At 46.2% G+C, this 72089-nt stretch overlaps 1 protein-coding gene across 1 annotated transcript; it reads right to left on the reverse strand.

Annotated features, from left to right (window-relative positions):
- Nucleotides 1–26346: 26346 nt before the first annotated feature.
- LOC119309522 (aminopeptidase M1-C-like) lies at nucleotides 26347–41036 on the reverse strand. The gene is made up of 20 exons (XM_037585510.1): nucleotides 40920–41036; nucleotides 39347–39592; nucleotides 39105–39250; nucleotides 38636–38738; nucleotides 38328–38514; nucleotides 38139–38232; nucleotides 37843–37996; nucleotides 37512–37616; nucleotides 37307–37423; nucleotides 36805–36918; nucleotides 35865–36047; nucleotides 34058–34340; nucleotides 28490–28611; nucleotides 28303–28400; nucleotides 27874–28051; nucleotides 27683–27797; nucleotides 27531–27598; nucleotides 27339–27416; nucleotides 26784–26858; nucleotides 26347–26671 (listed from the first exon to the last, which is right to left on the reverse strand). Exons 1-20 carry the CDS (start codon nucleotides 41034–41036, stop codon nucleotides 26489–26491), a joined length of 2766 nt encoding a protein of 921 aa, XP_037441407.1. The 3' UTR covers nucleotides 26347–26488.
- Nucleotides 41037–72089: the final 31053 nt, after the last annotated feature.

The following is a 72089-nucleotide window of genomic DNA, read 5'->3' on the forward strand; positions in this document are numbered from 1 at the left end:
CAAACTCGGTGAGACCGATTTGGTAATAAGCTTTCCAAAGAGTTGGTCAGGCAAACTCGGTGGGACCGATTACTCAAACTCGGTGGAACCGATCTTGGTAATAAGTTTCCAGAGAGTTTGCATTGTAATCTCGGTAGTACCGATTGTTCAAACTCGGTGAGACCGATTTTGACAATGGACATACGCAGAGAGATTACAATCCCTCTGTGTGACCGAGATCCCTATCGGTAAGACCGATTTGCTTAGGGTTTGTGGCAGTGGCTATGACTTTTGGAATCGGTGGCGCCGGATAGGAAGAATCGATGTGACCGATTTTGGCTTTGGGTTTAGGTCATTTGTGGAAGTGGGAAAGTAGCTGAGGGTTTTGGAGCATATCACAAAGCACATGAAGCAAGAGGCTCATTAACAACACCTCATCCCTCCTTGATAGTATTGGCTTTTCCTATAGACTCAATGTGATCTTGGATCACTAAAATGTAAAATGAAGAGTCTTGAGCTTGAAGCTTGAGCCAATCCTTTGTCCTTAGCATCTTGAAGGAGTTACCACATCCTTTAGTCCATGCCACTCCATTGTTGAACTTATCTGAAACATACTAGATAAAAGTGTTAGTCCAACAAGAGATATGTTGACATTAATTACTAAAACCACCTAGGGAGCACTTGTGCTTTCAGCTGGACTTGTTTTACCATTGTCGAAATGTCTTGTAAAACGGGATTCCGAGACTGATCGGGTCTTCTTGGGAGAAGGAATATCCTTCGTTGACCGTGAGAGCTTGTGATGGGCTAAGTTGGGACACCCCTGCAGGGTATAAACTTGTGAGAGCCGTGCCCGCGGTTATGTGGCAGATGGGAATTTGTTAATGTCCGGTTGTAGATAACTTGACACCAGATTCGAATTAAAACGCATCAACCATGTGTGTAGCCGTGATGATCTCTTCTCGGCGGAGTCCGGGAAGTGAACACGGTTTTGAGTTATGTTTGACGTAAGTAGGAGTTCAGGATCACCTCTTGATCATTGCTAGCTTCACGACCGTTCTGTTTGCTCTCTTCTCGCTCTTATTTGCGTATGTTAGCCACCATATATGCTTAGTCGCTGCTGCAACCTCACCACTTATCCTTTCCTTACCTATTAAGCTTTGCTAGTCTTGATACCTATGGTAATGGGATTGCTGAGTCCTCGTGGCTCACAGATTACTACAACAACAGTTGCAGGTACAGGTTATGCGATGATCATGACGCGAGAGCGATGTTTGCTTGCTTTGGAGTTCTTCTTCTACTTCTTCTTCGATCAGGGAATAGGTTCCAGGTCGCAGCCTGGGCTAGCAAGGTGGATGTCGTTTGAGTTTCTGTTTGTGTTTCATCCGTAGTCGGATGGTGCTCTTATGTAAGATGATGTTGTATTCGTGTGGCATTGTATGCCTTATGTATGTATCCCTATCTATTATGTAATGTTGATGTAATGATATCCACCTTGCAAAAGCGTCTTCAAGATGAGCTTCTATCCTTGGTGGGACCTTTGAGTTCCTTTAGGATAGGGTCGCATCTTGGGCGTGTGGCATAGGATCTGCCAAGGGATAAGTCTTCGTCTTTTATTTAAACAAGTCATTTTATTTTTGGTGTAATTTTCTTGTACGTGGCAGACGTGCACTAGTTACGTACATGTTTTGAGTCTAGGTTAATTGCAAGGTGATCAATATGGCCGGATAATCAATTAGTCAAATCCTTAGTTTGTTAGGAGAGGCCGTTTCAGTTTAGTTTGGCTTAGTCTATTCCAAGTTCGTGTCACTTATAAAAGGGCCGGCCAAGGCCGATGTAGAAATCCGTTTTAGTTTGTTTTCAGAGTTATGAAATATACAGAAAAATGTTCGACTTAGGGACGATCATATCTTGTGTATCATCTGTGATTTTTCATCGTGAAAATTTATTAGCGACGAAGGGTTGATCATCGCATCGACACCTACGTGCTGATCCAAGGGGATCATTATTTTTATTCGTGTATTTTTGTACGCGGGTGAAAATTGTTCTTGGAGGTTGCGAGGAGGAACAGGGAGACGAACTGCTCATCAAACATCGCCGAGAAAGATCGGGCCGTCTACACGCACGAATTAGCATCTCGCTAGTCCGCGCCTCATCAAGTGGTATTCAGAGCTAAGGTTAGTCACATCGATTTAGTTTGCAATATCGTCTATGGAAGCGAGTATGGATGCGTTGAGCAGGAACGTATTGATGGAGGAGGAAGGCATCAGCGAGGTTGTCCTTTTTCACACACATTGCGTTGTGAAGGAACGGTGTGCCAATTTGACGATCGATGAAGGTTCCACGGTCAACATGGTGAGCATCGAAGTGGTGGAAAAATTGGGGCTGAAGATGGCACCTCTTGAAAGACCATACACATTAAAGTGGTTCAAAGGTGACATCAAAATTACTCATCGGATTTTGCTAATTTTCGATTTGGGGAAATATTGTTGTGCGGAATTCTATCACGTTTGTCCAGTGCCCATGGTGGCGTGCCATCTGCTACTTGGGAACCCATGGTGCACGCGTGTCGGGGCTGTTCGGAATCTCAAGAAAAATAGTTTCTCTTTATCATGGAAGGGTCAAAGAGTTTGTTTTATTCCAATGCCGGTGGATGTGTTCACGAAGGATTGGAAAAGTCGTTTGCTAAAAAGAAAAGAAGAACAACAAGAAATAAAGGAAGAAATCGATGCACCGGTAGAAGGGCTGAATCTTTTGGTGGAGAAGGTGCAAGAGGATGGTGGTGCAAAGGGGCAGCGGTGGAGTGTTTTTAGAACACAATGTCAGATCAAGAATCGTGCTTGCAAGATGATAATTGATGGTGGCAGCTTTACCAACGCCATTAGTAAAGATGTTGTGCATGCATTGGGTTTGTCCATGTGGCGACATCCGCAACCGCACTACGTGGAGTGGCTATACAATTCTGGAAAATTAAAGATCACGCATAAGGTGCGTGTGAAGTTTGCAGTTGGAGATTATATTGATACAGTGGACTGTGATGTTGTGCCGATGGATGCATGTCAATTGTTGTTGGGAAGACCATGGCAGTTTGATCATGATGCAGTCCATGCTGGAAGATCCAACACATACACGTTTATGCATGATGGAAGAAAGCACGTGTTGAAACCAATGGCAGACAGTGCAATCATCATAGAGATGCAAGTTCCGGAGAGGAAGGTTGTACAAAAAATAGACTTGAAACCGAGGACGGTTTCTCTTCAAGGAAGGGAGGATGATGCGGGCAAGACACCATTGATCGACAATTCTACTAAAGTTGAGCCATTTGATGAGGCAAGGCATGAAAAAGTTGCGGAAAATAATGCCAAGCATACGACCAGATTATGTCGAGGAAACGATGGTCGTGTGCGACAGCTTTGTGGACCAAAAATTGCTTCTGTATTTGGAAAGAAACTAATGCATGTTGATTCTTATCATACAATGCATGTATCAATACCTAGCAGAATGTACAACAAAAGGTCCAGATCGGATGCTAAACAGGAACCGAAGTCAGAAGATATAATTCCAATGTTTCGTACGCCTCCGAAGATGATAAGGATCGGCAGTTTCCTGTTTAAACTACAGGCATACAATTTATAAGATCTGCCAAAGGATAAGTCTTCGTTTTTTATTTAAACAAGTCATTTTATCTTTGGTGTAATTTGCTTGTACGTGGCAGACGTGCACTAGTTACGTACATGTTTTGAGTCTAGGTTAATTGCAAGGTGATCAATATGGCCGGATAATTAATTAGTCAAATCCTTAGTTTGTTAGGAGATGCCGTTTCAATTTAGTTTCGCTTAGTCTATTCCAAGTTGGGCCGGCCAAGGCCCATGTAGAAATCAGTTTTAGTTTGATTTTAGAGTTATGAAATATACAGGAAAACGTCCGACTTAGGGACGACCATATCTTGTGTATCATCTGTGATTTTTTATCGTGAAAAATTTATTAGCGACGAAGGGTTGATCATCACATCGACACCTACTGCTGATCCAAGGGGATCATTGTTTTTATTCGTGTATTTTCGTACGTGGTGAAAATTATTCTTGGAGGTTGCGAGGAGGAACAGGGAGACGAACTGCCCATCAAACATCACCGTGAAAGATCGGGCCGTCAGCATCTCGCTAGTCCGTGCCTCATCACAGTCGTTGCATTGCAATTTGGGATGGCGGATGAGATGTTGAGATCTGGAATACAAACTTGAACTCTGGGTTGTCGTTCTCCATGGAGTGCGACGGCGATGTGCGTGTCTTCACTCCCACCCGACCCGCCGGCGCCGCCGTTCCTTTGTCTCGCTGCCGCGTCGACCGTCGCTTCCCACGTTGGCTGGATCTGTGCGAGGGGATGAAGGTGGAGAAGAGGACGAAATGGAAGAGGAGGAAACAAACCGAGAGCTCACCTGGGCCCGATGTTGCAATCAATCGAGGAGCCACCGAAAAGCACCTGGTCAGGCTGCGCATGACCCGACCGAGACGGAATCAGCCGCATGATTAGCGCGATCCGACGGCTCTCGAGGAGGTTTGCGCGCGAGAGAAATAAGTCGGATGAAATTAAACGTTTTCCATTAGGAAACGCTTACCTTCATCCGCCGCCTCCTCTGTGTGAAGCGTATGCATGTGTCTTTGCGTCTCTTTTTTTGCAACATTATGTGCGTTGTAAAATTACCTTTCGCAATAACATCCATGTCGCAAAAAATAAAGACAAAGAAATACTGCAAATATTTTCTGCAGCATTGTCTGTGTTGCAATTTTTTTTTCCCGCAACAACAGCCATGTTGCAAAAATAATGAGAAAAGAACATCACCTATGATGTAAAAGATTTCTGAAACATAAGACTTGTTGCAAAGATTCTGCAACACTACCCTTGTTGCAATGATAAAAATAGCGTCGGACGCTGGATAGCTGTCAATGTGACGGTTGCTGAGGTGACAGATCTTTCTAAAAGATCCGCCTGCCAATGCGTAGCGTGGTCCATATTAATTGGGCACATACCTATTTTATTAGTTTAAGAAACACTACCACAGTCACTGCAGAAAATATCTTATATTAAGGGACAGAGAGAGCTGGAAAATCTATACTTTATAACCAAACACAATCTTATTTTGTGTATTTTCTTTGCATCAAGAGTTGTCCCGTATACTCCTCTTATCGTGTTGAAAATATATTGGCCCCCATTGCAACGCACGGGCACATACATAGTTAATCGAAATATCTATGAGAAATTATCACGTGCACTGCACTTGAGCTTTGTTGTGCCAGTGACACCTATGAAAAATATGTAGAAACATTTAAAAATATCTAGAGCTCTTAGCACAGGTCTATGTACACAATCATTATCTTCAGATTTCCGGCGACTTTTAACTGCTATTTGCGCCTTCCGGCCCGCCGGCCGGCCGTGAGATAGCTTATCGGCGACAGACAAAGATTGGGTTAAACACGAACCACCACACTCCACGTGATAACAGTACAGTGTAAACTACGGCCCATCAAGATCAAGAGTATATTTGACCCAGACCGTAGTAAGTACGAGTACGTTGAAGCGAAATGGGGTTCGACAGTAACCCATTCCGTCTGCGGCTTAGCAGGGGGTCAGCCGCACGTTGCCTAGATTTTCTTCTTCTTTTTTTTGAGCAAGACGTTGCCTAGATAGTATACATACCACTCAAAAAATATTTAGTATACATAGATATGCTCAGAATGTGAGATGGATTCGTTGATTGCCGTCTCAGGCCCAGACGCAGGCAATGGGATAGAGAGAGAGACTCTACCTACCCGGCTACCACCCACGTGAAGTATCCGCCCATCAGTACCACCCACGTGAAGTCTCCTCATACATTCAGTTTATCAAAAACGAAAAATTAGTATAAAGCTGAGTCATCTGTTTTGAAACGAAGGGAGTACATGAAGGAGGCTTATTCTAGTGACACTTAGATTGAAGCTTTTCCAAAATTTTCCTTGTTTTGCTTCAATTTCCCTTTAATGGATATGCTATTCCTCTCTGACATTCTCATTCTTCATACAACCCGTTTGCACCACATGCATTCATAACAATCAACACTTCTTCTTCGATACAACCCCCCTAAACACAACAACAGCTGAGATCGTTCCGTACCCCTTCATAAAAAGGGTAGGATCGTCCCAGCACATAAAAAGCCGCCGCCCGCGCGACGAGGCTGTACCCGCCCGCGCGACGGGGCTGTACCCGCGCGACGGGGCTCTACGCCGACTACCCCGTAGACGCGTCCGTCCGCGTACATACGACGACGACCAAAGAAAAAAAAACGACGCGACGTGACGAGCGACGTACTCGTGGCGACGTGGCGTCGGCTGGACGGAAAAAAATAAGACGACGTGACGTGTGGGGACGACGACGCGACGTGTGTGGACGGGCGGTTGCGTGCCGTCTAAGCGTCGGTCAAAGACGGTTCCCGACGCGGCGGCCGGCCCGATGCACCATTAATGCCGGCGTTACGCCGGGGCGTCGGTCACCTACCGGACGGCGTCCCCCACCCACCGACGCCTGCCTTTAATGTTGGGGAACGTTGCAGAAAATTAAAATTTTTCCTACGGTTTCATCAAGATCCATCTATGAGTTCATCTAAGCAACGAGTCAAGGGGAAGAGTTTGCATCTACATACCACTTGTAGATCGAGTGCGGAAGCGTTCAAGGGGATGGTGATGATGGAGTCGTACTCGTCGTGATTCGGATCACCGATGACCAAGTGCTGAACGGACAGCACCTCCGCGTTCAACACACGTACGGGACGGACGACGTCTCCTCCGTCTTGATCCAGCAAGGAGGAAGGAGAGGTTGAGGAAGGCAGCTCCAACGGCAGCACGACGGCGTGGTGTAGTTGGTGCAGCAGTACTCCGACAGAGCTTCGCCAAGCACGTACGGAGGAGGAGAGGTGTTGGGGAGGGGAGGGGCTGCGCCTTAAGTTGTATCCTGCAGCCCTCCCCTCACCCCTCTATATATAGGAGGAGAGGGGCAAGGGGGCCGGCCCTCTAGGGGAAACCCTAGAGGGGGGCGGCGGCCAAAGAGTGGGGGGCTTGCCCCCCAAGCAAGGGGGGTGCGCCCCCTTTAGGGTTTCCCCCCCCCCCCCAACCCTAGGCGCATGGGCCCAAGGGGGGGGGCGCGCCAAGCCCACTAGGGGCTGGCTGCTATCCCTACGCAGCCCAAATGGCCCCCCGGGAGGGGTGATCCCTCCCGATGGACCCCCGGAACCTCTCCGGTGGTCCAGGTACAATACCGTATGACCCCGAAACTTTCCGGTGTCCGTTTAACAACTTCCCATATATAAAACTTTACCTACGGACCATTCCGGAACTCCTCGTGACGTCCGGGATCTCATCCGGGACTCCGAACAACATTCGGTAATCACATACTTGTCTTCCTGATAACCCTAGCGTCACCGAACCTTAAGTGTGTAGACCCTACGGGTTCGGGAGACATGCAGACATGACCGAGACTCTCCGGTCAATAACCAACAGCGGGATCTGGATACCCATGTTGGCTCCCACATGCTCCTCGATGATGTCATCGGATGAACCACGATGTCGAGGATTCGATCAAACCCCATATACAATTCCCTTTGTCAATCGGTACGTTACATGCCCGAGACTCGATCGTCGGTATCCCAATACCTCGTTCAGTCTTGTTACCGGCAAGTCACTTTACTCGTACCGTAATGCATGATCCCGTGACCAAACACTTGGTCACCTTGAGCTCATTATGATGATGCATTACCGAGTGGGCCCAGAGATACCTCTCCATCATACGGAGTGACAAATCCAAGTCTTGATCCGTGTCAACCCAACAGACACTTTCGGAGATACCTGTAATGCACCTTTATAGTCACCCAGTTACGTTGTGACGTTTGGTACACCCAAAGCACTCCTACGGTATCCGGGAGTTACACGATCTCATGGTCTAAGGAAGAGATACTTGACATTTGAAAAGCTCTAGCAAACGAACTAACCGACCTTTGTGCTATGCTTAAGATTGGGTCTTGTCCATCACATCATTCTCCTAATGATGTGATCCCGTTATCAACGACATCCAATGTCCATAGCCAGGAAACCATGACTATCTGTTGATCACAACGAGCTAGTCAACTAGAGGCTCACTAGGGATATATTGAGGTCTATGTATTCACACGTGTATTAAGATTTCCGTATAATACAGTTATAGCATGAATAAAAGACAATTATCATGAACAATGAAATATAATAATACTTTTATTATTGCCTCTAGGGCATATTTCCAACAGTCTCCCACTTGCACTAGAATCAATAATCTAGTTACATTGTGATGAATCGAACACCCATAGAGTTCTGGTGTTGATCATGTTTCGCTCGCGAGAGAGGTTTAGTCAACGGATCTGTAACATTCAGATCCGTATGTACTTTGCAAATTTCTATGTCTCCATCTTGTACATTTTCACGGATGGAGTTGAAACGATGCTTGATGTGCCTGGTCTTCTTGTGAAATTTGGGCTCCTTCGCAAGGGCAATAGCTCCAGTATTGTCACAGAAAAGTTTGATCGGCCCCGACGCATTGGGTATGACTCCTAGGTCGGTGATGAACTCCTTCACCCAAATAGCTTCATGCGCTGCCTCCGAGGCTGCCATGTACTCCGCTTCACATGTAGATCCCGCCACGACGCTCTGCTTGCAGCTGCACCAGCTTACTGCTCCACCATTCAACATATACACATATCCGGTTTGTGACTTAGAGTCATCCAGATCTGTGTCGAAGCTAGCGTCGACGTAACCCTTTACGACGAGCTCTTCGTCACCTCCATAAACGAGAAACATGTCCTTCGTCCTTTTCAGGTACTTTAGGATATTCTTGACCGCTGTCCAGTGTTCCTTGCCAGGATTACTTTGGTACCTTCCTACCAAACTTACGGCAAGGTTTACATCAGGTCTGGTACACAGCATGGCATACATAATAGATCCTATGGCTGAAGCATAGGGGATGACGCTCATCTCTTCTTTATCTTTTGCCGTGGTCGGGCATTGAGCCGAGCTCAATCTCACACCTTGCAATACAGGCAAGAACCCCTTCTTAGACTGATCCATTTTGAACTTCTTCAAAATCTTATCAAGGTATGTGCTTTGTGAAAGACTTATGAGGCGTCTCGATCTATTTCTATAGATCTTGATGCCTAATATATAAGCAGCTTCTCCAAGGTCCTTCATTGAAAAACACTTATTCAAGTAGGCCTTAATGTTGTCCAAGAATTCTATATCATTTCCCATCAAAAGTATGTCATCTACATATAATATGAGAAATGCTACAGAGCTCCCACTCACTTTCTTGTAAACGCAGGCTTCTCCATAAGTCTGCATAAACCCAAACGCTTTGATCATCTCATCAAAGCGAATGTTCCAACTCCGAGATGCTTGCACCAGCCCATAAATGGATCGCTGGAGCTTGCATACTTTGTTAGCATTCTTAGGATCGACAAAACCCTCCGGCTGCATCATATACAGTTCTTCCTTAAGATGCCCGTTAAGGAATGCCGTTTTGACGTCCATCTGCCATATCTCATAATCATAGTATGCGGCAATTGCTAACATGATTCGGACGGACTTAAGCTTCGCTACGGGAGAGAAAGTCTCATCGTAGTCAATCCCTTGAACTTGTCGATAACCCTTAGCGACAAGTCGAGCTTTATAGATGGTGACATTACCATCCGCGTCCGTCTTCTTCTTAAAGATCCATTTGTTTTCTATCGCTCGCCGATCATCGGGCAAGTCAGTCAAAGTCCATACTTTGTTTTCATACATGGATTCTATCTCGGATTTCATGGCTTCTAGCCATTTGTTGGAATCTGGGCCCGCCATCGCTTCTTCATAGTTCGAAGGTTCACCGTTGTCTAACAACATGATTTCCAGGACAGGGTTGCCGTACCACTCTAGTGCGGAACGTGTCCTTGTGGACCTACGAAGTTCAGTAGCAACTTGATCCGAAGTACCTTGATCATCATCATTATTTTCCTCTTCAGTTGGTGTAGGCATCACAGGAACATCTTCCTGAGCTGCACTAATGTCCCGCTCAAGAGGTAGTACTTCATCGAGTTCTACTTTCCTCCCACTTACTTCTTTCGAGAGAAACTCTTTTTCCAGAAAGGATCCGCTCTTGGCGACAAAGATCTTGCCCTCGGATCTTAAGTAGAAGGTATACCCAATGGTTTCCTTAGGGTATCCTATGAAGACGCATTTTTCCGACTTGGTTTTGAGCTTTTTAGGTTGAAGTTTCTTGACATAAGCATCGCATCCCCAAACTTTCAGAAACGATAGCTTAGGTTTCTTCCCAAACCATAATTCATACGATGTCGTCTCAACGGATTTAGACGGTGCCCTATTTAAAGTGAATGTAGCTGTCTCTAGAGCGTATCCCCAAAATGATAGTGGTAAATCGGTAAGAGACATGATAGACCGCACCATATCCAATAGAGTGCGATTACGACGTTCGGACACACCGTTACGCTGAGGTGTTCCAGGCGGCGTGAGTTGTGAAACGATTCCACATTTCCTTAAGTGTGTACCAAATTCGTGACTTAAGTATTCTCCTCCACGATCTGATCGTAAGAATTTTATCTTTCGGTCACGTTGATTCTCTACTTCATTCTGAAATTCCTTGAACTTTTCAAAGGTCTCAGACTTGTGTTTCATCAAGTAGACATACCCATATCTACTCAAGTCATCTGTGAGAGTGAGAAGATAATGATATCCTCCGCGAGCCTCAACACTCATTGGACCGCACACATCGGTATGTATGATTTCCAACAAGTTGGTTGCTCGCTCCATTGTTCCGGAGAACGGAGTCTTGGTCATCTTGCCCATGAGGCATGGTTCGCATGTGTCAAATGATTCATAATCAAGAGACTCTAAAAGTCCATTGGCATGGAGCTTCTTCATGCGCTTGACACCAATGTGACCAAGGCGGCAGTGCCACAAGTATGTGGGACTATCGTTATCAACTTTACATCTTTTGGCATCCATACTATGAACATGTGTAATATTATGCTCGAGATTCATTAAGAATAAACCATTGACCATCGGAGCATGACCATAAAACATATCTCTCATCTAAATCGAACAACCATTATTCTTAGACTTAAATGAGTAGCCATCTCGTATTAAACGAGATCCAGATACAATGTTCATGCTCAAACTTGGCACCAAATAACAATTATTAAGGTTCAAAACTAATCCCGTAGGTAAATGTAGAGGTAGCGTGCCGACGGCGATCACATCGACTCTGGAACCATTCCCGACGCGCATCGTCACCTCGTCCTTCGCCAGTCTCCGCTTATTCCGCAGCTCCTGCTGTGAGTTACAAATATGAGCAACGGCACCGGTATCAAATACCCAGGAGTTACTACGAGTACTGGTAAGGTACACATCAATTACATGTATATCAAATATACCTTTAGTGTTGCCGGCCTTCTTATCCGCTAAGTATTTGGGGCAGTTCCGCTTCCAGTGACCCTTCCCTTGCAATAAAAGCACTCAGTCTCAGGCTTGGGTCCATTCTTTGACTTCTTCCCGGCAACTGGCTTACCGGGCGCGGCAATCTCCTTGCCGTCTTTCTTGAAGTTCTTCTTACCCTTGCCCTTCTTGAACTTAGTGGTCTTATTGACCATCAACACTTGATGTTCTTTCTTGATTTCAACCTCTGCTGACTTCAGCATAGAAAATACTTCAGGAATGGTCTTTACCATCCCCTGCATATTGTAGTTCATCACAAAACTCTTGTAGCTTGGTGGGAGCGACTGAAGGATTCTGTCAATGACAGCCTCATCAGGGAGGTTAATATTCAGCTGGGTCATACGGTTGTGCAACCCAGACATCTTGAGTATGTGCTCACTGACAGAACTATTTTCCTCCATCTTACAACTATAGAACTTGTCGGAGATGTCATATCTCTCGACCCGGGCGTGAGCTTGGAAAACTAGTTTCAGCTCCTCGAACATCTCATATGCTCCGTGATGCTCAAAACGCTTTTGGAGCCCCGGTTCTAAGCTGTAAAGCATGCCGCACTGAACGAGGGAGTAATCATCAGCACGAGACTGCCAAGCATTCATAATGTCTTGGTTCTCTGGGACGGGAGCGTCACCTAGCGGTCCTTCTAGGACATATTGTTTCCTGGCAGCTATGAGGATGATCCTCAAGTTCCGGACCCAGTCCGTATAGTTGCTGCCATCATCTTTCAGCTTGGTTTTCTCTAGGAACGCGTTGAAGTTCATGTTGACATCAGCGTTGGCCATTTGATCTACAAGACATATTTGCAAAAGGTTTTAGACTAAGTTCATGATAATTAAGTTCATCTAATCAAATTATTGAATGAACTCCCACTCAGATTTGACATCCCTCTAGTCATCTAAGTGTTACACGATCCGAGTCGACTAGCCCGTGTCCGATCATCACGTGAGACGGACTAGTCATCATCGGTGAACATTCTCATGTTGATCGTATCTTCCATACGACTCGTGTTCGACCTTTCGGTCTCCGTGTTCCGAGGCCATGTCTGTACATGCTAGGCTCGTCAAGTTAACCCTAAGTGTTTTGCTGTGTAAAACTGTCTTACACCCGTTGTATGTGAACGTAAGAATCCATCACACCCGATCATCATGTGGTGCTTAGAAGCGACGAACTTTAGCAACGGTGCACAGTTAGGGGAGAACACTTCTTGAAATTGTTGTAAGGGATCATCTTATTTACTACCGTCGTCCTAAGTAAACAAGATGCATAAAACATAATAAACATCACATGCAATTATATAAAGTAGTGACATGATATGGCCAATATCATATAGCTCCTTTGATCTTCATCTTCGGGGCTCCATGATCATCTTGTCATCGGCATGACACCATGATCTCCATCATCGTGTCTTCATGAAGTTGTCACGCCAACGACTACTTCTACTTCTATGACTAATGCGTTTAGCAATAAAGTAAAGTAAGTTACATGGCGTTCTTCAATGACACGCAGGTCATACAAAAAATAAAGACAACTCCTATGGCTCCTGCCGGTTGTCATACTCATCGACATGCAAGTCGTGAATCCTATTACAAAGAACATGATCTCATACATCACAATTCATCATTCATCACAACTTCTGGCCATATCACATCACATGATCAATCGCTGCAAAAACAAGTTAGACGTCCTCTAATTGTTGTTGCATCTTTTACGTGGCTGCAATTGGGTTCTAGCAAGAACGTTTTCTTACCTACGAATAACCACAACGTGATTTTGTCAACTTCTATTTACCCTTCATAAGGACCCTTTTCATCGAATCCGCTCCAACTAAAGTGGGAGAGATAGACACCCGCCAGCCACCTTATGCAACTAGTGCATGTCAATCGGTGGAACCGGTCTCACGTAAGCGTACGTGTAAGGTTGGTCCGGGCCGCTTCATCCCACAATGTCGTTGAAGCAAGAAAAGACTAGTAGTGGCAAGTAAGTTGACAAGATCCACGCCCACAACAAAATTGTGTTCTACTCGTGCAAAGAGAACTACGCATAAACCTGGCTCATGATGCCACTGTTGGGGAACGTTGCAGAAAATTAAAATTTTTCCTACGGTTTCACCAAGATCCATCTATGAGTTCATCTAAGCAACGAGTCAAGGGGAAGAGTTTGCATCTACATACCACTTGTAGATCGAGTGCGGAAGCGTTCAAGGGGATGGTGATGATGGAGTCGTACTCGTCGTGATTCGGATCACCGATGACCAAGTGCTGAACGGACAGCACCTCCGCGTTCAACACACGTACGGGACGGACGACGTCTCCTCCGTCTTGATCCAGCAAGGAGGAAGGAGAGGTTGAGGAAGGCAGCTCCAACGGCAGCACGACGGCGTGGTGTAGTTGGTGCAGCAGTACTCCGACAGAGCTTCGCCAAGCACGTACGGAGGAGGAGAGGTGTTGGGGAGGGGAGGGGCTGCGCCTTAAGTTGTATCCTGCAGCCCTCCCCTCACCCCTCTATATATAGGAGGAGAGGGGCAAGGGGGCCGGCCCTCTAGGGGAAACCCTAGAGGGGGGCGGCGGCCAAAGGGTGGGGGGCTTGCCCCCCAAGCAAGGGGGGTGCGCCCCCTTTAGGGTTCCCCCCCCCCCAACCCTAGGCGCATGGGCCCAAGGAGGGGCGCGCCAAGCCCACTAGGGGCTGGCTGCTATCCCTATGCAGCCCAAGTGGCCCCCCGGGAGGGGTGGTCCCTCCCGGTGGACCCCAGGAACCTCTCCGGTGGTCCCGGTACAATACCGGTATGACCCCGAAACTTTCCGGTGTCCGTTTAACAACTTCCCATATATAAAACTTTACCTCCGGACCATTTCGGAACTCCTCGTGACGTCCGGGATCTCATCCGGGACTCCGAACAACATTCGGTAATCACATACTTGTCTTCCTGATAACCCTAGCGTCACCGAACCTTAAGTGTGTAGACCCTACGGGTTCGGGAGACATGCAGACATGACCGAGACTCTCCGGTCAATAACCAACAGCGGGATCTGGATACCCATGTTGGCTCCCACATGCTCCTCGATGATGTCATCGGATGAACCACGATGTCGAGGATTCGATCAAACCCCATATACAATTCCCTCTGTCAATCGGTACGTTACATGCCCGAGACTCGATCGTCGGTATCCCAATACCTCGTTCAGTCTCGTTACCGGCAAGTCACTTTACTCGTACCGTAATGCATGATCCCGTGACCAAACACTTGGTCACCTTGAGCTCATTATGATGATGCATTACCGAGTGGGCCCAGAGATACCTCTCCGTCATACGGAGTGACCAATCCCAGTCTCGATCCGTGTCCACCCAACAGACACTTTCGGAGATACCTGTAATGCACCTTTATAGTCACCCAGTTACGTTGTGACGTTTGGTACACCCAAAGCACTCCTACGGTATCCGGGAGTTACACGATCTCATGGTCTAAGGAAGAGATACTTGACATTTGAAAAGCTCTAGCAAACGAACTAACCGACCTTTGTGCTATGCTTAAGATTGGGTCTTGTCCATCACATCATTCTCCTAATGATGTGATCCCGTTATCAACGACATCCAATGTCCATAGCCAGGAAACCATGACTATCTGTTGATCACAACGAGCTAGTCAACTAGAGGCTCACTAGGGACATATTGAGGTCTATGTATTCACACATGTATTAAGATTTCCGTATAATACAGTTATAGCATGAATAAAAGACAATTATCATGAACAATGAAATATAATAATACTTTTATTATTGCCTCTAGGGCATATTTCCAACATTTAAAACACCGCCCCGTCGCCCGTCTGCCTCCCGCACTCCACTCGACGCGCCTTGACCGCTCACCCGACCCACCGACGCGCTTCCACCGCCGATGAGCTCCCATTCCCGGCGGCCTTCATGGCGTCCGACGGCGGCGGCGGCGGCAGCTCGTGGCCGACGAGCCTGGACACGCCGGAGACGGACGAGCTCATCCGTCTCGGGCTGATGGTGCCGCCGGGCTGCCGTCTGCCTCGCGTGTTCCACATCACCGCCGACAGGTACCCGACGAGGGGGCCCGGAGCGACGACGGCCGAGCTCCGCCCGCACGAGGGCGGCCAGTGGAACATCGTTGGCCGCACAAGGTTTTGGAAGGGCAAAGACTTCTGGGCCGTCGTCGCGCAGGCCTGTCGGGAGATGCGGACCGGCGGCTCGTCGTCGGGCCCGGGCGGCTCATCGTCTGTCGCGCGCGGCGCGTCGTCCGCCCCGCACCGGCCCCGCCGGCCCCCTCCGGCAGCCGCGCCGTCTCCGAGCTCGTCCCGCCGTCCGGTTCCCGCCATCGCCCAGCCCGCCTCCCCTCCCGTCGTCGAGATCTCGCCGGAGCAGTTCGCACTGCGCGAGGACAGCGACCCCGACGACTGCCCCGGCTACCTCATCGCACTGCGGGCGTCGCAGGCAGAAGCGGCGGCCGCTGCGGCGGCCGCGGAGGCAAGAGAGGCCGCCGAGCTGCAGGCCGCACTCGACTCGGCGGCGGCTATGGCGGCGGTAGCAGAGGCCGCCGAGCTGCAGGCCGCACTCGACGCGGCGGCGGCCATCGAAGCGGCGCAACCGCAGATTGCTCAGGAGCAGGGCGACGACGGCTACTGGGAGGACGGCGGCAAGAGCAGTGACGACGGCGACAGTGACGACGACGATGACGTCGGCGCGGGGAAGATCGTGGACCTCGCCGACTCCGACGACGACGAGTAGATTAGGATTAATTAGTTATGTTTAATTAAGTTTAATTAAGTCATGTTTAATTAAGTTTTTATGTTCTAATGTTTAATTAAGACATGTTTAATTAAGTGGGCGTTCGGTTTATATGGTTAGTTCGGTTCGGTTTATTCGGGTTTTCGAAATTTCGGTTTCTGTAAAATAAAAACCTAAATAATCAAAGTAAAAATATAAACCGAAGCTTTTTAACCAAAATTTGTCGGTTCGGTTTGTTCGATTAACCGTAAAACCGATTATGTATGCGTCTCATATGCCATATGGAATAGAAAGAAATCAATATATTAAACACACATGGAAGCCGTATCTTTACTTCTAGCATTGATGCACTATTAGTAGTACTTACTGCACTAACGGAGATTCTATGAGTACTCGCTGGAGGCAACGCAAATTACCTACTATTTTTGTGGGATAATTCGCGTAGTAGGGAGTGTAGTATAATAATTACCTAAATTAACTAGTGGGCTGGCGTCTTTGGCACTCCAAGAATAAAGGGGATCACGTATAGTTGGGCTAGTTCGGTTTGTATGGTTTCTATAGATTGGAAACCGATGCAAAACCAAACATCAAACAGTGGCTACTTTTCCAACCGAACCAAAACACCAAAAACCAATTTATTAGACAAATCGGTTAAACCGGTTCGGTTCGGTTTGGGTTTTTGGTTTTCGGTGTGAATGTGCCCACCCCTATAAACGATCGAGGGTCCCCTCCGCCCATACCGAAACCACCGGGTTGCACAGCAAGTGCCAGTGCGGTTTGCCGGAATGCACCCAACTTTTGGCAGCGCGTGTGGGGACCCGCCCGGGGACCGCACGCCAGAGATGAACGAAAACGGACTACGAACGCACGTTGCGTCACGTGCAGCCAGTGTTTTAGGGGTTTTCGGTGCGAAAAATCATAGAAAATTCATACAGCGTCGGAACGCGACAAATTTTGGCGTGCGTGGCCTGCATGGTCACTTTGGCCCGTGGAAAAAAAATGATCGACTTTGGCGGATGCGACGGAGAGAAGTACGACTGAGGGACCGCACGCCAGAGATGAACAAAATCGGACTACGAACGCACCTTGCGTCACAATATTAATAAAAATGTTTGTTTTTCGTGCAAAGTTCAAAAAAAAAATACAAACATATATGTTTTTCGTGCAAAGTTTAAAAAAATATAATAAATGACAAAATTCTACAAATAAATAACACATATTTAATATTGCGATGTGACTTTACCCAACTGCCGGGTCAGTACAACCCGGACAGTTGTACTACCCAGCAGTTATGTAGAGCCACATCACAATATTAATTATGACCATGTATGGGTTAACTGACGCCTCTATATAAGCTGGTTAGGGCATCATTCGGCGGCCGAGGTGGGACTAAACTAGCCAACTTGCCGTCGCCTAGAATGAAATAGTAGATGGGCCGTCGCCCACTTAATAATTGCCGCGGGCCCGACGCAGCAAAAAATCTGCCAGAGCCGTCGCTATCTGAGGGAATATTCCCGACAACGCGCACGTCGCCCAATCACGTCGCGCATGCAGTTTTTTGCGTCGTACGTGCCAACGACGCGCCCGATCTGATCCCCGTCGCCCGCCGCCGCCCGCACTGTCGTTCCCCGCCCGACAGCATCGTGCCACCGTCAACGCCCGTCGTCACCCCGCACTAGTCGACGTCACCACCCGCCGTCAGCGCTGGTTGTCAACGCCCGTCGTCACCCCGCACTAGTCGACGTCACCACCACCCCCGTCAGCGCCGGTCGTCAACGCCCGTCGTCACCCCCGCACTAGTCGACGTCACCACCGCCGTCAGCGCCGGTCATCGACGCCCCGCCGTCAGCCGCTGTGATCGCCGTCGCCCGCTGTAGTAGCCGTCGGGCAGGTATTTCTTTTAATATTTTCAACAATATATATCACATTAGCTGCATGCAACGTCACATAGATATTATTATATGCAGTATGGACATCGATGGTGTGATTGCATGTTCCGTAGAAAAGTGGGTTAGTCTTGTTAATAAGTTAACACCAAGTCAGCGATTTACATTTTACGAAATGGAGATGGAGGGCATGTTACGAATACCTTCGGTCAAGATGCGTGATAATTTGCTTGCGCTTATGATTCAAGGTTACAATCCTAGTAGTAAAAAATTCATGGTGCAAGAGGCAGCCGGAAAAAAAGGGTTGATTTCACTGAGGCCTGATGATGTGTTCGCTATATTTGGTTTGAAGAATGAAGGAGTTGACGTTTCTAGTTTTTTGAGTATGGACCAAGGCAAAGCAATTAAAAAAATTCCAGCTAGTTTTGTTAACAAGAAGAATGGTAAAATATTGATTGATGATCTTATTGAGAAGATTGTGAGAAATAAAAACGCGGACGATGAATTTGTTCGGATGGCGTTTCTCGTCCTGTTAGGGACTATAATTGCACCAGTGTCTGATGAGTACATTCCGAAGAATTATTATGCACTAGTGCAAGATGTCAGGCAGATAAAAAAGTTCAACTGGAACGCATTCACTTTGCGGTTTTGTTTGTCGGAGATTGGCATGGTCTTGCAACCCGGTCGTGTTAGGGAATGGCCACGTGGCAACCTTGCACTTCTGCAGGTATGATTTATTTTTTAAATTGAATAGTTGTTTTATATAGTAATACTGAACCACATGCTAAATGGTTGTTTGTTTGTTTTGAAGTATCTATATTGGGAGAAGATGCAGCCAAGCACCGGTCCACAATATGATCCTTTAGCGCTGTTGAGCCCCTTGATGAGGAATTGGACAGAAGCGGCAGCGGAGAAAAGAGACAAGTACGACTTTCAATATGGTCATGGTAGCACCGGTCCACAGTATGATCCTTTAGCGCTGTTGAGCCCCTTGATGAGGAATTGGACAGAAGCGACAGCGGAGAAAAGAGACAAGTACGACTTTCAATATGGTCGTGGTGTTGGAATGATAATACGTTAAATACATATTTGTCCATTTAAAGTCTGCAATTTATTATTAATTAAATATGACTGTATGATTCTTTATGTTGTAGATCGATGACACCATTACTGAAGAGTACCGCTTAAACAAAATTAGAATGGAACAGGCTGAAAAGAACAAGAAATCCAGTACGAGAAAGTCTAACATTACTAGAAGGAGAACAGGAGTTAGTACATCTGAGGCTTCAGCTACCCAGAACACTATGATGGATCGGATTTTGACTGAGCTGAAGCACATTCGTAAGGATATGCTTCGTATGCCAGAGCTATGCGCAGAGGTACAAGTTTTCTGATTTTGCCGTTCACTATTTTTTTTGATATGTCACATAACTAATTACAACTAATTTTTAATCACAGAGGGTCATAGAGAAAATGAACAAAAGCGTTGTATTCTACAAAGCCGGTGATATTGAAAAAGAAGAAGAGAATGAGTATGGTGAAAATAGTGAAAGTAGAAACTATGATGGGAAACCTCGTAAAGAATTTGTATATAATCCTGACGTGGACAATTTCAGAACACCAGGAAAAAAGAATGTGCAAGAGGATGATGAAGATGATATTAATGATTCTGAAGAGAAGACACCTTATTATTGCACACCTGAATATTGGGATAGTTTCAAGGGTGATAAAGAAGATCCTATCGAAGTTCCTGAGGTATCTGACGAGAAATCCGTTACATCTTTAGGAACAGATGAAATCGCATCACGTGGATCCGTAGATTGTATTGGAGAAGATGAGGTACAAAAGGAGGGTGTAGGGAAACGGAAGCGGAGGCTATCAAACCTTGTAAAGTCTCCTTATATTCCAGTTATACCTACAAAGCGTGCAAAACGTACAGCAAAAGCAAGTGAGTTTTATCATATTGTTTTCTAGCTGAACCTTGTACTTATCATTGACTTCTTAACATATCACCGTCATGTATTGCAGAACTATTCGAGAAAGAAGTCTTTCAAGATGAATACGATGTGATTAAAGCTAGTGTTAAGTTTGTTCGTGCTTATGAGCGGTCAGCAAAACATAGAAAGAAGGAAATATTCAATGATGGCATGCGCGAAGGTCTCAGTGCAGAGAGGGCTTGTACAATTCTTGACCATCAATGGCTAACCGGTGATGTAAGTTATTGTTGTGCTTTATATTACCTTTCAATGCAAATTGAAATTGTTATACATCATATAAATTATTTTCAGGTTATCAATGCTTATTCGTCGTATCTGTTGGGAGTTGTTGGTGACGATCATCATATAATGCCGACCTATCTGGTCAATTGGTTACTTGAAATTAGATCGGACACCGAGCCAGGGAGAAATGAGAACGAAGTTGTGGCGAAGAAGAATGGACCCGTGAATAGATGCACCGATGAGTATTTCAAAAAAGATAAGGTAAGTTCAACTGCCTTAATGTAGGCATATATGGGATATAAATAATAAGAGGGTATGTGTTGATTGCATCATATTTTCGTTGTGATGCAGCTTTATATTCCTCTTAATAAGGGAAATACCCACTGGGTTTCAGTTGTTATGCATCGCCCCAAGGAAGAGTTTCAGGTTCTTGATTCTTTGATGGGACTCGAACTTGACAGTGAAATTAGAGAAAAAGTTGAGGAGCTGGTACGACATAAATTTACATGAGCATATTGAAACTATCATTTAGTAACTGAACTATGTTAAATTCTTTTTGTGCTATCATCTATATGAACAGAGAAAACAACTTGGATATGACATACGTGATGCGAATGCTAGCGGTGCTGTGAATTATCTGGATGTGTCTAACTGGCCTATCAAAACATATAAGATGCCACAACAAGAAGACGGGTGAGTAAATACTTTCATATTGTTGTACTATCTTACCTGAAATGCGAACTTATGAACCATTGTTTGTATGGACCAGCAATTCATGTGGAATATTTGTTCTTCGGTGCTTTCAATATTGGAACGGTGAAAAATGGACAAGCCATTTTTCTCAGGTCTGGTTTTATTTCAAATGCTTATATTAAATTAAATTCATAATGTAATACTATTTAAATTGTACTAATATGAAGTTTTAACAGGGGTCAATTGATAAATCGAGGGACTTAATGATTGCACAGCTTATTTTTGCGGAGGGAAATACGCTCAACGATGTGAAGGACAAAGTTACCCGGCTTGCAAAGAAGAAATAAATATGGCAAAATTTTTGTACTAGAAAATTTTGTAGGCTCAAATAATGTTTACATTTATTTCGACTTTGATATCTTGTGACGAAGAAGACACTACTATTTTGAATATTTATTAAGGCGAGAATGACGTTTGGATTATTATGTTGTCTTCAAGCCATTGTCTTTCAATTTGAAATCTTCATATTCATATTCATAGTTCTGTGGTCGTCAAATTGTTTGGATACGACAGTCCATGTTTTCATATACTGTTGAACGTTAATAAAAATGCACATGTATTTATTATGCGTGTAACACCGACCGACGTTCTTATGTTAGTGTTATTTTGAAAGCACAGACGACGTCGCTTATAATACCGATGTTCTTAGTTGTCCATTGTAAAAAAAATACCCGACAAGTGCGCCGGCTAGTCTGACGTCAGACAGGACCGACGGCACTGTCCAACAGGGCAGCGTCGTACAACGGGTGGCATAGCAGTTTAATCGAAGACGTTCAACTGCAAGTGCGCCACCGGGTATATAAGCCGGTCGTCGCGCGCTCCGTCGGGCGAGGTGGGACTAAAAACTTGGCTGCCCGCAGCCGCCGTGCCTGCACTGACGCGCGTGACCGCGTGGGCCGGCCAAATAACACTATATACGCCCGCGGCGTGAAGACGGCCCAAGTAGCAGGCGGCGGGACGACGGCCCAAGTTCCACGCGGGGCGACAGGAAATGTTTAGTCCCACCTCGCCCAACGGAGGGCGCGACGATCGGCTTATATACCCGGCGGCACATGAGCTGTCGAACTAGTTGATTACTTCATACTGCCGCCAGCCATCCGACGCTGCCGCTGTGGGACAGTGCCGCCGGCGCAATTGTCAGTCTTTTTTAAAAAAAAATAAAAATTAAAACGACGGGGTTCTAAGCGACGGCGACCGTACAGTGCTGGGAAAAAATAACAGTAAAGAGCAAAATAACAGTAAATAACGACGACACTAGTGTGAAAAAATGAGCACTGTCAAAACAACAACGACGGCACTGTCAAAACAACAGCGACGGCAGTACTGTGCAAAATGAGCACATGAAAATAAACAAAGTAAAAACTCCTTGTTGCATTACATAGTCTTTCATCAAAACAACTACTTATGTCGGTATTTCGTAGCAAATAGTCTGACATCAACAAAGTAAAATAAGTTCATATAACATATTTCAATAATTATTAAAGATCACATATATAGAACATTAAAAATTGTCTCCAATGAAAGGGTGAAGCAATCTTCCATAGCAATCCATAATAAAACTGTATTCAATCAAAGGGTGAAGCAATCTTCCATACTCCACAATTCAAACAAAGTTCCTACATAACAGTAAGATATGTGTTAATTCACAATAAACAAATAAATTCGGTTTGAACAATAAGATTTACAATAACATAAGAAAATCATACTTAGGATTTTGAGGGCACGTGGACTTATAATGACCCGTAAGACCGCACTGTCCACATTCACGTTTGCTTTTCTCATCAAAAGCTTTAGGTCGCCCATTTTTAGTGACATCAGGACCATCCTTACCGCTGCCTTTAACATTCTGTTTTGGTGCGCCTTTGGTGTTGACTTTAGCAGGATCACGAACAAGACCATGATCTTGATTAGGCTCAAATGCATCGTCGTTCACAAACTGTACCTCCGCACCAGGCTCATCCTCCTCAGTGTAATCATTATCTATTATGTCCCTCAGAGCCGCCTTCAACTTGTCGAATAAAAATGGTTTATGACATGCTTTATGAGTTGCTTCGGCAGATAAGATAGTCAACTCACTGTACCTAGCTCTGTCACCTGCACCTGCCCATCCCCACGCAAACAGATCGCTAGTGCGCTTCATGGGAAGTCCACCCCTTGCAACTTGGCTCAACCTCCGCGGCACTAAACACTTAGGTATCTCACGTAAGCGTAGCTGAATCAGAACATGAAGAATATGTTTGCAAGGAAGTCCTTTGTGATACATGCTTCTGCAACTGCACCTCACAGTTTCTTCGGAGTTACCTGGGGTGTACTCCACAGTGAATCTGATATCCCTATTTTCCTTCCATGTCAGTATGAATCTGCGAGTGTCTGCTCCTCTCAGTCTCTCAAGGACCTCAAGCTCCCGTGCCTTCTTCATATCTTCCTGCAAGATATAAAAGTTTGCCGCAGTGAACTCACGGGCAGCTGATTTCTCAATATCTTTACACACGTCCAATACTGGTACTGGAACTGTCTGTGAGTTTGTGTAATCGTCATGCGCCTCGTTCTCACGAAGACGAACTATGCAGTTCTCATAGTGCACAATCATATCAACAATAGTCATACCGGAGTCTAGATGCAAGTGAAGGCATGAATTCAGACTCTCACTTCGCTGGTTACTTCGCATACCTAAGAAAAACCCACCTGACAGATATGATGCAGCCCAAAGCTTTTTCTTCTTGTACATCCTACGTAACCATGTCTTTGTTTTCTCCGACTGCCATTTGGCGCAAAACGCTGCCCATCTCTCCTCAAATACCTTCTTTGAAGTGGCATAATAAAGTAGAGACCTGAACTCCTTTAGAGACTTATGATGAAGGTGTTTCTGCATGTTCTTCTCAATATGCCACGAGCAAAGACGATGCCAAACCTCCAAAAGTACCTTTCTTATGGCCTTAATCATAGCTGCATCTCCATCAGTAATTACTGACCTGGGCCTCTTCTGACAATGAGCCCTAAAAAATGTCTGAAGCAGCCAGACATATGTATCTTCCGTCTCGTCAGACACAAGAGCACAACCGAATACCATGGTGCAACGGTGGTTGTTCAGACCGACAAAAGGTATAAATGGCATGCCATACCTATTCATCTTGTATGTGCTGTCGAAGACTGTCACATCACCGTAGTCAACATAGTCTCGACGTGATTGAGAATCACACCAGAATATGTTTTTCAGCCTTCCTTCCTCATCGACGGTGTGCTCAAAGAAGAAATCTGGATCTCTCTCTTTTTTGGTCATCATGATCCCAATGGCAGTGTCTGCATCACCTTGTGCAAGCAACTTCATTTTTTCTCTATAACACATGTTATAAAGCTTCTTCCTCCCAAAACCAGCCTTTGCATATGACCCATACCTACTGACGAGATGATCATAAATCATATGTTTCCTGATTCCAGCACCTGCCATGGTTAAGATCTCAGCTTTCTGATATTCTTTTATCTGATTATGAGTCCGAAGAAACATGACTTCATCCGGTCTAGCTAGAACGTGACTGTGATCATCATTGAAACTGTTGACATACCAAACGTCACGCTCTTTATCAAGTTTCAAAGTTATATGCGCATCGCAGAAGCAACGAGTCTCCCCTCTCAGTCTGCGGGTCCTGCCTTCCATTGTACAAAGTTTTGCCTGTCGTTTCCCAGCTCTCGCACACCGATACTTTCTCAAGCGCTTAGTACCCTCAGGACCTTTCGAATATTTCAGTGAGTCCTTTCTTACGCTGAAACCACGCTCGTAAGCATACTGGTTATAGAAATTGTAAGCCTCTCCTAGTGACTTGAACGTCTTCCTCATGACCTTCCAATGCATGTCCAATGATTCTTGCTGATATTCATCAAATCCGATGTCAAAATTAAACAGATCATCACCAACATACTCATCATTCCCGCTTGTACCATCTACATCTCCCTGTAAATTAATGCATTAAACCATTTATGTCAGTCAGTTATTATTTTAATATGTAATAATGTAGTGATGTAAGTTTGAAAACTTACTTTGCTGGAGCTGTCATCATGAGATGGATCAACGTGCGATTTGTCACTTTCATCATCCACAATATTCCTCACAAAGTCCCCGTCCTCGTCCATCTGTGCGCATTGCAAAAAAACATGTAAGCGCTAATATGGTTATTATGTCATTTCTTCTCTGATTTTACTTATGACATACCCGGAGTGCACTTTTGGTAAATGAATCATCTATATCCATATCATCATCATCATCGCCATGTCGCTGCATGATGCAAAAAATTATGAAAATTTCCGTGCGGTCTACCATATTTATTGTTTTTATCAACCTTGATCACACTTACATTGCCACTATAAGATTCATCCAAACTCATGTAGTTCTCCTCAGCAGGTTCATCCATATTCAATGACGAGGTTTCGTTGTCCTCGTCGTAATCATTGCCATCATAATCGCCCTCCTCCTCTAACTATACATAGTTAAAAAAATTGTACGATCAATCAAACACCGTGTAACATCATCCCTAAAACAATTATTTCATCAAGCACAATGATGTCTCTAACCAACCTCTTGCACGACGGCCAGGATTTCAGCCGGATCCATTTCTTCCGATAACGAACGTGATGACGGCCTGATGTTGCTGGCCGGCGGAGGCAGGTGTCGACGGCGTGAGGACGATGGCTGGTCGTAGCAGGCGTACTGCACGGAGGGAGGCAGCGACGTAGATCGTGGGTGGGCGGCCATCTGGGCGACGGGAATGGAACGTAGCGACAGCGCCAACGGAGCCTGGGCAGGCGCGGCGGCAGTGGTAACGGCGCCGGGGCACGCGCGGCGGCTTGTTTGGGCGGCGACCCGGGCGACGGCGACTTAGCGCAGACGGGGGCCGACGTGGAGACGGCGTGGATGCGTTAGGGTTCAGGGTTGTGTCTTTTTTTCCCTCCAACAACTGTCGACGCCAACGTTGAGACGTGCGGGCGTACGACAGCGATGTACAGCGACGGGTGCGGGTACGCGGGCGGGCGTACGTACAGCGACGGGTGCGGCATACGCGGGTGGGCGTACGTACAACGACGGGTGCGGCATACACGGGCGGGCGTATGACGTCGCGCGCGGACGTCGGGTGGGTATTCCTATACCTAATGTGAAATTACCATACTATCCACTATACGTTTTAGGGGGGGGGGGGTTGTACCGAAGCACCCCCCAACAATCAATGCTTTGGCTACAAACTGGCATCAGCTGACTCACCACCACCACCACTCCAAATCTACAACCAAACACCATCTCAAGCCACAGTTTCCACACATGGTAAGGCACAAATGCATTCTTATTGCCAACTACAACTGTAACCTAGCACTCTAGCAGCAACACGTCAGGGCTTGCCCAGGAGCTCACGCACCGTCTGTGCAAGCCCGGGCTCGCTCCTGATGCCCTCTGCCCATCTTGCACTGATCCGGACGTTTTCAAGGTTCTGCTTCAGTGTCCGCTCGAATTCGGGCTTTGTGCGGGTTGCAAAGAAGTTGGAGATCTCTGCCGCCTTCTCGTTGGAGGTGAACTGACAAGAAACAAGAAAGTTCACATTAGCTATGACCTCATGGAAATAATACCTGCAAAAGTGGGGAATATGGATCACAGAAATAGGGCAATAGAACTGTGATTAAATGTACCAATGGAACTATGTTTTTAACAAAATTCTCCACCGAGATCCCGGAAAATGTCTTTGACATGCGCTCCCAGTTTTCCTGCAGACAGATAGAGCGGGACAAATGTTAGCACCATGTTTTCAAATGTTTCAGTCTGCTAACACTAATATGAACCATCAGTAATCTCCTAAGGTGTCAGATGAAGAAAGCACAAAAAATAGATGGTTGGGTGCTGCTGCCTCAAATTCACTCTACTTAAAATACATTCACAAGGGAAATCCATATAAAGAGATCAGGATCCCGAAACAAATTCACAAACATAGTTCAGCTGTATGCAAATATGCCACTTGACTTGAGTTCTTGTTGACAAAAACAGAACAACTCTGGATCCTCTTTGTAATGCAGAAATCTCAATGAAGTTGGTAGAAAAAGAAACATCTCATGATTGGATATTCCTATTTGTTTAGAATATCTACAAGAATCTGATGTTCCAGACAGGACCCAGAAATAACGACTTCTACGCATCAACATGTCAACACACAGAGATAAAAGGGTCCTCATTGTTAAAAGAGATCGTACCTTCAACCAGTTCCACGAAATTTCACGTGCCTCTGGTTGAATACCTCTAAGGAGAATATATGCATCTTGATTGCGAACCTGAAAAGCAAGAGAGGCATGAGACCTGAGTACAGCTTGCAACTTGACACACAAGGTAGCTCATAGAGACCTTCGACTATAATTGTGGAAGAAAGTAATGATATTTGCATTTACCTCATTAGTGGAAATTAAATTCAGTGATTCAAGGACGATACCCTTATCCCGGCAAGAAGATAATATGCCTTGAAACAATAAGAAAATGCTTTTAGAAGAACTAAAAACATGGGCAAGCTTTGTTAGTTTAACATGGTCAAAGGGCTACACACCTAAGACTTGTAATCTTTCCTCCCCTTCAGCTGACTCCTTGTAGATTTTTCGGAGAGCATCATAACCGGATCTGTTTGAACTACTAACATTCTGCATCACAGCGAGGTATGCGGCCTGCAGAACAGCGCAAGTTACAAATGGAAGAAGTAATCATAGGAATACCACGTGAAGTGATAGCAAAAGGCAGGACCTTTCTAGTATCCGGAGGAAGAAGTGAAGTGCTGCGATCACGTGTGAAGATGTTAAAGCGCCTAACTCCTTCATTAATGGTCTTACCATGTCCAAGTTGGACAAGTGCAGTCAACAGCAGTGGTCTAAGCATTACATCCAGGTGGCTCTCACCCTTCTTGGGGTCCCAGCCTAACTTTCTGAAAGATAAGTGTCACATAGTCAAAAAGAAGAAACATAGGAAACTGTAGCAAATATACAGTAATAACGTGAAAGAATCATGAAATTGTCATGCATCGGCCACAAAAGAAGGAATGTTCAAGCAACATGAGAAGTTAGGAAGAAGATTAATAACATATTATGTTTCCTTTTCCTTTTTGTGAAACAAAAGAGATGATATATTGTGAGTGTAACACATTAAGAAACTCATAGCAGTTATGGTGGGGCATACTCTGCAGGTGACAAAAGAATCTTGATCAAAAGTTGCTTGATGTCACCAGCCAAGGCAGGAGTAGCATCAGCAGATATTTTAGCAATACTTGTGGTTACCTGCCAATCCAAAGTAAAAGATATAGGCGATTTATCTTCATGAACAATTGAACACGATAGAATCAACTGGACCTACAGGATTTACGTACAGTGTTTATGTGTGAAAGAACACTGTAATCAGCTTCCCCACGATAACCGTAGAGTAAACGTAGCAACGACGCAAATGTTTGCTGGTGGGCAATAGAAAGTGCATATAAGTCCTCCACAATGCCTGCAATGCTAATGTTATAATACCTGCCACCAAAATATTTGTTGAACCGGTATGGGCCAAGCCCATCTAGCTTTGTCACTTAGGGCCCAAGCCCATGAGGAGGTGCTGACCTAGAAGGAGGCATCAGTCCTCCCGTTCCCAAGCTGAGCCGCCACACACACAGAAAAGGCTAACGAGAGAGGTGGGCTCCTGCGACTACAACATGGTATCAGAGCTAGGCGGCAACGACGGGGCCTGACGGGATTAGGGCGGCGACGGCGGACCTAGGAGGCGGAGTGGGCTCACCTCGGCGCGGGCTCCTCCCTCTTCCCCTCATTCCCTTCTTGTTCCCTCTCGCGGTTGTGCGCTGGCTGGCCTCTCGCAGCTGCAGGGGAGCTGCGCCAGTAGCTGCATGCGAGTGAGGAAGACAAGGGGGCGGCGCGAGCTGAGGAGGTGCGCATGTGGAAGGGCTGTAGAGGGGACTGATAGGAGGTGTGCTGCTGGAACTGCTGCTGTGTGCAGCGGCTAAGTCAGAGGAGAGAAGTGTGCTGCAGCTGCCTGAAGCTGAGGTTGCTGTTGGTTGCTGTCCTGCTGCTGAGGAAGGAGAAGTGGGGCAGTGTTGTGCTGCTGATTGAAAGGGAACTGGAGACTGCTGATTCTGCAGAGGACTGTGTGCGGCTATGCTTGCTATTATTGTTGGCTGTGTAGGCTGTATCCGAAGATGAGTGAGCCAACAGGCCTTGCTGAGGCTTTCGAGAAGCTAGCTAAGATCCTTGAGGAGTCGAAATCTAGGGCCATCGTTCCTCGACAGGAAGTGGCTCAGAAGATCGAACTGTCGCCCATGGACATGAAGTTAGAGGGGGCTACCAATTATCTGAGCTGGTCCCGAAGGGCGTTGCTGGCTGTGGAACAGAAGGAGCTTGATGGGCACTTGTTGGGTGTTGTTGCTGAACCAGGAGACAAGACTACTGTGGAGGGAAAGAGATGGAAGGTCATAAACTCTGTGCTCATTGGCTGGTTGTTGAACTCGGTGGTGCCCCCCATTGGACGCTCTGTGGAGGGGCTATCCACATCCGCTGCGATATGGACGACTCTGTCCACCTTGTACTCAGGTAAGGGCAATGTCATGCTCATTGCTCAGATTGAGGGGAAGATCAGTCGGCTGCATCAAGGTGATGACATGTCAGTGATGACATATGTGGCAGAGCTGCAGGCTTTGTGGGCAGAGCAGGATAACTGCGACCCTCTGGAACTCTATGATGCGGCTTGCATCGAGTCAGGGCGCAAGTGGATTGCACGCAGGCGTGTGCTGAAACTGTTGGAGGGGCTTAGAGGTTGCTTTCATGGCAGGAGGGCATCCCTGTTGCACCAACCTCTCCTGCCCTCTATTGAGGAGACTATTGCTGCAATGTCTCAAGAGGAGGTGCGGCTATCTCTTGAGCATGCAGACATGAAGGTTGTGCCGGCTTCGACATTTGTAGTCACTGAGCGCATGGAGTGGAGCGATCCCAACAAATGTCATATCTGTGGGGAGGTAGGTCACTGGAAGTGGGCGTGTCCAACTCGTGGCAGAGGCAGGGGATACGACAGAGGGGGAACTGGCAGAGGCAGGCGTGGTAGAGGCAGAGGTGGATACTCAGGGACCTCAAGCGGCCAGGCTTCTATGGGTAGAGGTGGCTACTCAGGACACTTAGGGGATCAGAGGGCTCACATGACAGTGGCAGGAGACATTGGGACGTCACAAGGCAAAGATGCAGCTGATGCTGACTATGGAGACTTTGCTCTCTGGGCCTCCACTGATGAAGGTAATCCGGATGAGGCATGTCTTGCTTCTAATGAGAGTGCTCCAGAGTGGGTTCTTGACTCTGGAGCATCTAAGCATGTTGCTAGTAATTCCTGCATGTTTGAGTCTTACCATAAGCACCCTCTGTCTCACACGGGCACAATGCAAACTGCTGATGGCACAAACCAGCCTGTCATAGGGGTTGGCATAGTCAAGTGCACTCCGACCATCTCCCTATCCTCAGTGTTACATGTGCCAGCTTTTCCTGTCAATTTGGTCTCTTTCAGTGCTCTAATTGATCAAATTGACTGTCGTGTGATCCTTGACAAATTCGGTTGCGTGATTCAGGAGCGCCAGATGAGCCAGACGGTTGGGACTGGCACCAGGCGTAGGGGGCTCTGGTACATGGACCAGGAGGTGCAGCCGGACTTGGTGTGTGCTGCGACCATGGAGGACAAGGAGAAGGAGGCGATGATCCATCACTGTAGGATGGGACATGTATCTTTTGATAAGATGAGTAGAATCTTTCCGGATGTTATGTGTGGGATAGGCAAGGGCAAGTTGACATGTGATGCTTGCGAATATGCCAAACACACACGAGCCTCATATGTGGGCAAGGGGCTTAGGAGCATCTCTCCTTTTATGCTTATTCATTCGGATGTATGGAAGAGCCCAGTTGTATCAATGAATGGAATGAAATACTTTGTTACATTCATCGATTGCTATTCTTGTATGACTTGGATTTATATGATGCGTCACAAAGATGAGGTGTTTAGCTGTTTTCAGAATTTCCATGCCTTGGTGAAGAATCAGTTTCAGGTGCAGGTGCAGGTGATCGGGACTGACAATGGGACAGAGTATGTGAACAACACATTTGGGGCCTATTTGTCTGATCAAGGTATTCTTCATCAAACTACATGCCCAGACACCCCTCCTCAGAATGGAGTGGCAGAAAGGAAAAATCGGCATATTCTTGAGGTTGCCCGGTTATTGATGTTTACGATGAATGTGCCCAAATTCTTGTGGAGTGAAGCAGTTATGACAGCCACATACTTGATCAACCGGACACCATCAAGAATACTAAGCATGAAATCTCCGTGTGAGCTAGTATATGGAGAAACTAAGTTTGTTGTTCCCCCAAAGTTGTTTGGCAGTACTTGTTTTGTTCGAGATCACCGTCCTTCTGTTGGAAAACTTGATCCGCGAGCGGTGAAGTGTATTTTTCTGGGCTATTCTTCTAGTCAGCAGGGGTATAAATGTTGGTGTCCCTCAGAGAAACGCAGGTTTGTCAGTATGGATGTAACCTTCAGGGAGTCTGAGCCATTCTATGGTGAGCCAACAGATCTAAGTGTGTTATTTCAAGGGCTTGACCATTTACACTCTGTGCAGGATGGTCAAGAGGGGGAGAAGGCTGTATCTCACACTCAGGAGGATTCTGTGGGCACTAATGATGTGCAGGTTCAAGTCCAGCCAATTGTGGGTACAATTCCGGTTGGTACTCTCACTGATGGTGATGTGCAGGTTCAGGTCCAGCCAACAGTGGGTTCCATTCAGATTGGTAATCTCCAGCTCCCTGTTCGAGATCGGTGGCAGAAGACCCCCCTAGTGTACTCTCGACGAGAGCCACAAGTGCCACAGGTGCATGACTCATCTGACACTCGTCTGGTATATTCTCGGCGGCAGCCACTTGTGCAGGAGGGGGAGCAACAAGTGCAGGGGGAGCAGTCAGTGCAGGGGGAGCAACAAGGCAGTGGTGCAAGCTCATCTGACACAGTGGAACTGCCTATTGCGTTGCGAAAGGGGACACGTGAAGCGGCACAGAAGGCTTTACCACCGGAGGTTTTTGATGATCATGATATCGGAAATGTTGTGTCTTATCAGGCTTTGTCTCCTTCCTATAGAGTGTTTGTTGCCTCTCTTCAAACTGTGTCAATCCCAAAGGATTGGAAGGCTGCAAAGCAAGATCCGAAGTGGCGTGAAGCGATGATGGAAGAGTTGGAAGCACTGAGGAAAAACAAGACGTGGGTGCTAACTACATTGCCGGCAGGAAAGAAAGCAGTGAGTTGTAAGTGGATCTATACAGTGAAGCAGAATCCTGAGGGGAAGGTGGAACGGTATAAGGCCAGATTGGTCGCCAGAGGATATAGTCAAACTTATGGAATTGACTATGACGAGACGTTTGCTCCAGTGGCAAAGATGAACACAGTAAGGATATTGGTTTCCTGTGCTGCAAACTTTGGGTGGAAATTGCATCAATTAGATGTCAAGAATGCCTTCTTGCATGGTGAGTTGCAGGAAGAAGTGTACATGGAGATACCACCAGGTTTTGGTACTTCACAGACCACGGGGAAGGTATGTAGGCTGAAGAAATCCTTGTATGGACTGAAGCAATCGCCGAGGGCTTGGTTCGATAGGTTCAGACGTGCTGTCCATGCTACGGGGTATGGTCAATGTAATGGTGACCACACGGTGTTCTACAGACACTCACTCTCTAATCGAAAGATCACCATTCTTGCAGTTTATGTGGATGACATTATCATCACCGGAGATGAGGAGGAGGAAATAAAGAGATTGAAGGGGTGTCTGAGCTATGAGTTTGAGGTGAAGGATTTGGGCAACTTAAAATACTTCCTTGGGATTGAAGTGGCCCGGACAGAGAAGGGAATATCTTTGTGCTAAAGGAAATACACCTTGGATCTCTTGAGTGACATGGGCATGATGGGATGTCGTGCAGCCCCTACGCCGATTGAACAAAATCATCAAGTGACAGCTCAGTCAGGCGAGCTGGTGAATAAGGAAGATTATCAGAAACTGGTTGGGAGGTTATTGTACTTGTGTCATACCAGGCCTGACATTACGTATGCCGTGGGTGTGGTGAGCAGATACATGCATGAACCAAGGAGTGGGCATCTTGATATTGTGCACAGAATTCTGAGATACTTGAAGGGGACTCCGGGTAAAGGGTTGTGGTTTGCGAAGAGTGGACATCTTGAGGTGGATGGCTATAGTGACTCTGATTGGGCCAGTTGTCAAGATGATAGAAGATCAACTTCTGGCTACTGTGTGTTTGTGGGAGCTAACTTGGTGTCATGGAGAAGCAAGAAACAGGCTGTTGTGTCTAGATCAACAGCAGAAGCCGAGTATAGAGCATTATCTCAAGGGTTATGTGAGATGCTCTGGGTGAAGTACCTGCTGAGCGAGTTGAAACTTCTGAGGAAGGGACCCTTGAAGGTGTGGTGTGACAATCAGTCAGCTATTGCCATTGCTAATGACCCAGTTCAGCATGATAGGACAAAACATGTGGAAATTGATCGCTTCTTCATTAAGGAGAAACTTGATGCTGGGATCATCAGTCTTACTCATGTCAGCTCTGGGCAACAGTTTGCAGATTTCTTGACAAAGGGACTGGGAACGAAGGACTGTAACTTGGCATGTGACAAGATGGGGATGATAGATATCTACCACCCATCTTGAGGGGGAGTGTTGAACCGGTATGGGCCAAGCCCATCTAGCTTTGTCACTTAGGGCCCAAGCCCATGAGGAGGTGCTGACCTAGAAGGAGGCATCAGTCCTCCCGTTCCCAAGCTGAGCCGCCACACACACAGAAAAGGCTAACGAGAGAGGTGGGCTCCTGCGACTACAACAATATTACTAGCAGATTCAACGGTCACATGTTGCATTTACCAATTTTATCCATTAGTGAGAGCTTCTTGGTCTCCAACGCATTTTGAAGTGCAGGTGCAAGCTCATCGTCATATTTTACTCTGTAAAATCCAGTTCCATTTACATTCAACTTAGTAAAAAAGTTTCCGCCCTTCTTTAGGTCACCGCATTGTGAACCAGTGACCAGCTTATCACGTTTAAGTTTCAACAATAACTTTTTTTGGGTATCATATGCACCGCAGCCTGAAGTTATAGGGACAATCCACATGCCAGAGCCAGAGGACCCATCTAACAAAAACTGGGCCTGCAACAAACAGAAATAATCAAGTTCGTGCAGAGAAATACTATACACGGAGATCTATCAGTCAACGAGATCAAGTTTTAACAATTTCATTTTTTAGATTTTTCACTTTAACCAATATAAAATAAGTAATACTTTTGTGAGAACCCTCTCTTTGCTTTGGTCTAGTGGCTAAGGGTGATCTATTAACTCGTAGAGGGAAGTGGGCACAGCAATACATGAAATAATTGTAAATAATTAACATATTTAAGGAAAGCAAGTCAGTCTGACCTAATACCATAATTTATCATTGCACATCAGATTATACATCGAGACTCACATTTGACAGGACAAATGTAATGATTATTTCTTGAATTGTTTGTCTGGATTTATTAAAAATAAACATCCTTTCAGAAAAATGAAAGAAAACTAAAGAAATTCAAACACATATACCAAATTATCACTATTAAACATACAAGTACATTACTACAGAAAAACCATACTTCATGATTAAAATTTGATAATTAATTTATGCCTATTGCCTTATAATACTAACTTTATATGTAAGTCTGAATCTGACACTTCCATTTCAGGCTGTCATAAAATTCATTGCTCCCAAATATAAATTATTTGAACATTCAAATTAGCAATACATAACTGAAACTGCAGAAAACTGTGGTCTAGATCTTTTGGCAACCATCTGATTTAAATCAATAATCAGAAAAACCATACTTCATGATTAAAATTTGATAATTAATTTATGCCTATTGCCTTATAATACTAACTTTATATGTAAGTCTGAATCTGACACTCCCATTTCAGGCTGTCATAAAATTCATTGCTCCCAAATATAAATTATTTGAACATTCAAATTAGCAATACATAACTGAAACTGCAGAAAACTGTGGTCTAGATCTTTTGGCAACCATCTGATTTAAATCAATAATCATGCAGGATGTGTATCCCTGGGCTGAGATGGGAACATGGGAAGTAATGTGCATTTAAACATGTCTCTCGTGATTTGTAGGGAAACGTCTGTGCCTATCTACCTTACCAAATTAATTGTAAGTTTCCTTATTAGCCTCATCTGCACCAGGGCCCAAAATATCCTTCAAATTTTCATCAACCAACGACTCAGATTTAAACCACCTCTTACCCCTAATGTGGTAAGATAGAGCACCCTAAAAGTGCTCCAACTTCAGAACAAGATCTAATTCAGTTCTTCTATGAGATTCATGTAAGTTGTTCATTATACCGCTCAGGCATACGCCAGAATATATGATCAGATACTAGGGCTGCTGCGTAAATACGTGAATGCATCAAGTGACAGATCAATGTCCATAGGGGCAGTACAATATTTCCAGTTTTTGACATCATTGAGTACAGTATTCTCTAGAGGACCAGTTATAACAGTCAGTTATACGTTCACAAAATGGTATGGAACAAATGCATACTTGGTTAGTCGTGTGATGATGAATGCATGATAGATACGAAGGATGGTATGTAGGATAACCTATTGCCTACTCACCCGCAAAAAAAAACTATTACCTGCTCAATCTCTATGTCATTCCCTTTAATTTTCGCATTAATAACAGGATAACCTTTTTGCTTCGTCCATGTAGTCATCAAATCCTTAACAGGTTCACCAGTTTCCTTTTCAAGAACAGCCCACAGGTCCTCGGTTTTAGCATTTGAGTATGCATATTTCTTCATATATGAAGCCATCGCTTTCTGAAAGAACACGGTTTCATGTCTATAGCATATGAGAATACACTAGGAGAACGACGTGGAGTTAAAGAGTAGCAGGGGGAAATTACACAGAAAGGAGAGTGCAGCAATTCGTTTACTAAATATTGTAATTAATTAAAAATTTGACTTTTAACGTATTAAGCTAGTGTGCAGTTTGATAGATTCATTATATGATCAAGAAAAGAGTCAACGATCGCTAAATTTTACTCCTTTTTTTTGTGAACAAGTAATGTTATCCTGTGAGCATGACAGATGCTACAACAACACATAAGATCACCATCACACCTATATCGACAAATCTGTCTCGATATGCTAATTTATCAAACCATCCACCTTAAATCATGTGATCGGTGAAGTACAAATGGTCACATATGATGCTTGTATGCATTAAACAAGGGCAGGATAATCTATGAAGAGATGGTCATTCTGCTCCTAGAATATGTCTTCAAAAAACACCTAAAACACCGCTGACAAAAGCATGTTTACCAACTAGTATGATTTAAGAGCATACAAATATTTTATGCAATGGACAAGCATGGAGTCATCTAGTGTTTCCACTAGATAGAATAGCGGGGAAATGACATCAAAGTATCACTGTTTCCTTAAAGAACAAAATAAACTGGCTGAAAGTGATCTTGTATACCTTTAAGCTACGTGACAAGAAAAAGAATGCCAAGTCTAGGCAAGAAGAGTGAGTCGGTAACAAGTTTCTAGAGTTCAGGTAGAGGCAGTATTAGACCTGAAAATGCTCTGCGCCAAGGTAACTTTGTAGCATGCGAATAACAGAAGCACCCTTGTCATAGCTAATAGCATCAAAAATCTGATCAACTTCACTGGCATGGTGTATTTCAACCTGAGCATCCAGGAAAACGGATAGTGGAAAGTATAAAATGAATCACAAGTTAGCATTAGAGAAGTGAAAATGTTAATGCCACGAAATGAATCTATGTTGATGCATTGACTGAAGTTGCTCCCCACAGTAAGATGCCACTTGTCAGAGTAGAGATACTTAAGCATCAATTTTAATATTCCATAGAAATTTTATGAGTCAATCATGAATCAGCCAATAATGTGTTGGTAATAGCATATTACGCATTGTCAAAGTTTACAATTAAAATAGATTCTTGCATTTCTATGATAGTAGAGTGCATGACATGACAACTATGGTTTTGGAGAATGTAGTCCACGACATATCCAACCACCGGAGCAGGCTATGGCACAGTAATAAACAATGAGATTACCTCAATAGGATGAGACGCCTCGAGTGAATCCAGCCTGAGAGCAGTGGTTGTCCTATCAAGAAACTGTGTCCAGATCTTCCATTGCGGAAAGGAAGAATCTACAGCTAGATGGCTCATCTGTGAAAACAGAAAGCCTATTCATTCAGTATACATCGGTAACCTGATATTTCATTCTTGTAACTTTTGAGTGGCCGAAGTGATTTACCCATGTAGCAAATCCCTCGTTTAACCACAAGTGAGTCCACCATTCCATGGTTACAAGATTGCCAAACCATTGATGAGCCAATTCATGTGCCACAGTAATTGCAACCTAATAAAATACATGCTGAGGTCAATATAAAAAGGATGTTTACACATATAAAAGGTTTAATAACGAAAAAATGTTAAGAACTATTAGTGAATTATAGATGATCATGAGATAGTGTAGCTTTTTTATTAAACCGATTTATGTATAGTAACATCGCACAGTTAGTTAAGAGGTGAACTGTAAACGATGAAAAGATAAGTTAAATAAGTTTCTGAGCTATGATAGATACATTCTGTTTGCTGGATGCTGATGAAGACTTGTCATCGAAAAGCAAAGCTACTTCCCGGTAAGTGACCAATCCGTAGTTCTCCATGGCTCCAGGAGCAAAATCAGGGATAGCAACCATATCCAACTTGGGGAGTGGATAAGGAGTGGCAAAGTAACTGAACAATTGAGGAAATGATTTTTTTTGTTAATGTTACTGTTTCAGCAACAACCATGGCTTGACACAGTATTTCATTAACATCAATCATGTGTATTCATTAGAAACCAAAGTGTGGAAGCACAGCTAGATTGTGATCTTACTCTTTATAGAGATTCAACGACTTCACTCCAACACCTAGTGCAAACTTCCCTTGGTTACTCTTACCAGTTTGAGTGTACACACAAACTCTTGTGCCTGAATAAAATTAAACAAACAAATAAAATAAAAAGGGAAAGAGAAAGGTCTCATGCAACTCTTTGAATGGATGATGTCAGAAACAGAGATGATACCTTTTGTTGTCATATCCTCTACATATTCAAACAAACCGACAACTATGGCCACTAAATAAGTTGACATAGGTGGCGATTCCTGGTAACGCACAGTTTTGGTAGGACCAGCAAATGTCGCGTTAGCTACTGGCATGTTGGACAGTGCTACCAGCTCAGATGGAACTTCAAGTGTTAGCTTGAACTTAGCCTGGAAAATTGAGACGGCAAAACAAGAAATGTTATGAAATATATCTAACCTCACTGATGCTCTATGTGCACGTATTTGAAGAAAATAAAGTCATCCTTGCAGCTATCATATATATAATCACCTTGAATGCGGGCTCATCCCAGCAGGGGAAGCACCGCCGCGCATACACGGACTCAAATTGTGTCATGGCCATGTTTCTCTCTTTCCCCCTATACTGGTACTTACTGCAATCAAATGAAATCAGAAAAGCATAAATAGCAGGAGAGGCATTCATACCAAAGTGCTCGATTAAACTCTTATTTCAGAAATAGATCATAACACTATAATGCCCTCACAGTGAACTTCCAAACCACAGTTCAACTTTTCCCCTTTTGTATCATCGAATCGTAGCAAGTGCGTTATCGGGACTGGTCACTTGGTTGGTCGGTGAGTAACTAATTGGGAGTAGTAAAGAGAAACCACAGTTCAACATTTCCCCTTTTGTATTTTTCTACTTAAAATTTAGAACAAATCATGGCATGATTTCTTGTATATAGATGATCACATGTGTTGTGTTGAGGTTCGCTGATCATGATGTACGGTGCAAATACCTTCTGTAGAAGCCTCTCATCTCGTCGTTGAGAATGCCGGCGAAGTCCATCTTGAGCAGGCCCTCGCCGAGGGGCAGCTGCTTGGCGAACCCGAGCACCAACACGCCGTCATCCTTGAAGAACACCACCTCCGTGGGCGCCAAAGCCTGCGAGAGCCGTGCCGACGAAGGACGATGAGAAGAGGGCAGAGGAGGTCTCAACTCTCAAGGAATTTCATTTTCCTTATCCTTCTTTCTCCTTACCTGGAAGCGGATGGAGGCGCGGTTGACGGAATGGTCGAGCGCGTTGAGCACGAGGAAGCGGGTGGGCGCGGAGACGGCGACGGAGATGGCCACCGAGCCGGAGAAGGTGCAGGCGACGAGGTCGGGGCGGAGGAAGAGCTCGTAGCGGCGCGGCGCGGCGAAGCTCGGCAGCCGCGCCTTGCCCCGGAACTGCTCTGCCGAGCCGCCCGCCGCAGGCGCACCGGGAGATGCCTCGAGATTCGCGCCCTGCGTGCGTGTGCATCCATCCCGTTGTTGTTTAGTGCGAGGGAAGAGAAAAGACGAGAGAAGCAAGGGAAGCAAAAAAAAAAAAGCTTCTACATTTTTTTTCTTTTCTTATTACAAACTTACGCATTTTAAGGCACTTATCGAAAATGGATTATCTCCTTTTTTTTAGTACCACTAAAGTAGCGCACTCACTTTATACATCCAAATTTTGCTTACAAAAAACTTTATACATCCAAATGTGATTTTATAACAAACTATTAATCATGAATTTTTGTTAGTAGTGCTAATATAAAAGAACGGCAATAGTTAATATATTGTATCCATATCATATCTATATCTGTACCAATATAAAAGAACGGCAATAGCTAGCGAGCATTCACTAGGAGGGGGTGACATCTCTAAACCGCATGACAATTTTTTAGAATATCATGACAGTTTCCTCAAGAAATGCATTTCCTTCTTAAAATATTGTCACCATTTTATCTCGCGTCGCAATTAAAACTGTGAAAAAAAATGTTTGTTTGCCGTCGCCTCCAGGGAACATTGGTCAGTTAGTGTTTTCGATATAAAAACACCCAAAAGATAGATCCAATTAATCTCAACCATCAAAGGATTGTCTCAATGGTAGCACTCAACATGTTTAACAAGCAGTTAATATCGTACTAACATGTATCAACGTTTATGCTAATCACATTATTAAGATGTAATTGATATCCTATCCAATATAAGCATGCAATTAAAATGTAATTGATATTCTACCTAAATATAAACGTGTAATTGATATGCAGTTGATATCCTACCTATTATAAACATGTAATTAGTTTCTATTAAAGTGCAATCATTTACTAGTTTATTTTAAATATGCATATTTTGTTTCACAACATGTAGCCGTTTTCATACATACATCTAATATAATTAATCAAAATGTATATGAGTAAGTATCACGTGCACACAAAGCTTCGACTGTAACCCATTCCGTTTGCAGCTGTCGGGGGGCAGGGGGCGACAATGCCAGATATAGGGCTAGTTTGGATCGTAACCCATGCCCGCGTACCCATCTAAAATGTTGAGAAGTGGGTATGATATTTGTGTCCCATATCGTGATCCAAACTAGCCCTATATCCTTACATTAATAAGTACTCATGTGTAAATTTGTGTCCCATATCCTTACGTTAATAAGGTTTTTACCCGCATAGTACGCGGGTAATGGGTACCCATTGCAATCCTCACTCGCACCAACACCATCGTGCAACGCATGCAGCACAAGCGGTGCATGACTAACGAATAGTAAATTTGTAATCTCATGGGCAGGGGATTGCTACCACACCTCGCCTTGGGACGCCATCTTATTGCCGCCAACAGCTGCTGCTGCAACAACGAGGAAGAACGCCACCACCACGGCCATCACGGCGCCGGTGCCGGCACCGGCGCGGGATGAGGACATGGAAACGGACGTTGCGCGCTCATATGTACGCGTGTTGTCGATGGCAGCTGTGCGTGTGTCAAGAGGTGGGGAGGAGCATTGGTGGCTGCCGCTATATATTATGGAGCGGAGGCAGCGGGGGCGGGTTGACTCAGCCATCTTTGGTAACCCAATAAATAGTACTAAATTCATGACCCGGAAGCAAATAAATATCAATCAATATCTTATATACTTGATAAGTACTATATACAGATGTATGTAGACATAATTTAGAGTGTAGATTCACTCATTTTGCTCAGTATGTAGTCTATATGAAATCTCTAAACGGTCTTATATTTAGAAACGGAGGGAGTATCAATCAATATTTTAATATATTTGATAACCCGATAAATCTCTTATATTTGGTAACCCAATATTAACTGGGCACATACCTATCTTATCAGTTTAAAAAACACTGCCACGGTCACTTGCAAAAAAATGTCTTATATTACGGAAAAGCTCTTTCACGACCGAGTGTGGCAACGTTCGATCCCAATCTCTCTCTCCCCCACGATTCTAATCTTTCTCCCCCCTGATTTTCATGTGGGCCTAAAGAGAACTCCTCTCTAATCTCTATGCCCCCCTCCCTCCTTGATTTCAACATGGGCAAGTAAGATATTCCCTGTAATCCCTCTTTCCATGGTTAATCTCGCGCGCACAATAGCATCGCCCCTTATATTAAGGGACAAAGAGAGCTGGAAAATATGTACTTTATAACCAAACATTTCTTTTTTGTATTTACTTTGCATCAAGGGGTGTCCCGTGTACTCCTCTCATTGTGTTGCAAACTATATATGGCCCCCATGGCAACGCCTATGTACACGATCATTTATTTATTTTTCGAATGAAATGCATACACAATCATCATCTTCGGATTTCCGGCGACTTTTAACTGCTATTTGGGCCGGCCGTGAGATAGCTTTATCGCTGATAGCCAAAGATTGGGTACAACACGAACCCACGCTCCACGTGATCATAGTACAACATAAACTACGGCCCATCAAGATCAAGAGTACCCCAGCAGTAATATTGGGCGTATCCTATTTGGAGCTGTAAGCACCCTTTAATGTGTATTCTGCAAACGGACGCGTGCAGCGCCCCGAGCTGGGCTGGCCCATATAATTTCTTTCCCAAATGAAAAAAGGGTGCCGGATCCGGGTTTCTAACCCACAATCCCTTCGCGCTGAGGGCTTCGTTCCAGCCACTAGGCTACACCTCGCTACTTGACTGATTGTTTTCTTTTTCTTTTGTTCTTTAGTTTGGCTTTGCTTTTTTCTTTTTTCTTTTACCTTCTTCTTTTTATTTTCCTTAATGCGTGCTTTTTTAAAATTCATGAACCTTTGTTCTAAATTGATAAAAAGTTCAAATTCTATGAACTCTTTCTCAAATTTGATGAAATTTTTTCAAAATCTATGGTTTTTTCAAATTTGATGAAGTTTTTTTCAAATCCGATGAACTTTTTTGAAAATTTGATGATTTTTTTAAAATTCGATGAACTTTTTTGAAAATTTAGAAAACTCTTTTTAAAATTCGATGATCTTTTTTCAAAATCAATGAACTTTTTTCATTTTCATGAACTTTTTTGAACTCGTCTACTTTTTTGAATACATGAACTTTTTCTAATTCGTGATGTTTTAAAAAAATTGGGAACATTGAAATTTTGTTCATGTTTATACTTGAAAAGAAATCAAGTTTTTCTAAATAGCGCGGCTACTATTATGTTCTTAAGATGTACGCGCACCAATATTACCACTAAGGTGTTGTGGCACAAGTTGTTAGCGCACTAGGCGCTGATCTAAATGGTGCGTGTTCAATTCCTCCCGATAGCCATTTTTTGGGTGTTTTTTTGCGCTATTTACTGGCGCCATCCCAGACCGTAGGAAGTACTAGTACGTTGAAGGGAAATCGGGTTCGACAGTAGCCCATTCGGTTTGCACCTCAGCAATGGGGGTCACCTGCGAAACCCTATTTGTCGCTCCTTGCAGCGAAATGTTGGGGCTGTGCATAGGCGATCGAGGTTGCCAGGCCGGTTACGTGTTTTCAGCGATCCCGGTTTTGGGAACCTGCCAGGAGGTTCCATCCGGGTTTCTTCGATTTTGGAAACCTTCTAGAAGGTTCTTAAATCATTCTTTCTTTCTATTTTCCTGCTTCTTTTTTGTTTTTGTTATTGTTTTTCCTTTTATCTCCTTCTTCCTTTCTTTCTTTTTCTGTTTCTTTCCTTTCTTCCATTTTCCTTTTTTTTTCTTGTTCTTTTTTCTTTTCCTTCCTTTTTTATTTTATTTCATTGTTGTTTTCAAGTTTATTATTCTTTTTCAAGAAATGTTCATCGATTAGATAAGTGTTTGCATTTATAAAATTTATTCATAATTTTGAAAAGCATTCCTGTTTTCAACTTTTGTCCAGAAATTCCCCCAAAAAATATAATTTCAAAAAATGTTTGTTTTTTCCACAAATGTTCGAAAATTCAAAAAATTAGAACTTTGCTATTTAAAAAAATAATAATTTACAATTTTGTTCAGCAAAAATTTTCAGGAATTTCAAAATTCTTTCTATTTTCAAATTTGTTCACAAATTCAAAAAAAAAGTTCTTGTTTTTTGAATTTTTAGTAATTCAAAAAATGGCTGACAAATTTGAAAATCAGCATGTGTCCAATTTTATTTTCATAGGTTTGAAAAATGTTTTTGGTATGAAAAGAATTGTTTGTAAATTTGAAAATTGATCGTGTTTTCAAATTTGTTCCTGTTTTTTAGAAAACCGTAGTTCTTTCAAAATAATGTTCACATTTTAAAAAATAATCCCATATTCAAATTTTGTTCACAAAATCAAAAAAGTTGTTCTTTTTTTCAAAATTTGTTTTCAAACTAAAAAAATTGGAATTTAAAAAATTGTTTCCTCTTTGGAAGAGTTCGTAATTTTTTTAAAACATTCTATTTTTTTTGTTTCTCAAAAAAGGTTCGCATTTTCAAAAAGAAAATTCACAATTCCTAAAAGTGTTCTCTTTTCCTATTTTATTTTTCCTTTTTAAAAAAATATTTGGGATTCCCAGAATGTTCTATTTTTTTTGAAAAAAACACATATTAGAAAATTCTCTTTTTTCAAGTAATTATCTCAATTTGAAATAATGTTCTCATTTACAATTTTGACCCCTTTTGTAATTAGCAATGTTTTTGCAAAAAGTATACTGGGCTAAAATTTTAGTTCACAAATTATAATTTGGTAGCGTTTCAAACAAGATTTACTTTTCTTTTTAAAGTCACGTTTGATTTTTTTTAAGAATTGACGCCAAATCTCGAGAACTTTAGTTTATCATAATTTTGCGAACTCATATTCTAGGTTTTGTCGCTACCTTAGTTTATATAGTTTCGTGTTGCTAATGTCTCGCTAGACCAAGCTAGTCATAGTGGCTAGCACGACGCGTTTATTATAGGAAGGACCGGCTTCGACGGGAGAAAATAATACGATACACGTTCCTAACCCAATAATCATGATTCAAGACCCGATAGATCCATGTCCTTTATTTGAACATGGCATCCCATCTATGCTCTCTCTCTCTCTCTGCATAAGATAAACATCAACTTTCTTTTTTCCATGCGATGTTTTGCCGATGCATGCATGTGTGGTTAGTAATGGTTTCTTTTGTTTTCAATCTGATTTGATGAAGTGTTCATTTGCAACATGGATTGGCCTCGGTATGGAAAAAAGACTCATTTTCAAAAACTAAATCTGTGATGGTCTCATCAAGACTTGATTTCCTATAGCGCCACAATGAAATATATAAAATGCGCCCTAAAAACAACTCAATGTAAGCGACGTTTATTATTATTATTATTATTTACAGATCTATTCTTATTTTTGTGAACATTTTATAAAATTTCATGAACTTTCTTTTCAAATTTCCAAATATATTTTGAACACATGATCATTTTTTAAAAATCATGAACCTTTTTTAATCTCATGAACATTTTGTTCGTAATCATGAATTGGTTTGTAATATGCGAACATATTTAAAATCACGAACATTTTATGATATTCCGAACATTTTATGATTTGTCAGTTTTTTATAAAAGTTGCACTACAGGCTACGCGTTACTGAACCCGAGAGATCGATTGATCTGGCTGTTAATTGAACCCGATCGAGCGATTTCTTCGCTGCTGCTGCTAACTGAAGCCGATCGAACCTGTTGCCTCTTGATGAACAATGAGCGTCGTTGGGGGGTGGATGAACAGGACCTCGTGATAGTAGAGGCCGTTGCCGCTGGATGAACAGGACTCCGATCGAGCTGGTTGGGGGTGGATGAACAGGACCCCATGGAGGGCTGGATGAACAGGACCCCGTAGAGGGCTGGTTGAATAGTAGCCGGTGGAGGATGGATGAACAGTAGCCCATGGAGAAGTGGTTGAACAGGACCCCGTGGAGAGGGCTGGTTGAACAGTAGCCGGTGGAGGAGCAGTGGAGGCTGGATGAACAGGAGCCCGTGGATGAACAATCATAGGTGGAGGCTGGAGGAGGTCGACGGTGGATGAACAGTAGCCCGTGGAGGCTGGAGGAGGTCGACGGTGGACATGAACAGTAGCCCGTGAAGTCCCGGGGTACGCCACACGCCTCCTAATGAACAGAACCCCCGTTTTGACCGTAGCGCTCCAACACAAGTCCGTTTCCTCTGTTTTGCGGTACGCCACATCCCTCCCGATCAACAGGACCCCGTTTCGACCGTAGGAGGTCGAAGAGAAGTCCCTTTCCTCCGTTTTGCGGTACACCACACCCCTCCCGGTGAACAGGATCCCGTTCCGACCTTAGGCGGTCGAACACAAGGTCGTTTACTCCGTTCTGAGGTACGCCATGCCTCGTTTCAATCGGCTATTCCGTCCAGGACGATTGGCTCCCGATGAACACGACGCATTCCATTGCCTCCCGATGAACAGAACGTCGCAGTTTTTCCGTTCTGACCCAGCCATGTACACGGACTCTGGCCGTACGTATGCGCGAGTAGGCGTTCGAGACCCCGCCTGTATGTACGTGGCCGTATTTACTTTCTTGCACCCTGGCTGTACGTACGTGTACATGCTACGTGCGCGCCTCTACTACGAGACGTGCCCTTCCTTACTCGGCCACGGTTTATCGTTGTAGCCTGCAGACAGACCAATCGACCAGTATGTACGTACACTTTCGCGACCAGAATGACAATGCTACGTACGCTTCGACCAGGTGCGTACACTGTCAGGGAGGATAAGGAGGCACTTCCTTGTGTGTGAAGATGTAGCTGGTGGGTCCCAGCAGTCAGGGGAAATGTTTTTTTTGTGAAATGCGGTGGCCCGTCTGGTGAGTCCCTGCTGTCAGGTGGAAGAATCATTATTTTGCACATAATAAGGAGTCACTTGTTGTGGCCGTGGACCCAGCTGCCAGCCTCTCCATGTATAGTACTCTTTCGATGGAAGTCGTTCCTTGACCATATTAACCACACTACGCCGAGAGCACCATGGCGGTGGACGACCGCAAGGCCTAGGAAGGGGACGATGTGGAGCCCGGGAAGACGCACCAGTGGATGCCCACACGGAAAGGAGTACGAGGGTTCACTGGTTCGGCTGCGGTGTGAGACTGCCGTCGCCGCAGAATAACAGGGGGTGTGGGTGAGTAGAGGGAAGGTCTGACCAGCGGTGGGAGTAGTAGGGGGCGGTAAGGCCTCCGCGGCAGCACAACCGGCCACGGGAGGCAGGAGTAGGCGGCACGACCGACGCTGGTTTGGGAAACTGGAGCAAGAATACCAGAGGTTGAAGAAGCACTACGGCCGTTGGATGGATATCGTACGGTCACTGGAGCTATAATCGTTCGTATTGACTAAGTTGACAAAGCCCTCCGTCCCTGTCAACTTAGTAGGCCCACAAGTCAGCCTCCCACTACGGTGGGTCCTAGCTAGCAGGGGGAGTATTCATTTTTTGTGCATAATAAGGAGGCACTTCCTTGCGTGCGAAGATATAGCTGGTGGGTCCGAGCTGACAGCGGTGGGGGGACGTTTTTTTCGCGAAATACAGAGGCCCTTCTGGTGAGTCCCAGCTGTCAGGTGGAGGAATCATTATTTTGCGTATAATAAAGAGGCATTTCCTTGTGTGCGGCCATGGACCCAGCTGTCAGCCTCTCCACGTACAGTTCACTTCCGATGGATGTCGTTCGTTGACCACATTGACCACGCCGCGCCGAGAGCACCAGTGCGGTGGACGACGACGAGGCCTAGGAAGGGAACGACATGGAGCCAGGGAAGACTCGGCAGTAGTTGCTCACGCGGTGGGAGTACGAGGGTTTACTGGTTCGGCTGCCATTGCCGGAACATAACAGGAGGTGTGGGTGAGTAGAGAAATGGCCTGGCCAGCGATGGAGTAGGGTGGGGCGGTGCGGCCTGTGCAACAGCACAGCCGTCCACGGGAAGCGGGAGCAGGCAGTCCCACCGACACTGGTTTGGGCGGCTGGAGCAAGAAGATCAGATATTGAAGAAGCGGCATAGCCGTTGGATTAACATCCAACGGTCACTGCTGCTACAATCGTTTTTGGACTAAGTTGACAAAGCCTTTCGTACACATCAACCTAGTAGACCCACAAGTCAGCCTCCAAATCTGTCTGAAACAGCATACAGCCTGAAATTTCTAGCCATATTCAAATTAATTTTAAAACTAAACATACCTTAATTTAAATCCAATGAAATTTTACCCGCACAAAAACAATGAATTTAAAATATCAAAATCCGAAAGAAAAAAGTATTTTGGTACTAATTGCCTGTTTGCTGTATTTGTTTCATTTTATAGCCCATTTCTTATTACTTATAGCCCATTTTTTGGGCAAGACCGAATGCATCCCTCCTTGACTTGAAAGATTTCCAGCCCAGCAGGGCGTAGAAAAGCAAGTAGGACTACGTTGGTTATTCTGGAAAAGACAAAATAGCTGGGCTAGCCATTTTCAGAAAGGAAAAAAACAAACTGGACTTTTCATGTGGTAAACATATGAAATAAAAGCCCGGGCTAGACGGGCCATAGCTCCAGCACAACCCAGCAGATACCCTTCTTCGTCCCCAAGCGCGCGCTGCTGGGTCCCTACTGTCATCCTCACCATGTACAGTCATCTTCTTATTCCTCTCGGTTGTTGACCATGTTGAAAACACCGGAGGGCGCCGCCGAGGCGAGCGAACCAAGGCGGAGGACGATGGTGAGGCCTCGAAAGGGAACGAACAGGAGCCAAGGAAGATGCTTAGAGTTTTATTGTGCGATGTGGCCATGATGCATGTGTGGCAACACAACCAGCTGTGGGAGGCGGGAGCAGGCGGTCCCACCGGCGCTGGTTTGGCTTTGGCGGCTGGAGGAAGAAGAGACTGAAGAAACACGATGAGGGAGTCCTGGACTAGGGGGTGTACGGATAGTCGGACTATCATCATCGGCCGGACTCCAAGACTATGAAGATACAAGATTGAAGACTTCGTCCCGTGTCCGGATGGGGCTTTCCTTGGCGTGGAAGGCAAGCTTGGCAATACGGATATATAGATCTCCTACCATTGTAACCGACTCTGTGTAACCCTAGCCCTCTCCGGTGTCTATATAAACCGGAGGGTTTTAGTCCGTAGGACGAACAATCATTACAACAATCATACCATAGGCTAGCTTCTAGGGTTTAGCCTCCTTGATCTCGTGGTAGATCCACTCTTGTACTACCCATATCATCAATATCAATCAAGCAGGAGTAGGATTTTACCTCCATCGAGAGGGCCTGAACCTGTGTAAAAACATCGTGTCCCTTGTCTCCTGTTACCATCCGCCTAGACACACAGTTCGGGACCCCCTACCCGAGATCCGCCGGTTTTGACACCGACATTGGTGCTTTCATTGAGAGTTCCTCTGTGCCGTCACGATCAGGAAGGATGCCTCTTCCCGTCTTTAAAGACGGTATCATCGCCAAAGGAGCCCTGGCCGCCGGCCAAACTATCCGGCTAGACAGCCTGTTCGGCCACCGCTTTGACGATGACCTCTCGGGTCATCAAAAGCAATCTTCACGTTAACTCGGAATTCGCCGAGCAGCTGGATCCAATAGAGCTCCTGTCCGTAAACGAGCTCTTGGATCGCATCGCCACCCTGGGAGTCGCTACAGACTACAATCAGATGGGGCTTAAAACCGATCTGAGAGAGATTAACTCTCCCCAGGTTACCCACCACGTTGCTGTGGTAGAAGAACAACGCATCGATTCTTCTTCTACATTGAAAATTAGTTATGTCCGGACTCCCGAACCCTCCATGCCGAATTTCCGTGGAGGGACGGACGTCGATCAAGCACTGAACCTAAAGTCAGACATCGGACCAGACTCGTTGGACAACGTCCAGCAATCCAAGCTTCCAAATTCAGAAACTTTTCGGCCCTTGAGCCTCGAGATGGGTAGGGTTCCGGACTCAATTCCACCCACCCACCCAAACATATGCGTTCTATCTCAAATTCGGCAAGAGCCCGCTGAAACAGTAAATCATTATTGGGCCAGATTCCTCCTGGTTATGGACAGGATAAAAGACTGCCGTGAGGAAAGCGCAATTTCAATTTTCTGCAATAATTGCACGGACAAGGGAATCTTGAACGCCGTAAGTCATCGTGAAATTACACGATTCGCTGACCTGGCATCCATAGTACGCAAGTACTGTGCGATGGAGAGTTTCCGGAAAACCGAAACTAAGTTTTGGGACAATCCGGCTCCGAATACAACCCTAGTCTGAAACAAAAGGGTGCATCATACTCAGGCACCAGGTACAAAAACCAAAAAGCAAAAACCCCATAAAGGGCACGGAACCGTACTAGAGGGGTGGCTCAGCGGACCCTATAAAATTCACAGTACAGAAGGCGCCACTCCAACACATAGCCTTCGAGCATGTTGGATACTGCGGCAGGTAGCCAAAAGTGGCGCAGAGCTTCTAACCCTAGAGAACCACTCTAACGGTACCAGTACGGTGTCAACAGTCTTCGAGACTTCCGCATCAAATAATATGCGGAAACGAACAATCCGCAGCCTTGCCGAAGTCTACCAAGTAGCAACAACAAATCCATGGAGCGACACGGCCATCACCTTTAACGCCAGCGACGAACCTAAATTCCGAACAGCCTGAGCACCAGCCGCGTTGGTCCTCAGTCCAATAGTGGACGGCTTTCGTCTTACCAAGGTACTCATGGATGGCGGCAGCGGATTAAACCTCATCTACAAGGAAACTCTTCAAAAAATGGAAATAGACTGTAGCCGCATTGAGCGAAGCAGCACAATCTTTAGAGGAATAATCCCTAGCCAGGAAGCACGCTGCACAGGAAAAATCACACTTGATGTGGTGTTCGGCTCGCCGGACAATTACAGGTCCGAAGAGGTCACGTTCCAAGTGGCCCCGTTCAGCAGCGGATATCACGCTATATTAGGACAAGAGGCATTTCACAATTTTTCAAGCCATACCCCATTACGGGTACATGAAGCTTAAGATGCCCGGGCCCGGTGGAATAATCACTCTCGTCAGTGATCCGGACACAGCACTCCGTGCCGAAAACAAGACAGCCGCATTAGCCCCGGAGGCACTATCCGAAGCCCTAGTGGCGGAGGAACTCACTGCACTGCGCTCTACGGTGAATAGGGATGATGTGATACTCGATAAGAGATCCAAGTCCACCTCCTTTAAACCAGCGGACGAAATAGTCAAATTCCAGGTCCATCCAACAGACCCAACAAAGACGGCCTCCATCAGGGCACAGTTGAACCCTGATGTAGACGCCGCACTACGAGAATTCCTTCGGGAAAATTGGGACATCTTTGCCTGGCACCCTTCAGATATGCCAGGAATCCCACGCAGATTGGTAGAACACAGCCTAAACACCCTAAAAGGATTCAAGCCAGTCAAACAGGCACTTCGGCGATTTTCCGAACCCAAAAGACATGCAATGGGAGAGGAGCTAGCCAAACTATTGGAAGCCGGATTCATCCGAGACATCAAACATCCGGACTGGCTAGCAAACCTGGTAATGGTACCAAAGAAGGACAAATCCTGGCGCCTATGTGTCGATTTTAAAGACCTCAACAAGGCCTGCCCAAAGGATCCTTTCCCCCTTCCCCGCATCGACCAAATAACCGATGCTACTGCAGGGCACGATTCATTGTGTTTCCTTGACGCATACTCCGGATACCATCAAATCAAGACGGCGGAGGCGGACCAAGCCGCAACGACATTCATCACTCCATACGGACCATTCCGCTTCAACACAATGCCCTTCAGACTCAAAAACGCCGGCACAACATATCAGCGCATGATTCAGACATGTCTGGCTACCCAGATCGGCAAAACAGTAGAGGCATACGTAGACGACGTAGTCGTCAAAACCAAACACGTCAAAACTCTAGTAGACGATTTGAGACTCACATTCGACAACCTCCGAGCATATGACATTAAGCTGAATCCGGAGAAATGCATTTTCGGCGTACCAGCCGGAAAGCTCCTGGGCTTCATTGTATCCGGCAGAGGAATTGAAGCAAACCCAGCCAAGATCCGAGCTCTGTCACAGCTGGATATTCCAAAAGACCTCAAACAAATACAAAAATTGACTGGATGCGTGGCGGCTCTAAGCCGCTTCATCTCCCGTTTGGGAGAAAAGGCATTGCCCCTCTATCGCCTCCTCAGGCGCACCGAACACTTCGAGTGGACGGATGCTTCCACTGCCGGACTCGAAGAAATAAAAGCCATATTGGCAACAAATCCGGTCCTGGCTGCGCCTAACCTGGGCGAACCAATGTTGTTATATATCGCGGCAACACATCAAGTTGTAAGCGCGGTGCTCGTCGTCGAACGAGAAACAGAAGGGCATAAATTCCCTCTTCAAAAACCAGTGTACTACGTATCCACTATCTTAACTCCCTGCAAGTCCCGGTACCCGCATTATCAAGAGATAGTGTACGCAGTGTTCATGGCATCCCGGAAGCTCCGACACTACTTTCAAGAGTGTTCGATAACAGTGGCCTCCGAAGTGCCCCTCAACGACATTATAAACAACCGCGACGCGACGGGCAGGATTGCAAAATGGGCCATTGAGCTCTTACCATTCGATATAACTTATAAACCTCGGTGAGCTATAAAGTCGCAAGTCTTGGCTGACTTCATCGCTGAATGGACAGAAGCCGAACTCCCTAAAGAGTACGGCGCATACTCCAATTGGATTATGTCACGACCGGTTTTCCGGGTAATAAATTTCCAGAAAGACCGTCGTGCTCATCAGCCCCAGGATTACTGTTAGCTGATGAGGCTCCAACTTGATACAGAAACTCCAAGCAAAAATACAAAATATGTAGTACAAGACCATTCTGGCCTGTGGGTACAACAAATGGTTTCTAGTGGTTGATGGCGGAAGCGGGTTGTGAAACATCTGTGTCTATGGGACTCCATTCCCCACGGGAACAGCTGACCAGGTTAAATTCCTATCTTCGCGAGGCTGCTATCTCCATTGAGTGGTTTCCGGGGCTGGCATCGCGTCGCTCCTCTCCGAGCAAGAAAAATCTGGCCAAGACAATAGCCAGGGACAAGTCAGTGAGTACTTTGAATGTACTCGCAAACATTATGAACACAGCTATAATATAACAATGATGTGCTGAAAAGTATTTTATGCTCATGACGTCAGTCACAAAAGATAAATAAATCTCGGATGCGTGCAAGCAAGTTATTTAATAAATTGCAATAACATGGTAGTATAAAAAAATTTATGAAATAAATAACAAGTAATGCCACAGTCGGGCGTCTGAGTGACGCCACATAAAGGGCTTTAAAAGAAATGCCACAGTCAGACGTCTGAGCGACGCCACATAAAGGGCTTTAAAAGAAATGCCACAGTTGGGCAGCTGAGCGACGCCACATAAAGGGCTTTAAAAGAAATGCCACAGTCGGGCGTCTGGGCGATGCGACATAAAGGGCTTTAAAAGAAATGCCACAGTCGGGCGTCTGGGCGATGCCACATAAAGGGCTTTAAAAGAAATGCCACAGTCGGGCGTCTGGGCGACACCACATAAAGGGCTTTAAAAGAAATGCCACAGTCGGGCGTCTGAGCGACGCCACATAAAGGGCTTTAAAAGAACAATCATAGTGAATATCCCGGAGGTAGAACCATCCCAGAGATACACGATAATAACAATAATATCATGGGTTAGTCAACAATAATAATAATCATAGTTATCACAAGTCACAAGTAGTAATTCCATTTCTGGATTAACAGTTTCACCTCCGAAGACCGACGCTAAGACCGACACTTGACCCATCCCAGACTGTAATCCTTAACCATGGACACGGCTATTCGAATAGGTTTATACTCTGCAGAGGGTGTACTCTTTACCAACGAGTAACGGATTTCTCTAGTCCAGCAGGACTAATTCCGTCTACGGTCTTTCTGTTGAAAACACACCTAACTTGCACACACCAGCTTATCTCACACGTGTCTGGAATCACCCACGACACCTGTTAAGCAAACTTTAAGTGGGGAGGCTACAACCTCGCGTAGCATGGGATCAAATTTATATCGCGCGCTCTAAGGGGTGGCCTCCCCTCTCGGTCCCAACCGGAAACACCCATGCCCCCGGACCAGGTGGCCTGCCTACCAGCTACAACCGGTATATTCCACCATGGCCTCTCTGTACGGTGTGTGCTGGAAAGAGGTTGACAACTTACTGAACCGTACTCTACTTGCTGTAGAGACGAGTGGTAGTACGAAACAAGTATGGGGGTTACTGGAACAAGACTCGATCTACGGTCGACTCAGGAGGTTCAAGTATTCCCTGCATGATTAGCATGACAAATATATTCTCATCCAACAGAGTCACCTCTCATATCACCTTACCATGCCATACCAGACATAACTGTCCCGACGGAGACCGGCGACAAACTCAAGCCTACCCAAGGCAGAGGTTTTCCCGGGTTCCTGCCGGTATGCATGCAAGGCATAAGAGGGTGATTATCATCACAAGTGTGTCCATTTCCAACAGCATGGAAATCAACAACATGCACCCATGCATATGATCATATCACATGAAATAACAAGTCCTTCGAAATGCGGTGGTGTTATAAAGGTATCAACGATCACACCAAAATAGTATGCCGGGGTTCAGAATGCTTGCCTTCAATGTGTGGAAAGGCAGGGTGCACTCCAAAACTTTTGAAAGTTTCTTCTCTCTCCCAAAATCCTATTTAAAAATATATTTGAATTAACACACATTTCAAAAACAGAACCAAAAAGTTGTTTGAATTTTTTTCAAATAAATCTTAAAATAAACTAGATCAAATATGAGGATGGTAGGAAAAAGAACCAACCCATTTGGAGTTATATTTAAAAAGTTATAGCCAGTCAAAGATTTGGTCAAATCTGTTATTTAAAATAAAACAGAAAAGAAAACGGTTCAGATAGAAATACGCTTTCGGTATAGAGGAGGCGTACTTGGGGCTTTACGCCTCCACTTAACCACTTGGACAGACACGAGGTCGCTGACAGTGGGTCCAGGGGGCCCACTAGTCAGGTTTGACCAGTCTTCTCCCTCTTCTTTCTCTGTCCCGGGCGGAGGCGAGGCAACGGCGATCGTCGCCGGCGAACAGCGGCTCCCCGCGGGGCTCAGAGGGTAGGGATGGATCCGCCACTCCAGGGCGATCCTCCCGGTGGTCGCCAGGTAGGTGGGGACGGAGGGAGCTGCCGGCGGCGAGCTTCTCGGCGGAGGTGGCCTCGGGAGCAAAGTGATTTTTCTCCCGCGGTGTGCCCCGATCAAAATTGAGTAGTGGGGATGGCTCACGGGAAGATGAGGAAGCTCTTGGTGGAGAGAACGGAGAGTGGGAGACCCTGGTGGTGCCGAATTGGCCGGGGCAGTGGCAGCGGCTGCAGTTGCCGGAGATGAGGAAGGAGCCCTTCCCCGGGTCGATTTGCTGCCATGGGAGGACCAGGGGAGCATTCTAAGGCTTCCTGTGTGCACGGGGAGGCTCGGGGGCCTCCTTTTATAGCTCGTCGAGGTCGGTTCCGCGGCGGCCGGATAAGCTCTCCGGCGAACCTCCTCTCTGTAGCTTGCAGGGCAACGTGGCGTGGCTGGGGATGACGGCAAGAGCTAGTGGACGAGAGGGCACTGCTCCAGGGGCCAGGTGGCGAGCCGGGGTGGCTTGGGCGGCGCTGCACGGCGCAGGGCTGTCGGGCGGCGGCGGCGGCTAGCGCTTGGCCTGTCGGGCGCGGCGGGGCTGCTTGGCGCATAGCTGAGAGAAGGGGAGTGCGTGGCGAGGTTCTGCAGAGCGGGCCAAAGCCGTGGGGGCCAGCGTGTCGGCTCGGCCGCGTGGCTGCAATACGCGCGCTCTGGGCGCGTCCAGTGCATGCACTGAGTGTGCTCGACGAAATGCCAGAGCATGCTAGAGGTCGCGGTTGAGGCTGGCAAATAACAGACCCAGGTTAGGAGCAACTGGAATCCTAGTGGACATGCTAGTATGATCCGAGGTGCAAGGTCACAATGCAAAGACAAAAACATGTCAAAACTAGCCATGCACACCAGGTGTTTGACAAAATGCCAAGGGCACTTAGGCATTTCTTGGAGTGGCCAAAATCTCCAGATCAGTGTCTCTGTGGATGAAAGAGAGAGTGGTGATGTTAGTTGGACAAAAGAAGAAACTTGTTAGTGCAAGTTTTACAAAACTTCAATTCTGGACAGGAAATAAATGACATTATTTCATGAACCAAAAATGATCCAAAAGGTGCATGCTCCTGGACTTAAGGGTTTAACATGGGGGACTACAAGTAGGAGAAATAATCAAGGGTTAAAGAGCAAGAAAAAACGTGGTTGCTGTACAAACCATCAAGTTGGTCCAGAATGAAGATGAGGTTGATTCACTCAAATTTTTCAAAGGACACAAATAGGTTTTTGCACAAAGTGGGATAATAGGCTCCTACTGACCTCCCTTAATTTTGGTAGAAGTTTTAAAGAAATATTTAAATAGGTTGTAGTGCAAAATGCACTCTGGACCAGAGAAGAAAAATTGAGTGTAAGGCTCAAAATATTTCATGAATGAAATATATTTTAGCATAAAAGTGATTTAAAAACATCACATGACATCTCCAAATTTTTGTGGAAATTTTAAGTGAATTTATCAAATGGTTGTAGTTCAATTAAGGCCATTTAACCTAGAAAAACCCTTTTCAAGAAAATAAAGATCAAGCAACATAATTATTTAATTAGTTACACTGATAAAAGGAAAGTTTTTCTTGAGAGGTTAAAACAAGTCCAACAACATTTTTGAAAAGTTTTCTCTTTGGGAAAAACTCATCATAACAGGGAAGGAAATGATTTAAAAATCAAAATGGAGCTCAAAAATTCAAAGTTTTAAATCCTGGCAAAATTTTATTCCACTAAAAACAAGGCCAAAATTATTGGGGTGTCACAATACTAACCCCCTTAAAAAAATCTCGCCCTCGAGATTTGCTAAAAGCGGTGTTAAGAAAATAAATACGCAATAAAGATGTAGCTACAGTGAGAGGGCAATAAGTGGTGAAAAACCACAGTGTGAAAAACTGGGGCTGCGCGGAAAAGTCTACGGTTCGGGACAAAACGGGTGATTTCTATGCTGGATATAAATTTAGGATAACTCCTAAATTTAGATATACGCTGGTCGCACCCGAGAGCACAGTGCTCTCTCTGGCTGACAGGTGGACCCGGGGTCCACCGTCAGTCTCCTCTTCTTCTCCCTCTGGCCCTTTCTTCCTCCTCTCTCCCGCGCGCTTTCTCCACCGGCGACGCCTAGTGTGTAGGGCATCTAGGCCGTACCGTGGTAGTGCGCGGCGTGCTAGCTGCTGGTGCAGCATGCACTCACCTCGCGGGCCAGCGCGCTGTCGGCACTGCTCGCGGATTCGACTCCGAACACTGGCGATCGGCGACGAGCGGCGTTGGTGGACTTCACCCACCGTACACCGAGCTCGAGCTATAAAAACGGCCGGGGTGCCTCTCTCTTCCTCCTTACACCTGGCCTCACTTCTCCTCCTCCTTATTTCTCCGTTACTTCTTACAGAAGCTCGGTCGAGGCTCTAATGGCGGAGGCGATGCCGAACTGGTTTGTGATCCTGATATGCGGAGGGCTGGCGACGCTGCTGGGGCTCTCTGTGCTCCTGTGCGCGATGATCTTCGACGAGTATCGCGATGCTGCGGCTCGGGTGTTGGCTCTCCGCGGTGGTGGGGATCATGAGGAGTAGAGGGAGTGTGCCGGGTGCTAACTGTTGTTAGGGGGTGATTAGCTGGATGTAACACCGTTGCAATGTTTTGCAAACAGTGTATGTGTCCGAATGATTATGGTTGTGAGTCTGCTCGTGGTGCTGAGTGAAATTAAATAATCCACATCGTGAGAAGGTGTAGATGTAGCAACTCAGGGAAAAGAAGATCTCACTCCAGGGTTTTGCGAGGGGAAAACAGTTAATTTAAAGGAGCATAAACCACAACAAAAACTACACACATTAGCAGAAGCCAAATAATTGACTCGTCGTACAAACTCAGGGTATTACACATAAGTCACACACATAAATAAATGCTGCAAAGAACAAATACAGTAGTGACGTCTAAAATGAAAATGGTAACTGGGCGGGGTCCTGATAAAATGTCTCTGGTAAAGGAATACATTCTTCTTCAATTGGAGGCAGTGGATTGACCAGTCGATGTATGCGTCTCTCCGTGTCGGGTCTCAGTGGTCTGCCGATGGCAATCTGAGGATTTAAATTTGCGAGGCTCTGGAGATAATCCATCACCCGCTGGTTTAAATGCTCTTGAGCAATTATGTACTGGATAAGGTTGGCCAGAACTGGGTCTCTCTCAATACGTCCACCGGGAAAAGATGTTACTTCTCCGGGTGCTGCATGACTCGGAAAGGAATAATATCCTCGTTCGCGGGCATAGGGTACTGCGGATCAAAGACGAGCAATCGCTTCTTTCGCAGCAGCCTCTATGGCCAAGTGTGGGGTTGGCATAGATTTCCCCACGAAGGAAACTTCCGTTGGATCTTGGTTGGGGTCTACAGGAGGAATGTGTACTGCTGCCCAATATTCCGAGGTGGATGGGGTGATCCTCGATTTGAACAGCTCGTACTGGGGTGGCTGGGTAGAACCCATGGTACTGCGGGTAAAATCCCACAATATTTTGACAAAGCTACCTGGGGTTGCATCTGGGGTTCTCAGATGAATGCTAGGGTTCGGCATGACAGGAAAAAGCGTGAGTGTTGTGCACAAAGTGAGGGTTGCTGGGTAAGGTCACAAGGTGGCCTTTATATAGCAATGGAGCCGGATCGTTTCACCGTGGTGAAAGGTAAAAAGAAATTTCCAGCTTAGTTCCAAAGGTCGGGTCGGTGTCAGAGATACACATATCTCATAAAGAGACGTGTTACTGTGGTTGTCGTCGGGTTGGTTTTGGTAGTTTTGCCCGGAAAAATATGCGGCTATGCACTGACCAAATATGCAAGGCTATTATTAAAACAGAGGCACAAAGACAGGCTGCGTTAATATACGCGGTCGCATGATTACAAAGCGAGGATGCATTGAAACTTGGTGCTACTCATACTGCTTAGTCTACCTCGTTTATGTCTAAACGGGCGTGCCTGGTGGATGTCAAGGCTTCTCCACGTGTCTCTCTGCCGGGATTAGTCGGAGATGGCGGAGGAACTGCAGGGTCGGGGTAGTGAGAATGACCATCGCGGGGATTGTTGGCCACAACCCCGTTGGAGTGTGCTCCCAATATGCGACGAAGCACTTCTGGGGTTATCGCAGCACCTTGGCCGATGGCTGGGGCAGATCTCGGGGTCTTGATCGGTTGTCCAAACAGCACGACTGGGTTGTCGGTGTTGGGCTCGTTTTCTTCTCTCGCCGGGGCTCGACGAACCAGCTCTCCACGAGCTGCGATTAGATCAATAGTGATCTGGTCGAACAGTGCCTCTAGTGCACTTACATAGCGCACTAGGTGCAATAATGCGGGGTCCGTCTCATGATCTCCATTGGCAACTTGGGGTGGTCTACCATACCCTTCTCGTCTGGGGTAGTAGTGGAACGAGCGACAGTTAACTCTAGGCGACAAGTGCCTGAGATGAACTATAGCCTCTCGAGCGGCTAGCTGGATGGCTTGTGGCTCAAAGAAAGTTGTTCTTCCGGTGAACCGGTAGGGGCGCTCGGGTGCTAGACTCCTACCGTAAATGTGCACAGTGGCCCAGAATTGGCGGTCTTCACCGCTCATGGGTCCTTGATACACAACATATTCTGGTGGCTCCTCTAATGCGTAGGCACGACGGGTGAGGTTTGCGAGGATGGTCACAAAACCTCCAAGGTTGGTTGCTGTGGTTTCGTTGTGCACTATAGGTCCAGGCATTGTGGCTCGGTTTGGGGTAGCGACTGTGTGTGCTGGTTTGGGACTAGCGCGCCCCTTTTTATAGGGAAAAGGGGACGAAATCTTCCTTCGCACGCTTGCGAGAAAAGACTATTTAGGGGCCGGTCACTGGCGCATGAGTGACAGGTTAGGTTGATAGGTTGGGCACCGACTGCCAAAAGTGTTGGTTCACTATGTGGCTATCTTGCACGAGAAGCTTGGCTGGGGTTTGGTTAAGGTCTGGTGGGTTGGTTTGCCTAAGTTTATTGACCTGGCTAAGATAGGATTAGCCAATGGTCAGCCTGGCTCTGGTACCAAGTCTGTCACGACCGGTTTTCCGGGTAATAAATTTCTAGAAAGACCATCGTGCTCATCAGCCCCAGGATTACTGTTAGCTAATGAGGCTCCAACTTGATACAGAAACTCCAAGCAAAAATACAAAATATGTAGTACAAGACCATTCTGGCCTGTGGGTACAACAAATGGTTTCTAGTGGTTGATGGCGAAAGCGGGTTGTGAAACATCTGTGTCTATGGGACTCCATTCCCCACGGGAACAGCTGACCAGGTTAAATTCCTATCTTCGCGAGGCTGCTATCTCCATTGAGTGGTTTCCGGGGCTGGCATCGCGTCGCTCCTCTCCGAGCAAGAAAAATCTGGCCAAGACAATAGCCAGGGACAAGCCAGTGAGTACTTTGAATGTACTCGCAAACATTATGAACACAGGTATAATATAACAATGATGTGCTGAAAAGTATTTTATGCTCATGACGCCAGTCACAAAAGATAAATAAATCTCGGATGCGTGCAAGCAAGTTATTTAATAAATTGCAATAACATGGTAGTATAAATTTTTTTTATGAAATAAATAACAAGTAATGCCACAGTCGGGCGTCTGAGCGACGCCACATAAAGGGCTTTAAAAGAAATGCCCCAGTCGGGCGTCTGAGCGACGCCACATAAAGGGCTTTAAAAGAAATGCCACAGTCGGGCGGCTGAGCGACGCCACATAAAGGGCTTTAAAAGAAATGCCACAGTCGGGCGTCTGGGCGACGCCACATAAAGGGCTTTAAAAGAAATGCCACAGTCGGGCGTCTGGGCGACGCCACATAAAGGACTTTAAAAGAAATGCCACAGTCGGGCGTCTGGGCGACGCCACATAAAGGGCTTTAAAAGAAATGCCACAGTCGGGCGTCTGAGCGACGCCACATAAAGGGCTTTAAAAGAACAATCATAGTGAATATCCCGGAGGTAGAACCATCCCAGAGATACACGATAATAACTATAATATCATGGGTTAGTCAACAATAATAATAATCATAGTTATCACAAGTCACAAGTAGTAATTCCATTTCTGGATTAACAGTTTCACCTCCGAAGACCAACGCTAAGACCGACACTTGACCCATCCCAGACTGTAATCCTTAACCATGGACACGGCTATTCGAATAGGTTTATACTCTGCAGAGGGTGTACTCTTTACCCACGAGTAACGGATTTCTCTAGTCCAGCAGGACTAATTCCGTCTACGGTCTTTCTGTTGAAAACACACCTAACTTGCACACACCAGCTTATCTCACACATGTCTGGAATCACCCACGACACCTGTTAAGCAAACTTTAAGTGGGGAGGCTACAACCTCGCGTAGCATGGGATCAAATTTATATCGCGTGCTCTAAGGGGTGGCCTCCCCTCTCGGTCCCAACCGGAAACACCCATGCCCCCGGACCAGGTGGCCTGCCTACCAGCTACAACCGGTATCTTCCACCATGGCCTCTCTGTACGGTGTGTGCTGGAAAGAGGTTGACAACTTACTGAACCGTACTCTACTTGCTGTAGAGACGAGTGGTAGTACGAAACAAGTATGGGGGTTACTAGAACAAGACTCGATCTACGGTCGACTCAGGAGGTTCAAGTATTCCCTGCATGATTAGCATGACAAATATATTCTCATCCAACAGAGTCACCTCTCATATCACCTTACCATGCCATACCAGACATAACCGTCCCGACGGAGACCGGCGACAAACTCAAGCCTACCCAAGGCAGAGGTTTTCCCGGGTTCCTGCCGGTATGCATGCAAGGCATAAGAGGGTGATTATCATCACAAGTGTGTCCATTTCCAACAGCATGGAAATCAACAACATGCACCCATGCATATGATCATATCACATGAAATAACAAGTCCTTCGAAATGCGGTGGTGTTATAAAGGTATCAACAATCACACCAAAATAGTATGCCGGGGTTCAGAATGCTTGCCTTCAATGTGTGGAAAGGCAGGGTGCACTCCAAAACTTTTGAAAGTTTCTTCTCTCTCCCAAAATCCTATTTAAAAATATATTTGAATTAACACACATTTCAAAAACAGAACCAAAAAGTTGTTTGAAATTTTTTCAAATAAATCTTAAAATAAACTAGATCAAATATGAGGAAGGTAGGAAAAAGAACCAACCCATTTGGAGTTATATTGAAAAAGTTATAGCCAGTCAAAGATTTGGTCAAATCTGTTATTTAAAATAAAACAGAAAAGAAAACGGTTCAGATAGAAATACGCTTTCGGTATAGAGGAGGCGTACTTGGGGCTTTACGCCTCCACTTAACCACGTGGACAGACACGAGGTCGCTGACAGTGGGTCCAGGGGGCCCACTAGTCAGGTTTGACCAGTCTTCTCCCTCTTCTTTCTCTGTCCCGGGCGGAGGCGAGGCAACGACGATCGTCGCCGGCGAACGGCGGCTCCCCGCGGGGCTCAGAGGGAGGGGATGGATCCGCCACTCCAGGGCGATCCTCCCGGTGGTCGCCAGGTAGGTGGGGACGGAGGGAGCTGCCGGCGGCGAGCTTCTCGGCGGAGGTGGCCTCGGGAGCAAAGTGATTTTTCTCCCGCGGTGTGCCCCGATCAAAATTGAGTAGTGGGGATGGCTCACGGGAAGATGAGGAAGCTCTTGGTGGAGAGAACGGAGAGTGGGAGACCCTGGTGGTGCCGAATTGGCCGGGGCAGTGGCGGCGACTGCAGTTGCCGGAGATGAGGAAGGAGCCCTTCCCCGGGTCGATTTGCTGCCGTGGGAGGACTAGGGGAGCATTCTAAGGCTTCCTGTGTGCACGGGGAGGCTCGGGGGCCTCCTTTTATAGCTCGTCGAGGTCGGTTCCGCGGCGGCCGGATAAGCTCTCCGGCGAACCTCCTCTCTGTAGCTTGCAGGGCAACGTGGCGTGGCTGGGGATGACGGCAAGAGCTAGTGGACGAGAGGGCACTGCTCCAGGGGCCAGGTGGCGAGCCGGGGTGGCTTGGGCGGCACTGCACGGCGCAGGGCTGTCGGGCGGCGGCGGCGGCTAGCGCTTGGCCTGTCGGGCGCGGCGGGGCTGCTTGGCGCGTAGCTGAGAGAAGGGGAGTGCGTGGCGAGGTTCTGCAGAGCGGGCCAAAGCCGTGGGGGCCAGCGTGTCGGCTCGGCCGCGTGGCTGCGATATGCGCGCTCTGGGCGCGTCCAGTGCATGCACTGAGTGTGCTCGACGAAATGCCAGAGCATGCTAGAGGTCGCGGTTGAGGCTGGCAAATAACAGACCCAGGTTAGGAGCAACTGGAATCCTAGTGGACATGCTAGTATGATCCGAGGTGCAAGGTCACAATGCAAAGACAAAAACATGTCAAAACTGGCCATGCACACCAGGTGTTTGACAAAATGCCAAGGGCACTTAGGCATTTCTTGGAGTGGTCAAAATCTCCAGATCAGTGTCTCTGTGGATGAAAGAGAGAGTGGTGATGTTAGTTGGACAAAAGAAGAAACTTGTTAGTGCAAGTTTTACAAAACTTCAATTCTGGACAGGAAATAAATGACATTATTTCATGAACCAAAAATGATCCAAAAGGTGCATGCTCCTGGACTTAAGGGTTTAACATGGGGGACTACAAGTAGGAGAAATAATCAAGGGTTAAAGAGCAAGTAAAAACATGGTTGCTGTACAAACCATCAAGTTGGTCCAGAATGAAGATGAGGTTGATTCACTCAAATTTTTCAAAGGACACAAATAGGTTTTTGCACAAAGTGGGATAATAGGCTCCTCTGACCTCCCTTAATTTTGGTAGAAGTTTTAAAGAAATATTTAAATAGGTTGTAGTGCAAAATGCACTCTGGACCAGAGAAGAAAAATTGAGTGTAAGGCTCAAAATATTTCATGAATGAAATATATTTTAGCATAAAAGTGATTTAAAAACATCACATGACATCTCCAAATTTTTGTGGAAATTTTAAGTGAATTTATCAAATGGTTGTAGCTCAATTAAGGCCATTTAACCTAGAAAAACCCTTTTCAAGAAAATAAAGATCAAGCAACATAATTATTTAATTAGTTACACTGATAAAAGGAACGTTTTTCTTGAGAGGTTAAAACAAGTCCAACAACATTTTTGAAAAGTTTTCTCTTTGGGAAAAACTCATCATAACAGGGAAGGAAATGATTTAAAAATCAAAATGGAGCTCAAAAATTCAAAGTTTTAAATCCTGGCAAAATTTTATTCCACTAAAAACAAGGCCAAAATTTTTGGGGTGTCACAGATTATGCATTTTGACGGCTCCAAAATGTTGGCCGGCTTGGGGGCTGGGGTCGTACTGACATCCACAACCGGAGACATAGTCCAATATGTACTTCAGATAATGTACACGGACTCCAACAATGCAGCCGAATACGAGGCCCTCCTACATGGTCTCCGGATGGAAATCTCCATGGGTATTCAACGCCTAGAGGTGCGCGGGGATTCAAACCTTGCAATATCCCAAGTAAATGGAGACTTTGACGCCAAGGATCCAAAAATGCCAGCCTATCGTAAGGCTGTCCTAAAAATGTCAGCTCGGTTCGAAGGACTCGAATTCCACCATGTAGCCCGGGATAATAACCAAGAAGCCGATGTGTTGGCACACATCGGCGCGAAACGCGACGCTGTCCCTCCAAACATCTTCCTGGAACGGCTATTTAAGCCATCCGTACTATGGGAAGAGGAGTCCGGAAATAACAACCCGGAAACAACCGCGCCACCCAATACAGAACAATCTGACATAACCGGTGGTTTAGCCGATGAAATAACACCTTCAGCCCACGAAATAATGGCGGTAATTGCCCCGTGGACAGAACCATTCCTAGCCTACTTAACTAGGCAGGAACTTCCCGAAGACCAAAATGAGGCCCGCTGCATAGTTCGGCGATCTAAAGCCTACAAGGTCCATGAGGGAGAACTTTATAAGAAAAGCACAACCGGAGTCCTTCAAAGGTGCATCTCCGAAGAGGAAGGGCGAAATCTTCTGGCTGAAATTCACGCGGACTAGGCGGACACCACGCTGCAGCCCGGGCCCTTGTAGGTAAGGCCTTCCGCACAGGATTTTATTGGCCGACGGCCCGGGCAGATGCTCAGGACTTAGTCCAAAGATGCGTCGGTTGTCAGCTCTTTGCTAATCAGAGCCATATGCCACCCACCGCCCTCAAAACTATACCCATTACCTGGCCGTTCGCAGTCTGGGGGCTTGACATGGTTGGACCCCTTAAAGGGGGAACCCACAAGCAAAAGCAACTATTGGTCATGGTGGATAAATTCACCAAATGGATAGAAGCCAAGCCAGTTAAAACGGCCGAATCCGGACCAGTGATAGACTTCATATCCGGGGTAGTACACCGTTATGGCGTCCCCCACAGCATCATCACCGATAACGGCACGAACTTCACGGCCGACGAGGTTAAGCTCTGGTGCAAAAATATGGGCATTAAGCTCGATTACGCTTCAGTCTATCATCCTCAAACCAACGGACAAGTTGAGCGAGCAAATGGTCTAATAATGAGCGGCATAAAGCCCAGACTAGTGCGGTCCCTCACGGAGTCTAACACGCACTGGGTAAAGGAGCTCGACTCCATACTCTGGGGGCTGTGGACCACGCCAAACCGTACTATCGGATTCACATCATTCTTTATGGTATACGGCGCAGAGGCAGTTTTTCCCTACGATATAATTCATGACTCACCTCGAGTGCGCATGTACGAAGAAAGAGAAGCCGAGCTGGATCGGCAGGACAGCTTGGACGCATTAGAGGAGCGCGACGTGGCAAAGGCTCGTTCCGCATTCTATCAGCAGCAGGCTCGAAGATATCAAAGCAGAGAAGTACGGGCTAAAATGTACAATGTTGGCGAACTAGTTCTACGCCTGCCGGACAAGAAAAAGGACAAACTCAAGCCCAAATGGGAAGGCCCCTTCATCATCGACCAAGTCCTGACCGGCGGAGCGTACCGTCTGTGAAACGCATCGGACAACCGACTCGAGCCAAACCCATGGAACGCAGCCCGCCTCCGAAAATTCTGCGCCTAGCGCCGGACTCAGAGTTCGTCTCCTTCCCCCGTCCACATTTTATACTTCAGTTGCCTTTTACCTCTCTTTTTCTTCTTTTTCACTTTTTTCATAAAGCCCTTGAGGGCCTATTTGCGCATTGTTCACACACACTTGATGTGCTACCCGCACTCATTATACCTGGGGGCTTCTTTAACAGAAGCTTACTTATACGGGCTTCATGCCCAGCACATGTGTCAAACTTCCACATGTACCTTTTATTCACCATTATATGCATCGATATGACTTAAGTTTTGGCCAAGCTGGGTTGCCTGGCTCCTGTGCTTACCCCTACGTTCCCGATTGTTCGGCTAGGAGGTAAAGGGAGCACCTCTGCGATTGTTACTGCCGGGTCAGCCGGATGTGTACCTCAGACTGGGTGAAGCCGAAAGCTAGCGTTCTTAAGGGAATATTTGTTCGGTGACTTGAAAGATGACTTTTTACACATTTATTTATCTGCCCCCAGATGTTTTCCTGCTCTTTTTGCAGTCCGGACATGCACTTTAGGGCATGCCTCCCAGGGAAAGGAACCCTTAACGGAACTATTCTCCCTGGAAGATGTTTCTTACTAACCATGTAATATAACATAACTAGTTGGGCACTTGTCTGATAAAGCACTAATGACCCCTACGCCTGGTCTCCATGCACGCCCCGGTTTTTTCATAACCGAGAAGGCATTCGGACACACTCCGGACTCTAGGGTCCCGAGGTTGAAGCGAAAAGGTCGGCAAAGACAAATGATCTACAATCCGGCTAGAAGGCATTTTACATGTCATTTTAAATACATTGTCAAATCGACTGACTGTACTCCTCCTCAATCCCGTCTAACAGGCTGTCTAATTTACAGTCCTGTTGGGAATACTTAGCGGCCAACTCTACTTGGCCATACACTAAGCTCACAAGGATCTCCTTCCCATCGGGCCCCACAGGTCCGACCTCGTCCATGTGGTTTGGATCCGCCTTCTTGTACCGTGTCTTCACCATGGCTCAGGCCTCCCTGGCACCTTGACGACAGGCCGATATCTTCCATAAACGGAAGCGCTGCCGCGCTCCCTGAAGCTTCTCCGCAAGCTCTCCAAGGCCCTCGGGTAGGGAGAGGGACGGCCATAGGACCTGGACGACGCCACTCATCGCCTGCCGAATACGTTCGAGCAGTTGCACCAGCTCGGGAAGTTGGTCACCCGTCGAACCGGGCATTTCCTCCGCAGGGCGACCTGTGAGCACACCTACAAACATATTTTTGTCAATTGGCTTCCTTGCCGAACTCTTCTTTTCAAAAGAATTCGCTCAAGCACTTACAATAGATGCCGCGACGAAGCCACTGATTCTCCTTCACGGAGCCAGACAGCTCGGCCCGAACACCTTTCAGCTCTCCCCCAAGCTGGGTGTGGGCATCCTGGAGTTTGTTCCTCTCCTGCTGCACCTTCATAAGCACCCTCTCGCCGGCCTTCAGCTGGCGCAGCAGGTGTTGCTTGTCCGGATCCAGTCCGGCAACATCTGCAATATCATTGTCAGACTTACACGCACGCTGCACACCGCTTATCTTTTTGAAATAATGTGTTACCAGGGGGGGTCTCTGTGTCTCCTCCTGCGGCAGCTAGTGCGGCCTCAAGTTGGGCCTTGCACTCTTGTAGCTCCTGGGACAATTGGGTATTCTTCTCTGTAAGATCCTGCACATTAAAAAGATCCTTAAATCAGTTATTTTAACTACTTTAAGTCTCGGGGGCTACTGGCATATACCACTATTATAATCCCTTACCCGTATGTCTTTTACATACTGCTCCGTGGCTCTGTCAAACCATCTTGAGCAGCACAGAGGTGCGCGTCTCCCGCGTTAAAGGCATTCAACGCCTCAGGGGAGAAACACGCGTCACGAAAAACTGTCCGGCGGCGCCTATTGTTCATGGCGCTCTCCACCTCAGACCTGGTGGCGGACAGCCTGTCGGCATCCTCCGTTGGAGGAGTATCCGGCTCGCGCCTTGCGCTCGCCTCCCCCTCCGGACCAGGTGTTGGAGCCTGGCTGGCGGAGGCTTGGTTGGCAACCTCTCCGGGCACAGTCCGGCGAGCGCTCTTTCTCCTGAAAAAGTCATGAGCATTAATACACCTCCTAGGAATCTTTTCCTAAATAACGGTCGTGAGCTATACCGTTGCGGTGACGTTTCGATTCGCACCGCACCCCTCTTCTGCCTGCGGGGCCGAACTGACCCTTGTTGGTCAGCCGTCGTGGGTTCGGCTTCCTGCTTGAAGGCACCTCCTACAAGACACCGTTGTATACGGTGGTCAGGAATACGCAAGGATGAAGTAATGGTATCAGGACTTCGGTCACAATTACCTGGGGAGCCGGTGACAAGCCGGGGTAGTCAGCTGTAATGGCGACTAGAGCGTTGTCCATGCTGAGTTGGTGGAACACCCCATCGATTAGCTCCACCTTTATGTCCGGATCCTCTTTGGAGGCCGGATCGAGGGATCTTCCCGGATCCTCGGGTTGTGGAGTCGGACTGTGTATGCCCTCCACATCCCGACGCAGTTCCTGCGTCAAAATCGTAAAGTAAGGTACTTAACTTTGAAAGCATGGGTCGGATAAATAAAACGTCCGCTTACCCAGCGCCGAGGGTTATTCATGGAGAACCGGTTCAATGGGCTCGTCTGGAGGAAGTCCTCCTTCTCCCCCTTGTACAAGCCGGACAGAATCTTCACCAGATCTTCGGCCGATCCTGGCCCTTTGCGGCCATGACGGGTGGCATCATTCTCCCTGTTGAAATCCCACATGGGGTGGCCCCTGTATTGCAGCGGCTGCACCCCCCGCATGATGCACGTGGCCATGACTCCAATCATGGTCAATCCGGAATGGGCCAGCAACCTTATCCGGCCCATCAAATAATGGACGCTCTTGTCTTCCTCCAGTTGAGGGCTCCGCGGGCGCGAACTTAGGCGTTTCTTCAGAGGAGCCTTGCTGAACTCCGGGAGGCCGATCCGAACTGGGTCCGGCAGCGGAGCGTTTTCTACATAAAACCATTCCGAAGGCCAGTCTTCGGACGCCTTCTTTGGGGTTCCGGATGGATATCCGGTCCCGGTGATGCGCCATATTTTGGCACCGCCCACTTGATATATTGACCCCTCGTGAGAACGAGGTACGAGGCAGAATAGCCTCTTCCACATAGCAAAATGGGGCTCGATGCCCAGGAATAGCTCGCAAAGAGCTACGAAACCCGCGATGTGCAGAATAGAGGCGGGCGTGAGGTGATGGAGCTGGAGTCCGTAGAACTCCAGAAGCCCGCGGAGGAACGGATGTACGGGAAATCCAAGCCCCCTTATCAGATAGGGGACGAAGCACACCCGCTCTCCTTTAGAGGGGCTAGGGGTGGCCTCCGTCTGCTTCCCACCTTTGTAGGTAGCCAGCCCAGCTCGAACCGGGACCATAAAGGCCGGAGGAAGATATCCCCCCACTTGAAGCGTCACCAGCTCGTTGTGCGGAACTGAACATCTCCTCCAATCTCCTGGCGGAGGGCTGGGAGCGCGAGAGGAGGAGCCGCGTCGACGGTCCATGATGGAATGGGTTTTTGGTCAGAAGTGCTCCGATGAGTACTCGCGGAAGGAGGATGGTGTGATTTGGATCTGGATTCTTGCCTCTCTTATAGGCAGATTATTTGCGCAACTAGGGGGTAAAATATAAAAGTTACCCTGGCTTTTTGCATTCATGCGACGCATGGGAGAGGGCCATTATCGGGCGTGGAAGCCAAGGAGCGCAACATCTGTAAGGGAGCCGGACACTATTCGGTAAGCACATGGAATATGAAGGAGAACCTGCCTTGCAATGCCGAAGACAATATACGCGCTAGACTCGTCGTCATTGAAGCCTGGTTCGGGGGCTACTGAGGGAGTCCTGGACTAGGGGGTGTCCGAATAGCCGGACTATCATCATCGGCCGGACTCCAAGACTATGAAGATACAAGATTGAAGACTTCGTCCCGTGTCTGGATGGGACTTTCCTTGGCGTGGAAGGCAAGCTTGGCAATACAGATATATAGATCTCCTACCATTGTAACCGACTCTGTGTAACCCTAGTCCTCTCTGGTGTCTATATAAACTGGAGGGTTTTAGTCCGTAGGATGAACAACCATTACAACAATCATACCATAGGCTAGCTTCTAGGGTTTAGCCTCCTTGATCTCGTGGTAGATCCACTCTTGTACTACCCATATCATCAATATCAATCAAGCAGGAGTAGGGTTTTACCTCCATCGAGAGGGCCCGAACCTGGGTAAAAACATCGTGTCCCTTGTCTCCTGTTACCATCCGCCTAGACGCACAGTTCCGGACCCCCTACCCGAGATCCGCCGGTTTTGACACCGACACACGACGAACGTTGAATGTCAATCCAATAGTCAAGGATGGCACAATCGTTTGTTGACTAAGCCGACACCAAGTAGCATACTTTTTTATATATAGGAAGAAAAGAAAAACTGGGCTCGTTCGCCTGATAACATTCCCGAAATTGGGACCATTCGATCTTGCATCGCAACTAAAACTACGAGGAAAATGCGTTTATCTGTCGTCCTCCTCCCAGGGAACATTCGCCACATAAGTGACTAGCACCCTTGGTTTTAAACCGAGAGGTCTTGGGTTCGAGTCCCAGGAACTCTCAATTTTGTCCTCCTTCCTTCATCGCAAAAAAAGAAAGAAAATCAAAGACTTGAGAAGGCGTACAAAACAAGCTAGTGTACCAGTAAAGAGACGTTCTCAAGTTTTAGAAACAAGAGAGACGTGCTCCTGTAGCTGGTTCAAATCCAAACCTATACTATGACTATATATGGTGCTATGCTACTCTGCAAGGGATGAAACTGACATATCTAACATTCGCTTCTCCTCTTCTCTACTTACTCTGCCTAACATCAAAAGCTCTGGCCGCATCAACATGTCCGCTGGCTGCTCATCCACCTGCTTTTAAGCAGGCAACAACCAGATATGCGCCAAGTAGCCACCCGTACCATCGCCTGTGGGTCTCATCACACCCCCGTCGGCACACGCACCACAGCTGGTTGCTCATCGCAACCCGCTGCCATTGGCGTGGTGCCACTGCTGCAAATCACACAGAGTCATCCGTCGCGTCTCAACCACAATCCTCAACCATGGCCGAGTCTTCTACAAATGCCCGAATTATGGGGTAATAATATGTTTAAGTGTTGTTCTGCTGCTTTCAGTTGCTGATTTTTTTAATAGTTTGGTTGATGATCTTCCAATTTGGTTCATGCGGAAAAGGGAAGATTCGTGTGATTTGTATTTCTGGGAAGTTGCTGATGTGGGGGAATGCAAGTACGCTAGTTATTTGGTTATCCGAGGAATCCCAATACTAGCAGGTTGGGGTGTTGGACAAGTAACTGAAGGAACGATAGAAGAGGAAGATGCAGAGCAGAAGGTTAAAGATGCAGTTCCTCTGATCACGGCCAAGCAACATCTGCTGAACGACCTTGACAGCAATGAGGAGATGAAAGAGCTTGTGAAGATAATGGGAAAAATTGATGTGCTCTATAGGATGATTGTCTCTTTATTTCTAGTATATGTAGCACTCATGATGTATTCAGTGGCTATGACATGAGCACTTTGCTGAAACTAGTAATGAATGAAACATGTTTAGCAGGCTGGGCGTAGTGTTATGAACTCTAATGATTTCTATTAACGGAAAATGGGGGGGGGGTATCCCCTTTTGCTCATAAATAAATAAATAATAGAGGCCCTTTTGCCAATAAATAAATAAATTAGCAGAGGCCCTGTCGGGTCAGCTTTGTTCCCATTCAAAGATGTCGAGCAAATTGCAGTCCAACAGCAAACTATGTCATCAAATTCAAGTTTCACAGCCAAATATGAGTACAACTGAACAACAATGTCATCATGTTTTAGTCGTCATACAATCACCAAACACAAATCAACATATATAATAAGTGATGTTCTCACAACAAAATACTAAACAACAAGTTCATCAGGTTTCAGTTGTCATAGCAAACACAATTTCACATAGTAGATAAAAAAAGTCTCCTGACAAGCAAATACGACAAAAGCAATCTAATCATCATCCGCAACAGCAACGTCAACATCTTCGCCATGTGTATCAGTCTGAATCGTAATTCCCCATAGTGTCATCTTCTTCATCCTCAATGTCCTTGAACGTTGGCTTCTTCTTGATCAACTCTTGTATTTCCATAGCCCGACAGACAATCTTTTCGACAGCGTCATTGACGTGATGGTTCTCAAAGATATTAGGAACATCTATGGAATCTTGTACATTAGGAGCAGTGTAAGCAT

This window comes from Triticum dicoccoides, chromosome 5B (assembly GCF_002162155.2).
Source record: "Triticum dicoccoides isolate Atlit2015 ecotype Zavitan chromosome 5B, WEW_v2.0, whole genome shotgun sequence".
NCBI lineage: Eukaryota > Viridiplantae > Streptophyta > Magnoliopsida > Poales > Poaceae > Triticum > Triticum dicoccoides.

Excerpts from the sequence above, each read along its gene's own strand:
- LOC119309522 (XM_037585510.1), bottom strand. The coding sequence starts at position 41,036 with ATGTCCTCATCCCGCGCCGGTGCCGGCACCGGCGCCGTGATGGCCGTG. Across the intron at positions 39,593-40,919 it reads AGATGGCGTCCCAAGGCGAG|GGCGCGAATCTCGAGGCATC; the intron begins GTGTGGTAGCAA and ends ACACGCACGCAG. Across the intron at positions 36,919-37,306 it reads AGGCGTCTCATCCTATTGAG|GTTGAAATACACCATGCCAG; the intron begins GTAATCTCATTG and ends CTGGATGCTCAG.